At 50.7% G+C, this 71,274-nt stretch overlaps 2 protein-coding genes and 1 pseudogene across 2 annotated transcripts; 1 reads left to right on the top strand and 2 right to left on the bottom strand.

Moving 5' to 3' along the window:
* Positions 1-11,811: 11,811 nt before the first annotated feature.
* Positions 11,812-36,869, bottom strand: LOC103642114 (microtubule-associated protein RP/EB family member 1A-like; annotated as a pseudogene).
* Positions 36,870-37,170: 301 nt separating this feature from the next.
* On the bottom strand, positions 37,171-39,158 carry LOC103642113 (glutathione S-transferase T3). Its single transcript, XM_008665427.3, has 3 exons — positions 38,702-39,158; positions 38,196-38,466; positions 37,171-38,115 (listed from the first exon to the last, which is right to left on the bottom strand). Exons 1-3 carry the CDS (start codon positions 38,881-38,883, stop codon positions 37,351-37,353), a joined length of 1,218 nt encoding a protein of 405 aa, XP_008663649.1. The 5' UTR covers positions 38,884-39,158; the 3' UTR covers positions 37,171-37,350.
* An 8,875-nt stretch (positions 39,159-48,033) lies between these two features.
* On the top strand, positions 48,034-55,525 carry LOC103642112 (ABC transporter B family member 19-like). Its single transcript, NM_001322813.1, has 9 exons — positions 48,034-48,571; positions 48,711-48,765; positions 49,195-49,571; positions 51,673-51,932; positions 52,046-52,362; positions 52,452-52,675; positions 52,758-53,583; positions 53,664-53,905; positions 54,086-55,525. Exons 1-9 carry the CDS (start codon positions 48,281-48,283, stop codon positions 55,292-55,294), a joined length of 3,801 nt encoding a protein of 1,266 aa, NP_001309742.1. The 5' UTR covers positions 48,034-48,280; the 3' UTR covers positions 55,295-55,525.
* The last annotated feature ends 15,749 nt before the right edge of the window (positions 55,526-71,274 follow it).

Here is a 71,274-nt window from a genome sequence, read left to right as displayed (position 1 = left end):
CGGCCCGGCGGGCCGAGAGCACTGCATCCCGAAGGCAAGGATATCCCTCGGAACCTCATGCCGCGACTTCCCGATTCATGCGGGAAGCCTCGGTCTACACCGGACGCACGCGCAACACCGCGCCTGCGGCCCCGGGCCACCTCGGCAACGAGCACCATCGACGCGACCGTCGGGCCCACCTCGACGAACGGGTGCGCCGAGGCTATCACCCCAGGCGTGGGGGACGTTACGACAGCGGGGAGGATCGGAGTCCTTCGCCCGAACCACCCGGTCCGCAGGCTTTCAGTCGGGCCATCCGACGGGCGCCATTCCCGACCCGGTTCCGACCCCCGACTACTATCGTAAAGTACTCGGGAGAAACGAGACCGAAGCTGTGGCTCGCGGACTACCGCCTTGCCTGCCAACTGGGTGGAACGGACGACGACAACCTCATCATCCGCAACCTCCCCCTGTTCCTCTCCGACACTGCTCGTGCCTGGTTGGAGCACCTGCCTCCGGGGCAGATTTCCAACTGGGACGACTTGGTCCAAGCCTTCGCTGGCAATTTCCAGGGCACATACGTGCGCCCCGGGAATTCCTGGGACCTTCGAAGCTGCCGGCAACAGCCGGGGGAGTCGCTCCGGGACTACATCCGGCGATTCTCGAAGCAGCGCACCGAGCTGCCCAACATCACCGACTCGGATGTCATCGGCGCGTTCCTCGCCGGCACCACTTGCCGCGACCTGGTGAGCAAGCTGGGTCGCAAAACCCCCACCAGGGCGAGCGAGCTGATGGACATCGCCACCAAATTCGCCTCTGGCCAGGAGGCAGTCGAGGCTATCTTCCGAAAGGACAAGCAGCCCCAGGGCCGCCCATCGGAAGAAGCCCCCGAGGCGTCTGCTCCGCGCGGCGCCAAGAAGAAAGGCAAGAAGAAGTCGCAATCGAAACGCGACGCCGCCGACGCGGACCTTGTCGCCGCCGCCGAGTATAAGAACCCTCGGAAGCCCCCCGGAGGTGCAAACCTCTTCGACAAGATGCTCAAGGAGCCGTGCCCCTACCATCAGGGGCCCGTCAAGCACACCCTCGAGGAGTGCGTTATGCTTCGGCGTCATTTCCACAGGGCCGGGCCACCCGCCGAGGGTGGCAGGGCCCACGACGACGACAAGAACGAAGATCACCCAGCAGGGGGGTTCCCCGAGGTCCGCGACTGCTACATGATCTATGGAGGGCATGCGGCGAGTACCTCGGCTCGGCACCGCAAGCAAGAGCGCCGGGAGGTCTGCTCGGTGAAGGTGGCGGTGCCAGTCTACCTAGACTGGTCCGACAAGCCCATCACTTTCGACCGGGCCGACCACCCCGACCATGTGCCAAGCCCGGGGAAATACCCGCTCGTCGTCGACCCCGTTGTCGGCGATGTCAGGCTCACCAAGGTCCTGATGGACGGGGGCAGCTGCCTCAACATCATCTACGCCGAGACCCTCAAGCTCCTGCGCGTCGATCCGTCCTCCGTCCGAGCAGGCGCTGCGCCCTTCCACGGGATCATCCCTGGGAAGCGCGTCCAGCCCCTCGGGCGACTCGACCTCCCAGTCTGCTTCGGGACACCCTCCAACTTCCGAAGGGAGACCCTGACGTTCGAAGTGGTCGGGTTCCGAGGAACCTACCACGCCGTGCTAGGGAGGCCATGCTACGCGAAGTTCATGGCCGTCCCCAACTACACCTACCTGAAGCTCAAGATGCCGGGCCCCAACGGGGTCATCACTGTCGGCCCCACGTACAAACACGCGTTCGAATGCGACGTGGAGTGCGTGGAGTACGCCGAGGCCCTCGCCGAGTCCGAGGCCCTCATCGCCGACCTGGAGAACCTCTCCAAGGAGGTCCCAGACGTGAAGCGCCATGCCGGCAACTTCGAGCCAGCGGAGACGGTCAAGGCCGTCCCCCTCGACCCCAGTGGCGACACCACCAAGCAGATCCGGATCGGCTCCGGGCTCGACCCCAAATAGGAAGCAGTGCTCGTCGACTTTCTCCGCGCGAACGCCGACGTCTTTGCGTGGAGTCCCTCGGACATGCCCGGCATACCGAGGGATGTCGCCGAGCACTCGCTGGATATTCAGGCCGGAGCCCGACCCGTCAGACAGCCTCTGCGCCGATTCGACGAGGAGAAGCGCAGAGCGATTGGCGAAGAGATCCACAAGCTAATGGCGGCAGGGTTCATCAAAGAGGTATTCCATCCCGAATGGCTTGTCAACCCTGTGCTTGTGAGGAAGAAAGGGGGGAAATGGCGGATGTGTGTAGACTACACTGGTCTCAACAAAGCATGTCCGAAGGTTCCCTACCCTCTGCCTCGCATCGACCAAATCGTGGATTCCACTGCTGGGTGCGAAACCCTGTCCTTCCTCGATGCCTACTCAGGGTATCACCAGATCCGAATGAAAGAGTCCGACCAGCTCGCGACTTCTTTCATCACGCCGTTCGGCATGTACTGCTATGTCACCATGCCGTTCGGCTTGAGGAATGCAGGTGCGACGTACCAGCGGTGCATGAACCATGTGTTCGGCGAACACATCGGTCGCACGGTCGAGGCCTACGTCGATGACATCGTAGTCAAGACTCGGAAGGCTTCCGACCTCCTCTCCGACCTTGAAGTGACATTCCGGTGTCTCAAGGCGAAAGGAGTCAAGCTCAATCCTGAGAAGTGTGTCTTCGGGGTGCCCCGAGGCATGCTCCTAGGTTTCATCGTCTCCGAGCGAGGCATCGAGGCCAACCCGGAGAAGATCGCGGCCATCACCAGCATGGGACCCATCAAGGACTTAAAAGGGGTACAGAGGGTCATGGGATGCCTCGCGGCCCTGAGCCGCTTCATCTCACGCCTCGGCGAAAGAGGTCTGCCTCTGTACCGCCTCTTAAGGAAGGCCGAATGTTTCGCTTGGACCCCTGAGGCCGAGGAAGCCCTCGACAACCTGAAGGCACTCCTTACAAAGGCGCCGGTCTTGGTGCCGCCGGCGGGCGGAGAAGTCCTCTTGGTCTACGTTGCCGCGACCACTCAGGTGGTTAGCGCCGCGATTGTGGTCGAGAGGCAGGAGGAAGGGCATACATTGCCCGTTCAGAGGCCGGTCTACTTCATCAGCGAAGTGCTGTCCGAGACCAAGATCCGCTACCCACAAGTTCAAAAGCTGCTGTACGCTGTGATCCTGACAAGGCGGAAGCTACGACACTACTTCGAGTCCCATCTGGTGACTGTGGTGTCATCCTTCCCCCTGGGGGAGATCATCCAGTGCCGAGAGGCCTCGGGCAGAATCGCAAAGTGGGCGGTGGAGATCATGGGCGAAACGATCTCGTTCGCCCCTCGGAAGGACATCAAGTCCCAAGCGTTGGTGGATTTCATGGCCGAATGGGTCGATACCCAACTACCAACGACTCCGATCCAACCGGAGCTCTGGACCATGTTTTTCGACGGGTCGCTGATGAAGACGGGGGCCGGTGCGGGCCTGCTCTTCATCTCGCCCCTCGGAAAGCACTTGCGCTACGTGCTGCGCCTCCACTTCCCGGCGTCCAACAATGTGGCCGAGTACGAAGCTCTGGTCAACGGATTGCGGATCGCCATCGAGCTAGGGGTCAGACGCCTCGACGCCCGCGGTGATTCGCAGCTCGTCATCGACCAAGTCATGAAGAACTCCCACTGCCGCGACCCGAAGATGGAGGCCTACTGCGACGAGGTTCGGCGCCTGGAAGACAAGTTCTTCGGGCTCGAGCTCAACCACATCGCTCGGCGCTACAACGAAACCGCAGACGAGCTGGCGAAGATAGCCACGGGGCGAACGACAGTCCCCCCGGACGTCTTCTCCCGGGACCTGCATCAACCCTCCGTCAAGCTCGACGACGCGCCCGAGCCCGAGGTACCCTCGGCTCAGCCCGAGATACCCTCGGCTCGGCCCGAGGTACCCTCGGCTCAGCCCGAGGTACCCTCGGCTCAGCCCGAGGTACCCTCGGCTCAGCCCGAGGTACCCTCGGCTCAGCCCGAGGAAACCTCGGGCCGGCCCGAGGTACCTTCGGCCCCCGAAGGCGGGGCATTGAACATCGAGGAAGAGCAGAGCGGGGCCACGCCAGACCAAGATTGGCAGGCCCCGTACCTGCAATATCTCCGTCGAGGAGAGCTACCCCTCGACCAAGTCGAGGCTCGGCGGGTAGCGCGACGCGCCAAGTCATTCGTCTTGCTGGGCGACAAAGAGGAGCTCTACCATCGCAGCCCCTCGGGCATCCTCCAGCGATGCATCTCCATCGCCGAAGGCCGGGAACTGCTGCAAGAAGTACACTCGGGGGCTTGCGGCCACCACGCAGCACCCCGAGCCCTTGTTGGAAATGCTTTCCGGCAAGGCTTCTACTGGCCAACGGCGGTGGCTGACACCACTAGAATTGTCCGCACCTGCGAAGGGTGCCAATTCTATGCGAAGCGGACGCACCTGCCCGCTCAGGCTCTGCAGACAATACCCATCACCTGGCCCTTCGCTGTATGGGGTCTGGACCTCGTCGGCCCCTTGCAGAAGGCGCCCGGGGGCTACACGCACCTGCTGGTCGCCATCGACAAATTCTCCAAGTGGATCGAGGTCCGACCTCTGAACAGCATCAGGTCCGAGCAGGCGGTGGCATTCTTCACCAACATCATCCATCGCTTCGGGGTCCCAAACTCCATCATCACCGACAATGGCACCCAGTTCACCGGCAAAAAATTCTTGGATTTTTGCGAGGATCACCATATCCGGGTGGACTGGGCCGCCGTGGCTCATCCCATGTCGAATGGGCAAGTAGAGCGTGCCAACGGCATGATTCTACAAGGGCTCAAGCCTCGGATCTACAACGACCTCAACAAGTTCGGCAGGCGATGGATGAAGGAACTCCCCTCGGTGGTCTGGAGCCTAAGGACGACGCCGAGTCGTGCCACGGGCTTCACGCCGTTTTTCCTGGTCTACGGGGCTGAAGCTATCTTGCCCACTGACCTGGAATACGGCTCCCCGAGGGCGAGGGCATACACCGAACAAAGTAACCAAGCTAGCCGAGGGGAATCGCTGGACCAGCTGGAGGAAGCTCGGGACAGGGCTTTGCTACACTCGGCGCGGTATCAACAGTCCTTGCGACGCTACCACGCCCGAGGGGTCCGGTCCCGAGAACTCCAGGTGGGCGACCTGGTGCTTCGGCTGCGACAAGATGCCCGAGGGAGGCACAAGCTCACGCCCCCCTGGGAAGGGCCATTCGTCGTCGCCAAAGTTCTGAAGCCCGGAACATACAAGCTGGCCAACAATCAAGGCGAGATCTACGGCAACGCTTGGAACATCAAACAGCTACGTCGCTTCTACCCTTAAGATGTTTTCAAGTTGTCCATATACCTCGCACCTACGCAAAGTTTAGTTGTCAAGGAAGGGTCGGCCTAGCCCCGGCAAAGCCCGACCCTCCCTCGGGGGCTAAAAGGGGGGAGACCCCCTCTGCGTCGAATTTTTCCTCGAAAAAGGATCTCTTTTTAGCAGGGTTTCTTCCGTGCCTCTTGACTACTTCGGAAAGCGGATCCTGGAAACGACGAGGTACACGTAAGCAGCCAAGGCTGACCGAGCCGAGGGACTCCTACGCCTCCGGGATACGGATACCTCACTCGTCCCTTTCTGCGATAAGTAACTTGCGCTCGGGTAAAGCGACTCCGTGGACCGAACGAGTCATCACGTTCGGAAGCTCTCCTGCCGAAGCAGTCCTTCAAGCTTTCCCGACTAAGTCGGGGACAGGGCCTCATGGACGGGTGAAAGTACGCGTAAGTGGCAAGGCCGACCGAGCCGAGAGATTCCCACGCCTCTGGGATACGGATACCTCACTCGTCCCTTCCGCGAAAAGCAACTCTTGCTCACACAAACGTCCCTGTTACCGACAGAGTCCAGATGCTCGAAGCAGGAGGAAAAAAGACGCAGCTTCGCAAGCGCGGCGAGGGCGTGTTCTTCTGGCCTCGGCGGCCGCAGAAAGCGCACGCTACAAGATGATCTGATCCTGCAGGCTCGGGTCTTCACGCCGAAGGGAGCCGTAGCACCCTCGGCATCGACGACGTCTACAGCAAAACCCGACCCAGCCTCGGGCGGCGCCGAGGTCCAGGGGCTCCTCCAGGGATCCGGCCCGAGCAGGCGGCTCAACCGGTTACCCCTGAGGCCTCGAGCAACCGGCTTCCAAGGGCGCTAGCCCGATCCGAGGCCTCGACTGACCGACTTGGGCGTCGGCTCCGCTGACGGGCAATACGGCTAGGCTCCGGCCAACCAGGTTCCCCATTCTCGAGTCAACTCCGCCTCTGTTCATACTGATATCGCTACCCCCGGCCTCGATCCACCAAAGGGCGGCCGAGGGGTCTCTTCAACTAAGCTAGAGGAGCCTCACATAACAAGGCCGAACGGGCCGAGGGATTCCTACGCCTCCGGGATACGGATACCTCACCCGTCACCTTGACACAGGGGCAACTCATGCTTGGTAAAGCGGTTCAGATAATCAAACAGGCGAGACTTAGTGCTCGGAAATGAGGAAAAACCACGGCTCCGTGCCAAAATTACATACACGTTCAGGCCTCGACAGCCACAATGAACGAACTCACTGGCATTCGAAGTGCCATTACAAACGGAACTCCGGTTCCCCCTCCGCAGGTACGAACAACCCCACTCCGAGGGGGAAGGCCTGCGGAGCAACGGAAGACCGACGAACGGCGCGCCGTCACCTGCTCCAGCAGTGGCGACGACGGCGACTTCTGCTCCGGGGGGCCGAACAGCGGCAACGCTGACCTCAGGGTGGATGCCGCTGTCAGGAGGCCCCCGCCCGTGCCAAAACTCGTGAGGCAAGGACGGGCAGAAGGCCGTAGAAGTTGGAGGTCAGCCCGTGGCCGGTCCCGGCCGCCGCGCCGGCGGAAGAACCTCTTCCGGCTGCCGTGGCAGACGCCGACGCCGCAAGGGGCCCCGAAGCCACTCGCGGCTGAAGACCAGGCACGCTGCAGCTGCCGGACGCCACGGGCAATGCCCGCTTCTCCCCCCATCACTGAGTGAAGGAGCGGGCCACCGCCCACGCAGGGGCCGACCCCAACTCGGCACTCTCCCCTCCCCAGCCTTGGTGATGAAAATCCTTGAGGCTGAGGAAGGGGCAGAGGCCGCAGCCCGGCTCGCTTTCCCCCACCATCAAGCTGGAGGTCGCCATCTCGGGTGACCGCCGGTGAAGGGGTGCGACCGGGCTGCGTGATGAAAATCCTTGAAGCCGAACGATGGCTGAGAGGTACCAACTCCCATGGAGTTGCGTTCCTCCAACGAGGAGGCGGAAAGGCGGCGGATATCCCCCATCCGGGGGCTCGGAAGACGGGAAGACCCGGCGCTTAAGGGAGGAAGAAGACATGGTTGCCTTACGAAAGGAGCCTCCCTCCTTTTAAAGGCAACTCCCCCTACGTGCGCCCCCAGGCGCCGCGGGCCGAGTCTTCTCCAACACGCTCCAAGGCCCTCCCCTGCGACTCGGGGGCTGGGTCCCGCATGTCATGCAAGCCGGCTCAGGGCAGAAGAAGCCAAACCACCGCGCATGGTGCGCACGACCGTCCAGCGGTTACAGGCGACCCCCCATTTTCGCCCAGACTAACGGGCAGAAGGGGCGGGCAGCCATGCAGGCGGCATGCAACCGCGCCAGATGGACGCGCTTCTCCGACTTCTGACACGCCAGCTTGGAACCCAGGCCCACGCGTCGAGCAACCGACACGCCAGTTGCTGCATGCAAGCAACCGCACCGCCACTTGTGCCACCATCGCGCCTCTTCGGTTGCGAAGCCTATGCCACGACTCGAGGCGACCCAACAGCGCCAGACTGGCGCGTCGGTCAAAGCGACCGAAAGTGGGCCGGCAGTAATAGCGGTGGCAGGCGGGCGGGCGCAGCGGTCACGTCGTCAGCCAGGCTCACGTCCCATCCTGAGACAGCAAGAGAGCCTCCTCTCACGGCGTGAAGACGGTGCACCCGTGACCCGTTCCTCGAACGGATCACCCGCGCGCAACGGCCGCCCCGCCAACCACTCGCCCCGTCGCATTAACTCCGCGGCAGGACACGCGGCGCCTCTGGTAGGAGGAGCGCGCGACGCTTCACCTTCGCCGTAATAACCGCTTCAGAAAAGGTACGCCACGTCGTCCGATTTCGTATCCTTTTCCGTTTTCCTCTTTCTCTATCTCTTGCAACAGGGACCGGGGAAGGGGGATACCCCGAAAGGGATCCTTCTCCGCGAAGGAACCGGGCTCCGAGCCCCCCATTACTGATCAGGGGTTTGAAGGCTGGCCCCCCAAGGGTTCAACAGCCGCCTCAGATCGCGTGGGCCCGACACCCACTACTGGTCAGGGGTTCGAAGGCCAGCCCCCCGAAGGGCTCCATGGCCGCCTCAGGCTACTCGGGCTCCGCGCCCATTACTGATCAGGGGTTCGAAGGCTGGCCCCCGAAGGGTTCACAGTCGCCTCAGACACCGAGCGAGGGATGACCAGGGGTACGTTCGATACATAACCGAGGCTCGGGCTGCGCTCCCGAGGTACCCTAGGACATTTCCGAGACCAGCGGGAACGATCTTGTAACGGAATCCCATCGGAGGGAGGCATCGAGCCCTCGGACCCCGTCGCCAGGGGACCGGGTCCGGCAAATCACCCGCAGGTACTTTTGGGCGTGCCTCTGGGCCCCTAGCCGACCCCCAACGAACGGGGCACGGACGTCCACTCGGATTACCCGCTTGCAGCTCACCGGAGACACCATGTTCGGTGCCCATCGAGGGTAACATGGCGCACTCCCCCCCTCCTCCTTGCGGAAAGGCGACGAAGGGGCGTATGTAAAAAGCCGAGTCTGTCCCTGATCGTCCTCTCGCCCTGTGCAGAGGCTCGGGGGCTGCTCTCGCAAAAACCGGCTCCGGCCAAATCGTTGACAGCGTCAACATACCAGCCCGAGAGCTTGGGCCCCGACCGTGCACCCGGGCTACGGCCAGTTCGCATGAGGGAACGACCAGACCAGCCGAAGCGTTAAGCGAAGTATTAAGACCTCGAAGGAGTGTAACCACTCCTCCGAGGCCTCGGGGGCTACACCCGGCGGGTGCGCTCGCGCGCACCCACCGGAACGAAATGCAACCGAGAAAGGCTGGTCCCCTTGCAAAAAAGTGCGACAAAAGCCTCCAAGCGAGTGCTAACACTCCCTTCGAGGCTCGGGGGCTACTGTCGGGGACCATAATTAGGGGTACCCTCAAGACGCCTAATTCTCAGCTGGTAACCCCCATCAGCATAAAGCTGCAAAGGCCTGATGGGCACGATTAAGTCAGGGATCAGTCCACACGAGTGACTCGATCACGCTTCACCCGAGCCTAGCCTCGGCCGAAGGCAGCCGACCTCGAGAGACTTCCGTCTCGCCCGAGGCCCCCCTTTTTATGGCGGACACATCACCGGCTTGCCCAAGGCCTTGGCTTCGCTCAGAAGCAACCTTGACTAAATCACCACACCGACTGACCAAATTGCAGGGGCATTTAACGCAAAGGTGGCCTGACACCTCTATCCTGACACGCGCCCCCGGCAGAGCCGAGGTGACCGCCGTCACTCCACCGCTCCACTGGCCAGTCTGACAGAAGGACAGCGCCACCTGCGCCACTCCGACTGCAGTGCCACTCGACAGAGTGAGTCTGACAGGCAATCAGGCCTTGCCAAGGGCGCCACGACGAACTCCGCTCCGCCCGACCCCAGGGCTCGGACTCGGGCTAAGACCCGGAAGACGGTGAACTCCGCTCCGCCCGACCCCAGGGCTCGGACTCGGGCTAAGACCCGGAAGACGGCGAACTCCGCTCCGCCCGACCCCAGGGCTCGGACTCGGGCTAAGACCCGGAAGACGGCGAACTCCGCTCCGCCCGACCCCAGGGCTCGGACTCGGGCTAAGACCCGGAAGACGGCGAACTCCGCTCCGCCCGACCCCAGGGCTCGGACTCGGGCTAAGACCCGGAAGACGGCGAACTCCGCTCCGCCCGACCCCAGGGCTCGGACTCGGGCTAAGACCCGGAAGACGGCGAACTCCGCTCCGCCCGACCCCAGGGCTCGGACTCGGGCTAAGACCCGGAAGACGACGAACCCCGCTCCGCCCGACCCCAGGGCTCGGACTCCGCCCTGGCCTCGGCCGAACGACCTCCGCCTCGCCCGACCCCTTGGCTCGGGCTCGGCCACGGCAACTAAAGGCAAGACTCAACCTTGGCTTCGGAGGAAACCCCACGTCGCCCTGCCTAGAGCACAGACCGCCACGTCAACAGGAAACGTCATCATCATCCTACCCCGAATCGACTCGGGTCACGGAGAACAAGACCGGCGTCTCGTCCGGCCAGCTCCGCCAGAGGGGCAATGATGGCGCTCCACGAGCTCTATGACGACGGCGGCCCCCAGCTCTCTTACGGCAGCAGGACAACGTCAGCAGGGACTCGACCGCTCCAACAGCTGTCCCTCCATTAGGCTCCGCCGCTCCTCCGATAGCCACGACATCACGCCAGCAGGATGCCCAGATCTCTCCGGCTGCCACATCGGCATGTACCTAGGGCACTAGCTCTCCCTCCGCTAGACACGTAGCACTCTGCTACATCCCCATTGTACACCTGGGTCCTCTCCTTACGACTATAAAAGGAAGGACCAGGGCCTTCTCAGAGAAGGTTGGCCGCACGGGACCGAGGACGGGACAGGCGCTCTCTTGGGGCCGCTCGCTTCCCTCACCCGCGTGGACGCTTGTAACCCCCCTACTGCAAGCGCACCCGACCTGGGCGCGGGACGAACACGAAGGCCGCGGGACTTCCACCTCTCTCACGCTCGGCTCCGGCCGCCTCGCCTCTCCCCCCTCCGCGCTCGCCCACGCGCTCGACCCATCTGAGCTGGGGCACGCAGCACACTCACTCGTCGGCTTAGGGACCCCCCTGTCTCGAAACGCCGACAGAAATGCACCACATGTTCCCATTGGTCATCGCAGCTCAGGGGATTAGTCATGCTGTACATAGATTTAGACCGACTTCTTTTGCTTTTTTAATATTTTAATGATACTGTATGGGCACTACATCTTGAGTATTACAATGAACAAACAACAGTTATGCGCTCCACTCCATTTGCAAAGAAGATAAATCCGTAGCTTAGAAAACATATCTCGTTCCTCGTTAAACAAATCTTTTGGAATTAAAAACAGATTTGGCTATTGTAAAACATAGAATCTTTGCTCGTAGAGTTGGTGTTAATTGTGAGACAGCGATGACACCCATGTGATGTACAGCAGCAATCAGCACATTGCATACTACACATCATTTTACAGCGCCAGAACGGTTGATGATTTTGTATCAACGTTGGTTGGTTTTTTTTATCGAGTGTCATGTTTTGTCCCTGACGACGAGGCGAGTGTTGCAGGCTCCGTCACCAGTAAGCGCATGAAGGAATCCTATTTTTATCAACTCGTAACGACATTACGCCAACTATGCATTCCCATGGTCATGCTCGAAATATTCAAGCATCGTCCTTCTGGCTGGAGCTGGATGCATGGTGTGCAAGTGATGACCTGGCCACCTTCTTCCCTGCCCTCTTCATTCACGCCCGTGTACAAGACATCAGCGTCCACGAACTCATCGGGCAGGGACTGCCCTCGTCGTTCCATCCAAGGACACCTCTCCCCCTCATTGTAAAACTTGCTGTCTGGGATCCTACTCACCGACGCCCCTGATGTGCGACACTGCTCGGCTGCAGACCACGCTGGACGTCTCCAAATGAATACCATCTACTCATGATCGTGTAAGGGGTTCTGCTGGTATCCGAGATAAAATTATTGGTCAACCAGAGAATATTAATCTCTATAAACATAGTAAATCAGAAACTGTTGGTCTAAGAACGCAGGTCATAACATCAAACTAGTAAACATGTGCAGACGCATGGTTTAGTACAATTTATCTTATACCGGTACATGCTCTAACTCAGTCCCTTGACACAATATCTCAATATCATGCAACTTCGAGAAGTAGAAGTCTCTTCATTTTTCAATAGTACCAACTGAAACTTTCAGGTCTGCAATATACAATTCAACAAATAAAGCAGACATCAAGTAGCAGCTATGATGAATTCAATATCACTACCTCACAACTATGAGTATCCTGGAAACACTACTGTTGTCAAGTGTGAACTAATGCACAGGATGGCTTGAAAGTAGATTGAAGGCTAAATCTATCAATGGAACAAAAAGTAAGGGCGCATTTTTGTCTTAATGTGGAGGCGTCCATAAATTGAATCAGCAACCAGGAGTACATAATACATACCTTATCAGACAGTTTATGAATTTGTTCTATGTAATGCCCAGGCCCTGCATAATTGCATAGAGGTATTAATAACAAACATAAGCACTACAATTGGTAAACTTTACAACATCCCTAAGCAGACGAAGGGCTGAGAGCGCTAATTCCCTCGAACATTACATCGTTTCAGAATAATAACAATTACATTATGCGGTAGGATTACCTATGCTTATGTAAAAGAAAAAAGGCTGCTAGATGCTACCTCATTATTTAGTTAGACAAGCACTTAATAAAGATCAGACAGACTCAGCACCTCCATCAGCTGAATCAGCACCAGAAAGCATATTGGCTTGCAATGATTTGGATGGCTTATTGGAACCCTTTGAGCCACGTTCTTTGGATCCCTTAGACCTCCTTTCTAAGGACTGTAGTTTAGTTTTCTCAATGCCTAAGTTAGGAACAACATTAATTACAGTCAAACATAATCAAGATTCAAGACACGTACTTGTTCATAATTCCACCATTCACAGAATCACAATATTGTTTCAACCACCGAAGAAACTCCAAGTTATCCAAAGGACGTCCTTTAACAAACTTGTGACCTCAATATTCTGCATGGCAAAACCAATCATTAATAAGAGGAAGAAAGAACTTCTATGCTGCTGGAAATTACAGCACATGGATACTGTTAGACTATGTGTCTGTGAGTGTGTGTGGGCCGGCACCACTGTTGGGCTGCCGGCCCATTAGGGTTAGGGTTTGCTGTGTCTCTATATATTGTAGTCCACCTCTATGCAATACAATGAATTCACTCTTCTACATGGTATCAGAGGATTAGGGTTAGGGTTTCTTGTTCCTCCCACCCCACCACCGCCACCTCCTCCCAGCCGCCACCGGCTTCCGCACCGTCGCCCCCGGGAGGCTCATCCAACCCTCCTGAGGCGGCCCTTCTCCCCTGCTCAGCAACCGCCGGCCGCCTCCCTCTCCTCCCACCAAGCCGCGACCCTGCGCCGTCTCCCCCACCCGCCGGACCCCGTCCTGCCGTGCCCGCGCCGTCGGAGTCCTCCCGTCGCGCCCGCGCGCCGGCCCGCCTCCACCAGGCCATGGACCACCTCCAGGACGCCGGCCCTTCTCCCCTGCTCAGCAGCCGCCGGCCCCAATAGCTCGAGCACGGGCGCGGCCGCCGCCGCCCGGCCTCGGCGCGAACGACCCCGGCGGCGCACGGTGCGGGCGTGGCGGCCTAGCCACGGCGCACGGCGCGGGCGTGCTCCCCCGCTCAGCGGATCCTCGGCGGCCTGACTGCCCGACGCGGGCGCAGGGAGCCCAGGCACGCGAGTCACAGCGTGCCCTCCTCTGCCGCCACCGGGGCCCTTCCCTTTCCTTCCAGCCGCCAGGCTTCTCTCCTAGCCTCTCTCTCTTTCTAAACGCAGAGAGCTCCCTCGGCGCCATTCCTCCCTGCTCCCCATCCAATTCATTATTCGCACCACCCCTCTGGTCGCCAGCCTAGAGCCTCCACATGGCACGGGTTCACCCATGGTCGAGCTCCCCACAGCGTGGCCTCGCTCCCATGGGTGCCAGCGGCCGTCTCCCCCTGGATCTGCTGCTGCTCTAGCGACTGATGCCGCCCCTCTGCCTCCGGCATGAATACCCTCCGCACCTCTCCCCTGTGTGCAGCCCCTTGTCACCGCGCTAGCCACCTCCTAACTGCCCGCATTGATGCCCAGCAGCGCCTCACCCTTGGAGCTTCTCCCGTCATCGGTGTCGTCAACACCCCTTGCCAGGTCCGGCGCAGGCCCCTGCTCGGCTGGACCCGCCCCGTCGCCCTCCCCCTTCATCGCCGCCATCGTTGGTGAAAGGGAATTAGGCCTACACCTAGTTCCTAAATAATTTTAGTGGTTGAATTGTCCAACACAAACAATTGGACTAACTAGTTTGCTCTAGTGTATAAGTTATACAGGTGTAAAAGGTTCACACTCAGCCAATAAAATGACCAAGTATTGGGTTCAACAAAGGAGCAAAGGGACAACCGAAGGCACCTCTGGTCTGGGGCACCGGACAGTGTCCGGTGCACCACCGGACAGTGTCCGGTGCACCAGAGGACTCCAACTTAAACTTGCCACCTTCGGGAATTTCCAGAGGCACTCCACTATAATTCACCGGACTGTCCGGTGTACACCGGACAGTGTCCGGTGCTCCAAGAAAGAGCGGCCTCAGGAACTCGCCAGCTTCGGGAAACAGAGCGGCTGCTCCGCTATAATTCACCGGACATGTCCGGTGTACACCGGACTGTCCGGTGAACCAGCAGAGCAACGGCTACTTCACGTCAACGGTCACCTGCAGGCGCATTCAATGCGCGCCAGAAGCGGACAGGAGTCAGGCACGCCCATACTGGCGCACCGGACATTGAACAGTACATGTCCGGTGTGCACCGGACATCCAGGCGGGCCCAGAAGTCAGAACTCCAACGGTCGGAATCCAACGACTTTGGTGTCGTGGCTGGCGCACCGGACATGTCCGGTGTGCACCGGACTGTCCGGTGCACCATACGACAGACAGCCTCCACCAACGGTCAAGTTTGGTGGTTGGGGCTATAAATACCCCAACCACCCCCACATTCAATGTATCCAAGTTTTCCAGCTTTCAACCACTATACAAGAGCTAGCATTCATTGCAAAGCACACCAAAAGAGATCAAATCCTCTCCCAACTCCACACAAAGCATTAGTGACTAGAGAGAGTGATTTGTAGTGTTCATTTGAGCTCTTGCGCTTGGATCGCTTCTTTTCTTTCGCATTCTTTCTTGTGATCAAACACTCACTTGTAATTGAGGCAAGAGACACCAATTGTGTGGTGATCCTTGCGGGAAGTTTGATTCCCAAGTGATTTGAGAAGAGAAGCTCACTCGGTCTGAGGGACCGTTTGAGAGAGGGAAAGGGTTGAAAAAGACCCGGCCTTTGTGGCCTCCTCAACGGGGAGTAGGTTTGCAAGAACCGAACCTCGGTAAAACAAATCCTTGTGTCTCACCGCTTTACTCGCTTGCAATTTGTTTTGCACCCTCTCGCAGACTCGATTTTTATTTCTAACGCTAACCCGGCTTGTAGTTGTGTTTATTCTTGTAAATTTCAGTTTCGCCCTATTCACCCCCCCTCTAGGCGACTATCAATTGGTATCAGAGCCCGGTGCTTCATTAGAGCCTAACCGCTCGAAGTGATGTCGGGAGATCACGCCAAGAAGGAGATGAAGACCGGCGAAAAGCCCACTACAAGCCACGGGAGCACTGAAAGGGAATTAGGCTTTCACTTATTTCCTAATTGATTTTGGTGGTTGAATTGCACAACACAAATAATTGGACTAACTAGTTTGCTCTAGATTATATGTTCTACAGGTGCCAAAGGTTCATCTACAACTATACTAAAATCGACTGTCCGGAATACCGTAGATTATTCCGGACAGGAGAAGCTTTTTGGAAAAACAGGCCAATCGCGGACCGTCCGGGCCCTTGCGGCGGACCGTCCGCGACACGAGGATGACACTCGGACAGAACCAATGCAAAAATCCAAGTCTGCACTATGGACCGTCCGGAGGAAAAGAGCGGACCGTCTGAGACCTCGCGCGGACCGTCCGGCCTCTAGCGCGGACCGTCCGGTAGGCAAGAAACCGAAAAACCCGAAGGTGACGGGTTCAGAGAAATGAATTATAGCGGCCTCGCGGACCGTCCGGGCCAGGCGAGCGGACCGTCCGCGACTGGCTTTATCTGACATCTGTCGACGCATTAAATGCTATATAGCTGTTGATCTACAGGCGCGGACCGTCCGGGCCAGGCGGGCGGACCGTCCGCGGTCGGCAGAATGGAGTAATGGCTAGGAAGTGGTTGGTGGCTATAAATACAACCCCAACTACCTCCATTCAAGTCATCCAAGCATTCCAACCTTCAACATTCAATACAAGAGCTAGCAATCCATTCCAAGACACATTCAAAGCCTCCTTCTCTCCAAGTTTCACAATTGAGAAAAGAGATCATTAGTGATTAGTGGCTTGAGAGAGAAAGTGATCCGTGTGTTATTTGTCGCTCTTATCGCTTGGCTTTTGCAATCGTGCTTTCTTTCAATCTTTCTTGCGATCAAAACTCACTTGTAATTGAGGCAAGAGACACCAATCTTGTGGTGGTCCTTGTAGGAACTTTGTGTTCCAAGTGATTGAGAAAAGAAAGCTCACTCGGTCCGAGGGACCGTTTGAGAGAGGGTAAGGGTTGAAAGAGACCCGGCCTTTGTGGCCTCCTCAACGGGGAGTAGGTTTGAGAGAACCGAACCTCGGTAAAACAAATCCGCGTGTCTCACTTGATTATTCGCTTGCGATTTGTTTTGCACCCTCTCTCGTAGAGTCTATTATATTTCTAACACTAACCCGGCTTGTAGTTGTGATCATTTTTGAGAATTTCAGTTTCGCCCTATTCACCCCCCCTCTAGGCGACTTTCAATTGGTATCAAAGCCCGGTGCTTCATTAGAGCCTAACCGCTCGAAGTGATGTCGGGAGATCACACCAAGAGGGAGATGGAGACCGGCGACAAGCCCACTACGAGCCACGAGAGCACTTCATCGGAAGAGTCCCGCACCAAGAGAAAAGAGAAGAAGAAGGACTCCTCCAAAAGGAAGGAGAAAAGATCCTCCTCTTCTCACCACAAAGAGAAGAAGGAAAAATCTTCTTCTCACAAGTCGCATCGGAAAGGCGACAAGCACAAGAGGATGAGGAAAGTGGTCTACTACGAGACCGACACTTCATCAACATCGACCTCCGACTCCGATGCACCGTCCGTAACTTCTAAGCGCCAAGAGCGCAAGAAGTTTAGTAAGATCCCCTTACACTATCCTCGTACATCTAGACATACTCCATTACTTTCCGTTCCATTAGGCAAACCGCCAACCTTTAATGGCGAAGATTATGCTATGTGGAGTGATTTAATAAAATTTCATCTAACCTCACTCCACAAAAGTATATGGAATGTTGTTGAGTTTGGAGCACAGGTACCATCCGTAGGGGATGAGGATTATGATGAGGACGAGGTGGCCCAAATCGAGCACTTCAACTCCCAAGCCACAACCATACTCTTGGCCTCTCTAAATAGAGAGGAATACAACAAGGTGCAAGGATTGAAGAATGCAAAGGAAATTTGGGACCTCCTCAAGACCGCGCACGAGGGTGATGAACTAACAAAGATCACCAAGCGGGAAACGATCGAGGGGGAGCTCGGTCGCTTTCGACTTCGCCAAGGGGAAGAGCCACAAGACATGTACAACCGGCTCAAGACTTTGGTGAACCAAGTGCGCAACCTCGGGAGCAAGAAATGGGATGACCACGAGGTGGTTAAGGTTATTCTTAGATCACTCATTTTCCTTAACCCCACTCAAGTTCAATTAATTCGTGGTAATCCTAGATATACTCAAATGACCCCCGAGGAAGTTATCGGGAATTTTGTGAGCTTTGAATGTATGATCAAGGGCTCCAAGAAGATCAACGAGCTTGATGAACCCTCCACGTCCGAAGCACAACCGGTGGCCTTTAAGGCGATGGAGGAGAAGAAGGAGGAGTCTACACCGAGTAGACAACCAATTGACGCCTCCAAGCTCGACAATGAGGAGATGGCTTTAATCATCAAAAGCTTTCGCCAAATCCTCAAGCAACGGAAGGGGAAGGATTACAAATCCCGTTCCAAGAAGGTTTGCTACAAGTGTGGTAAGCCCGGTCACTTTATCGCTAAATGTCCATTATCAAGTGACAGTGACAGGGATAACGACAAGAAGGGAAAGAGGAAAGAAAAGAAGAGGTACCACAAGAAGAGGGGCGGCGATGCCCACGTGTGCCGCGAGTGGGACTCCAACGAGAGCTCCACCGACTCCTCCTCCGACGAGGACGCCGCCAACATCGCCGTCACCAAGGGACTCCTCTTCCCAAACGTCGGCCACAAGTGCCTCATGGCAAAGGACGGCAAAAGGAAGAAGGTAAAATCAAGATCCTCCACTAAATATGAAACCTCTAGTGATGAGGATGATGCTAGCAATGAGGAGGATAACTTGCGCGTTCTTTTTGCCAACCTTAACATGGAACAAAAGGAAAAACTAAATGAGCTAATTAGTGCCATCCATGAAAAGGATGACCTCTTGGACTCCCAAGAGGACTTCCTAATCAAGGAAAATAAAAAGCATGTTAAGGTTAAAAATGCTTATGCTCTAGAAGTAGAAAAATGTGAGAAATTATCTAGTGAGCTAAGTACTTGCCATGATACTATTACCAACCTTAAAAATAAAAATGCTAGTTTAAATGCTAAGGTTGACTCACATGTTTGTAATGTTTCAATTCCCAATCTTAGAAATGATAATGATGATTTGCCTGCTAAGATTGAAGAATTAAGCATTTCTCTTGCTAGCCTTAGGGTAGAAAATGAAAATTTAATTGCTAAGGCTAAAGAACTAGATGTTTGCAATGTTACAATTTCCGATCTTAGAGATAATAATGATATCTTGCGTGCTAAGATCGTTGAACTTAATTCATGGAAACCCTCTACATCTAGTGTTGAGCATGTTTCCATTTGTACTAGATGTAGAGATGTTGATATTAATGCTATTCATGATCACATGACTTTGATTAAACAACAAAATGATCATATAGCAATATTAGATGCAAAAATTGCCGAGCATAACTTAGAAAATGAAAAGTTTAAATTTGCTAGAAGTATGCTCTATAATGGGAGACACCCTGGCATTAAGGATGGCATTGGCTACCAAAGGGAAGACAATGTCAAACTTAGTGCCCCTCCTAAAAGATTGTCAAATTTTGTTAAGAGCAAGGCTCCCATGCCTCAGGATAACGAGGGTTACATTTTATACCCTGCCGGTTATCCTGAGAGCAAAATTAGGAAAATTCACTCTAGGAAGTCTCACTCTGGCCCTAACCATGCTTTTATATATAAGGGTGAGACATCTAGCTCTAGGCAACCAACCCGTGCTAAGTTGCCTAAGAAGAAAACTCCTAGCGCATCAAATGATCATAGTATTTCATTTAAAACTTTTGATGCATCATATGTGCTTACTAACAAATCCGGCAAGATAGTTGCCAAGTTTGTTGGGGGCAAACACAAGGGCTCCAAGACTTGTGTTTGGGTACCCAAAGTTCTTGTGTCTAATGCCAAAGGACCCAAAACCATTTGGGTACCTAAAGTAAAGAACTAAACTTGTTTTGTAGGTTTATGCATCCGGGGGCTCAAGTTGGATCATCGACAGCGGGTGCACAAACCACATGACAGGGGAGAAGAAAATGTTCTCCTCCTATGAGAAAAACCAAGATCCCCAACGAGCAATCACATTCGGGGATGGAAATCAAGGTTTGGTCAAAGGATTGGGTAAAATTGCTATATCACCTGACCATTCTATTTCCAGTGTTTTTCTTGTAGACTCTTTAGATTACAATTTGCTTTCTGTATCTCAATTTTGCAAAATGGGCTACAACTGTCTTTTCACTGATGTAGGTGTCACTGTCTTTAGAAGAAGTGATGATTCAATAGCATTTAAGGGTGTGTTAGAGGGTCAGCTATACTTAGTAGATTTTGAAAAAGCTGAACTCGACACATGCTTAATTGCTAAGACTAACATGGGTTGGCTCTGGCACCGCCGACTAGCCCATGTTGGGATGAAGAATCTTCACAAGCTTCTAAAGGGAGAACACATTTTAGGATTAACAAATGTTCATTTTGAGAAAGACAGGATTTGTAGCGCATGCCAGGCAGGAAAGCAAGTTGGAGCCCATCATCCGCATAAGAACATAATGACGACCGACAGGCCACTGGAGCTCCTACACATGGATCTATTCGGCCCGATCGCTTACATAAGCATCGGCGGGAGTAAGTACTGTCTAGTTATTGTGGATGATTATTCTCGCTTCACTTGGGTGTTCTTTTTGCAGGAAAAATCTCAGACCCAAGAAACCTTAAAAGGATTCTTGAGACGGGCTCAAAATGAGTTCGCCCTAAGGATCAAGAAAATAAGAAGCGACAACGGAACGGAGTTCAAGAACTCACAAATTGAAGGCTTCCTTGAGGAGGAGGGCATCAAGCATGAGTTCTCTTCTCCCTGCACGCCATAACAAAATGGTGTAGTGGAGAGGAAGAATCGAACTCTATTGGACATGGCAAGGACCATGCTTGATGAGTACAAGACTTCGGATCGGTTTTGGGCCGAGGCGGTCAACACCTCCTGCTACGCCATCAACCGGTTATATCTTCACCAAATCCTCAAGAAGACATCGTATGAACTCCTAACCGGTAAAAAGCCCAACATTTCATATTTTAGAGTCTTTGGTAGCAAATGCTTCATTCTTGTTAAAAGAGGTAGAAAATCTAAATTTGCTCCTAAGACTGTAGAAGGCTTTTTACTAAGATATGATTCAAACACAAGGGCATATAGAGTCTTTAACAAGTCCACTGGACAAGTTGAAGTTTCTTGTGACGTTGTGTTTGATGAGACTAACGGCTCTCAAGTAGAGCAAGTTGATCTTGATGAGATAGGTATTGAAGAGGCTCCATGTATCGCGCTAAGGAACATGTCCATTAGGGATGTGTGTCCCAAGGAATCTGAAGAGTCTCCAAATGCACAAGATCAACCATCCTCCTCCACGCAAGCATCTCCGCCAACTCAAAATGAGGATGAAGCTCAAATTGATGAAGTAGGAGATCAATCAAATGAGCCACCTCAAGATGACGGCATAGATCAAGGGGGAGATGCAAATGATCAAGACAAGGAGGATGAAGAACAAAGGCCGCCACACCCAAGAGTCCACCAAGCAATTCAACGAGATCACCCCGTCGACACCATCCTCGGCGACATTCATAAGGGGGTAACCACTAGATCTCGTGTTGCACATTTTTGTGAACATTACTCGTTTGTTTCCTCTATTGAACCACACAGGGTAGAGGAAGCACTGCAAGATTCGGATTGGGTGGTGGCGATGCAAGAGGAGCTCAACAACTTCACTAGGAATGAGGTATGGCATTTAGTTCCACGTCCTAATCAAAATGTTGTAGGAACCAAATGGGTTTTCCGCAACAAGCAAGATGAGCATGGTGTGGTGACAAGGAACAAAGCTCGACTTGTGGCCAAATGATACTCTCAAGTCGAAGGTTTGGATTTCGGTGAAACCTATGCACCCGTAGCTAGGCTTGAATCAATTCGTATATTATTGGCCTATGCTACTTACCATGGCTTTAAGCTTTATCAAATGGACGTAAAAAGTGCCTTCCTCAATGGACCAATCAAGGAAGAGGTCTATGTTGAGCAACCTCCCGGCTTTGAAGACAGTGAGTACCCTAACCATGTCTATAAGCTCTCTAAGGCGCTTTATGGGCTCAAGCAAGCCCCAAGAGCATGGTATGAATGCCTTAGAGATTTCCTTATTGCTAATGGCTTCAAAGTCGGAAAGGCCGATCCTACACTCTTTACTAAAACACTTGAAAATGATTTGTTTGTATGCCAAATCTATGTTGATGATATTATATTTGGGTCTACTAACGAATCTACATGTGAAGAGTTTAGTAGGATCATGACACAGAAGTTCGAGATGTCTATGATGGGGGAGTTGAAGTACTTCTTGGGATTTCAAGTGAAGCAACTCCAAGAGGGCACCTTCATTAGCCAAACGAAGTATACTCAAGACATTCTAAACAAGTTTGGGATGAAGGATGCCAAGCCCATCAAGACACCCATGGGAACTAATGGGCATCTCGACCTCGACACGGGAGGTAAGTCCGTGGATCAAAAGGTATACCGGTCGATGATAGGTTCCTTACTCTATTTATGTGCATCTCGACCGGATATTATGCTTTCCGTATGCATGTGTGCAAGATTCCAAGCCGACCCTAAGGAAGCTCACCTTACGGCCGTAAAACGAATCTTGAGATATTTGGCTTATACTCCTAAGTTTGGGCTTTGGTATCCTAGGGGATCCACTTTTGATTTGATTGGTTATTCGGATGCCGATTGGGCGGGGTGCAAAATCAATAGGAAGAGCACATCGGGGACTTGCCAGTTCTTGGGAAGATCCTTGGTGTCTTGGGCTTCAAAGAAGCAAAATTCGGTCGCTCTTTCCACCGCCGAAGCCGAGTACATTGCCGCAGGTCATTGTTGCGCGCAATTACTTTGGATGAGGCAAACCCTGCGGGACTACGGTTACAAATTAACCAAAGTCCCTTTGCTATGTGATAATGAGAGTGCAATCAAGATGGCGGATAATCCCGTCGAGCATAGCCGCACTAAACACATAGCCATTCGTATCACTTTTTAAGGGATCACCAACAAAAGGGAGATATCGAGATTTCTTACATTAACACTAAAGATCAATTAGCCGATATCTTTACCAAGCCTCTTGATGAACAAACTTTTAACAAACTTAGGCATGAGCTCAATATTCTTGATTCGTGTAATTTCTTTTGCTAATTTGCACACATCGCTCTTTTATATACCTTTGATCATGTCTCTTTCATATGCTATGACTAATATGTTTTTCAAGTCTATTTCAAACCAAGTCATAGGTGTATTGAAAGGGAATTGGAGTCTTCGGCGAAGACAAAGGCTTCCACTCCGTAACTCATCCTTCGCCATCGCTCCATGTCACTCTCCATCTTTGGGGGAGAGAACAAAAGGACTTCGTCTTTGGTATAATCTTAACTCATTTATTTTTGACCAAAGGGGAAGATAGTACTTCAAGGGCTCTAATGATTCCGTTTTTGGCGATTCATGCCAAAGGGGGAGAAAGTATGAGCCCAAAGCAAAAGGACCGCACCACCACCACCAATTTCAAAAACTTAGTTTTTCCAAGAGTGGGAGAAAGTAGTATTTCAAAAATGATATATCAAAACCCTCTTGAACTCTAAGATGAGAATCTCATTTAGGGGGAGTTTTGTTTAGTCAAAGGAAAAGCATTTGAAACAGGGGGAGAGAATTTCAAATCTTGAAAAATGCTTCTCAAAATCTTATTCATTTACCTTTGACTATTTGCAAAAGGACTTTGAAAAGATCTACAAAAGAATTTGCAAAAGCAAAACATGTGGTGCAAGCGTGGTCCAAAATGTTAAAAATAAAGAAACAATCCATGCATACTTTATAAGTATTTATATTGGCTCAATTCCAAGCAACCTTTGCACTGACATTATGCAAACTAGTTCAATTATGCACTTCTGTACTTGCTTTGGTTTGTGTTGGCATCAATCACCAAAAAGGGGGAGATTGAAAGGGAATTAGGCTTTCACTTATTTCCTAATTGATTTTGGTGGTTGAATTGCACAACACAAATAATTGGACTAACTAGTTTGCTCTAGATTATATGTTCTACAGGTGCCAAAGGTTCATCTACAACTATACTAAAATCGACTGTCCGGAATACCGTAGATTATTCCGGACAGGAGAAGCTTTTTGGAAAAACAGGCCAATCGCGGACCGTCCGGGCCCTTGCGGCGGACCGTCCGCGACACGAGGATGACACTCGGACAGAACCAATGCAAAAATCCAAGTCTGCAACTATGGACCGTCCGGAGGAAAAGAGCGGACCGTCTGAGACCTCGCGCGAACCGTCCGGCCTCTAGCGCGGACCGTCCGGTAGGCAAGAAACCGAAAAACCCGAAGGTGACGGGTTCAGAGAAATGAATTATAGCGGCCTCGCGGACCGTCCGGGCCAGGCGAGCGGACCGTCCGCGACTGGCTTTATCTGACATCTGTCGACGCATTAAATGCTATATAGCCGTTGATCTACAGGCGCGGACCGTCCGTGGTCGGCAGAATGGAGTAACGGCTAGGAAGTGGTTGGTGGCTATAAATACAACCCCAACTACCTCCATTCAAGTCATCCAAGCATTCCAACCTTCAACATTCAATACAAGAGCTAGCAATCCATTCCAAGACACATTCAAAGCCTCCTTCTCTCCAAGTTTCACAATTGAGAAAAGAGATCATTAGTGATTAGTGGCTTGAGAGAGAAAGTGATCCGTGTGTTATTTGTCGCTCTTATCGCTTGGCTTTTGCAATCGTGCTTTCTTTCAATCTTTCTTGCGATCAAAACTCACTTGTTATTGAGGCAAGAGACACCAATCTTGTGGTGGTCCTTGTAGGAACTTTGTGTTCCAAGTGATTGAGAAAAGAAAGTTCACTCAGTCCGAGGGATCGTTTGAGAGAGGGTAAGGGTTGAAAGAGACCCGGCCTTTGTGGCCTCCTCAACGGGGAGTAGGTTTGAGAGAACCGAACCTCGGTAAAACAAATCCGCGTGTCTCACTTGATTATTCGCTTGCGATTTGTTTTGCACCCTCTCTCGTAGAGTCTATTATATTTCTAACGCTAACCCGGCTTGTAGTTGTGATCATTTTTGAGAATTTCAGTTTCGCCCTATTCACCCCCCCTCTAGGCGACTTTCAAGCACTTCATCGGAAGAGTCCCGCACCAAGAGGAAGGAGAAGAAAGACTCCTCCAAAGGGAAGGAGAAGAAGAAGGACTCCTCCAAAGGGAAGGAGAAGAAATCTTCTTCACACAAAGAGAAGAAGGAGAAGTCTTCCTCCCACAAGCCGCAACGGAGTGGGGACAAGAAAAAGAGGATGAGGAAAGTGGTCTACTACGAGACCGATTCTTCATCGACATCTACCTCCGGCTCCGATGCGGCGTCCGTCACTTCTAAACGCCAAGAGCGTAAGAAGTATAGTAAGATCCCCCTACGCTACCCTCACATTTCTAAACATACACCTTTTACTTTCCGTCCCATTAGGCAAACCACCAACTTTTGATGGTGAAGATTATGCTAGGTGAAGTGATTTAATGCGATTTCATCTAACCTCACTCCACAAAAGTATATGGGATGTTGTTGAGTTTGGTGCACAGGTACCATCCGTAGGGGATGAAGACTATGATGAGGATGAGGTGGCCCAAATCGAGCACTTCAACTCTCAAGCAACAACAATACTCCTCGCTTCTCTAAGTAGAGAGGAGTATAACAAAGTACAAGGGTTGAAGAGCGCCAAGGAGGTTTGGGATGTGCTCAAAACCGCACACGAAGGAGACGAGCTCACCAAGATCACCAAGCGGGAGACGATCGAGGGGGAGCTCGGTCGGTTCCGGCTTCGCAAAGGGGAGGAGCCACAAAACATGTACAACCGGCTCAAGACCTTGGTGAATCAAGTGCGCAACCTCGGGAGCAAGAAATGGGATGACCACGAAATGGTTAAGGTTATTCTAAGATCTCTTATTTTTCTTAACCCTACTCAAGTACAATTAATTCGTGGCAACCCAAGATATACACTAATGACCCCCCGAGGAAGTCATCGGGAATTTTGTGAGTTTTGAGTGCATGATTGAAGGCTCGAGGAAGATCAACGAGCTTGATGATCCCTCCACATCCGAAGCTCAACCCGTCGCATTCAATGCGACGGAGGAAAATAAGGAGGAGTCTACACCAAGTAGACAACCAATCGACGCCTCCAAGCTCGACAATGAGGAAATGGCGCTCGTCATCAAGAGCTTCCGCCAAATCCTCAAACAAAGGAGGGGGAAAGACTATAAGTCCCGCTCCAAGAAGGTTTGCTACAAGTGTGGTAAGCCCGGTCACTTTATTGCTAAATGTCCATTATCAAGTGACAGTGACAGGGATAACGACAAGAAGGGCAAGAGAAGAGAAAAGAAGAGGTACCACAAGAAGAGGGGCGGCGATGCCCACGTGTGCCGCGAGTGGGACTCCGACGAGAGCTGCACCGACTCCTCCGACGACGAGGATGCCGCCAACATCGCCGTCACCAAGGGACTCCTCTTCCCCAACGTCGACCACAAGTGCCTCATGGCAATGGACGGCAAAAAGAAGAAGGTTAAATCTAAATCCTCCACTAAATATGAATCCTCTAGTGATGAAAATGTTAGTGATGAGGAAGATAACTTGTGATCTCTTTTTGCCAACCTCAACATGCAATAAAAAGAGAAACTCAATGAATTGATTAGTGCCATTCATGAAAAGGATGATCTCTTGGACACCCAAGAGGACTTCCTTATTAAAGAAAATAAGAAGCATGTTAAGGTTAAAAATGCTTATGCTCTAGAAATTGAGAAATGTGGAAAATTATCTAGTGAGCTAAGCACTTGCCATGAAACAATAGACAACCTTAGAAATGAAAATGCTAATTTGTTAGCTAAGGTTGATTCTCATGTTTGTAATGTTTCAATTACCAATTCTAGAAATAATGATGATTTACTTGCTAAGATTGAAGAATTGAACATTACTCTTGCTAGCCTTAGAATTGAAAATGAAAAATTGCTTGCTAAGGCTAAAGATTTTGATGTTTGCAATGCTACTATTTCCGACCTTAGAACTAAAAATGACATGTTACATGCTAAGGTCGTAGAATTAAAATCTTGCAAACCCTCTGAGAGCACCTAGAGGGGGGGTGAATAGGTGATCCTGTGAAACTTGAAAACTTAAGCCACAAAAACTTGGTTAATCGTTAGCACAATAGTTGCCAAGTGGCTAGATAGGAATCCTCAACAAAATACAATAACCAACAAAGATCAATCACAGAGATGACACGGTGGTTATCCCGTGGTTCGGCCAAGACCAACGCTTGCCTACTCCACGTTGTGGCGTCCCAACGGACGAGGGTTGCAATCAACCCCTCTCAAGCGGTCCAAAGACCCACTTGAATACCACGGTGTTTTGCTTTGCTTATCTTTATCCCACTTGCGAGGAATCTCCACAAATTGGAGTCTCTCGCCCTTACACTTAAAGTTCACAAAGAAGCACGGAGTAAGGGAGGGAAGCAACACACACAAATCCACAGCAAAATGCGCAAACACACGGCCAAGAATCGAGCTCAAAAGACTATCTCAAAGTTCTCACTAGAACGGAGCTCGAATCACTGAGAATGACAAACGGATGCGCAAAGACTGAGTGTGGATGATCAAGAATGCTCTAAGGTTGCTTGGTGTGCTCCTCCATGCGCCTAGGGGTCCCTTTTATAGCCCCAAGGCAGCTAGGAGCCGTTGAGAGCAATTTTGGAAGGCTGATCTTGCCTTCTGTCATCGGGCGCACCGGACAGTCCGGTGCCCGATCTCCTTCCTAAAATGTCGCAGCCGACCGTTGCCCGCCAGAGAGCCGTTGGCGCACCGGACATGTCCGGTGCACACCGGACAGTCCGGTGCCCCCTTCTAGCCGTTGGCTCGGCCACGTGTCACGCGCAGATCGCGCGGCCGACCGTTGGCTCACCGGACAGTCCGGTGCACACCGGACAGTCCGGTGAATTTTAGCCGTATGCCGTCGGCGAATTCCCGAGAGCGCCGAGTTCACGCCGAGTCAGCCTGGCGCACCGGACACTGTCCGGTGCACCACCGGACAGTCCGGTGCTCCCAGACTCAGCAGATTCTTGGCTGCTCGAGCCAAGACATTTCCAATTGGATTTTTCCTGTTTCCAGCACTTAGACACAATACATTAGTCCATAAAACAATGTACTAAGTCTGAGAAACATACCTTAATTCTTGATTTTTACTTTGTCCACCTTTTTACACTTAGGCACTTGTGTTGGACACTAAATCACCAAAACACTTAGAAATGACCCAAAGGCACATTTCCCTTTCACCCTCTACATCTATTGTTGAGCATGTATCTATTTGTACTAGATGTAGAGATATTGATATTAATGCTATTCATGATCACATGACTTTGATTAAACAACAAAATGATCATATAGCAAATCTAGATGCTAAAATTGCTGAGCATAACTTAGAAAATGAAAAGTTTAAATTTGCTAGAAGTATGCTCTATAATGGGAGACGCCCTGATATCAAGGATGGGATTGGCTTCCAAAGGGGAGACAATGTCAAACTTAATGCCCCTCCTAAAAGATTGTCTAATTTTGTAAAGGGCAAGGCTCCCATGCCTCAGGATAACGAGGGTTACATTTTGTACCCTGCCGGTTATCCCGAGAGCAAAATTAGGAGGATTCACTCTAGGAAGTCTCACTCTGGCCCTAACCATGCTTTCATGTATAAGGGTGAGACATCTAGTTCTAGGCAACCAACCCATGCTAAGTTGCCTAAGAAGAAAACTCCTAGTGCATTAAATGAACATAGTCTTTCATTTAAAACTTTTGATGCATCTTATGTTTTGACTAACAAATCCGGCAAGATAGTTGCCAAATATGTTGGGGGCAAGCACAAGGGGTCAAAGACTTGTGTTTGGGTACCCAAAGTTCTTGTGTCTAATGCCAAAGGACCCAAAACCATTTGGGTACCTAAAATCAAGAACTAAACTTGTTTTGAAGGTTTATGCATCCGGGGGCTCAAGTTGGATCATCGACAGCGGGTGCACAAACCACATGACAGGGGAGAAGAAAATGTTCTCCTCCTATGAGAAAAACCAAGGTCCCCAACGAGCTATCACATTCGGGGATAGAAATCAAGGTTTGGTCAAAGGCTTGGGTAAAATTGCTATATCTCCTGACCATTCTATTTCCAATGTTTTTCTTGTAGATTCTTTAGATTACAATTTGCTTTCTGTATCTCAATTATGCAAAATGGGCTACAACTGTCTTTTCACTGATGTAGGTGTCACTGTCTTTAGAAGAAGTGATGATTCAATAGCATTTAAGGGTGTGTTAGAGGGTCAGCTATACTTGGTAGATTTTGATAGAGCTGAACTCGACACATGCTTAATTGCTAAGACTAACATGGGCTGGCTCTGGCATCGCCGACTAGCACATGTTGGGATGAAGAATCTTCACAAGCTTCTAAAGGGAGAGCACATTTTAGGATTAACCAATGTTCATTTTGAGAAAGACAGGATTTGTAGCGCATGCCAAGCAGGAAAGCAAGTTGGTGCCCATCATCCACACAAGAACATCATGACGACCGACAGGCCGCTTGAGCTACTCCACATGGATCTATTCGGCCCGATTGCTTACATAAGCATCGGCGGGAGTAAGTATTGTCTTGTAATAGTGGATGATTATTCTCGCTTCACTTGGGTATTCTTTTTGCAGGAAAAATCTCAAACCCAAGAGACCTTAAAAGGATTCTTGAGACGGGCTCAAAATGAGTTCGGCTTAAGGATCAAGAAAATTAGAAGCGACAACGGGACGGAGTTCAAGAACTCTCAAATCGAAGGCTTCCTTGAGGAGGAGGGCATCAAGCATGAGTTCTCTTCTCCCTACACGCCACAACAAAATGGTGTAGTGGAGAGGAAGAATCGAACTCTATTGGACATGGCAAGGACCATGCTTGATGAGTACAAGACTTCGGATCGGTTTTGGGCCGAGGCGGTCAACACCGCTTGCTACGCCATCAACCGGTTATATCTTCACCGAATCCTCAAGAAGACATCGTATGAACTCCTAACCAGTAAAAAGCCTAATATTTCATATTTTAGAGTCTTTGGTAGCAAATGCTTTATTCTTGTTAAAAGAGGTAGAAAATCTAAATTTGCTCCTAAGACTATAGAAGGCTTTTTACTAGGATATGATTCAAACACAAGGGCATATAGAGTCTTTAACAAGTCCACTGGACAAGTTGAAGTTTCTTGTGACGTTGTGTTTGATGAGACTAACGGCTCTCAAGTAGAGCAAGTTGATCTTGATGAGATAGGTATTGAAGAGGCTCCATGCATCGCACTAAGGAACATGTCCATTGGGGATGTGTGTCCTAAGGAATCCGAAGAACCTCCAAATGTACAAGATCAACCATCCTCCTCCAAGCAAGCATCTCCACCGACTCAAAATGAGGATGAAGCTCAAGTTGATGAAGTAGAAGATCAAGCAAATGAGCCACCTCAAGATGACGGCAATGATCAAGGGGGAGATGCAAATGATCAAGACAAGGAGGATGAAGAACAAAGACCGCCACACCCAAGAGTCCACCAAGCAGTCCAACGAGATCACCCCGTCGACACCATCCTCGGCGACATTCATAAGGGGGTAACCACTAGATCTCGTGTTGCATATTTTTGTGAGCATTACTCTTTTGTTTCCTCTATTGAGCCACACAGGGTAGAGGAAGCACTCCAAGATTCGGATTGGGTGGTGGCGATGCAAGAGGATCTCAACAACTTCACTAGGAATGAGGTATGGCATTTAGTTCCACGTCCTAATCAAAATGTTGTAGGAACCAAATGGGTCTTCCGCAACAAGCAAGACGAGCATGGTGTGGTGACAAGGAACAAAGCTCAACTTGTGGCCAAGGGATACTCCCAAGTCGAAGGTTTGGATTTCGGTGAAACCTATGCACCCGTAGCTAGGCTTGAGTCAATTCGAATATTATTAGCCTATGCTACTTACCATGGCTTTAAGCTTTACCAAATGGATGTGAAAAGTGCCTTCCTCAATGGACCGATCAAGGAAGAGGTCTATGTTGAGCAACCTCCCGGCTTTGAAGATAGTGAGTACCCTAACCATGTTTATAAACTCTCTAAGGCGCTTTATGGGCTCAAGCAAGCCCCAAGAGCATGGTATGAATGTCTTAGAGATTTCCTTATTGCTAATGGCTTCAAAGTCGGAAAGGCCGATCCTACGCTCTTTACCAAAACACTTGAGAATGATTTGTTTGTATGCCAAATTTATGTTGATGATATTATATTTGGGTCTACTAACGAATCTACATGTGAAGAGTTTAGTAGGATCATGACACAAAAGTTCGAGATGTCTATGATGGGAGAGTTGAAGTATTTCTTGGGATTTCAAGTAAAGCAACTCCAAGAAGGCACCTTTCTAAGCCAAAAAAAAGTATACTCAAGACATTCTAAACAAGTTTGGGATGAAGGATGCCAAGCCCATCAAGACACCCATGGGAACTAATGGGCATCTCGACCTCGACACGGGAGGTAAGTCCGTGGATCAAAAGGTATACCGGTCGATGATAGGTTCTTTACTCTATTTATGTGCATCTCGACCGGATATTATGCTTTCCGTATGCATTTGTGCAAGATTCCAAGCCGACCCTAAGGAAGCTCACCTTACGGTCGTAAAACGAATCTTGAGATATTTGGCTTATACTCCTAAGTTTGGGCTTTGGTATCCTAGGTGATCCACATTTGATTTGATTGGTTATTCAGATGCCGATTGGGCGGGGTGCAAAATCAATAGGAAGAGCACATCGGGGACTTGCCAGTTCTTGGGAAGATCCTTGGTGTCTTGGGCTTCAAAGAAGCAAAATTCGGTTGCTCTTTCCACCGCCGAAGCCGAGTACATTGCTGCAGGCCATTGTTGCGCGCAATTACTTTGGATGAGGCAAACCCTGCGGGACTACGGTTACAAATTAACCAAAGTCCCCTTGCTATGTGATAATGAGAGTGCAATCAAGATGGCGGATAATCTCGTCGAGCATAGCCGCACTAAGCACATAGCCATTCGGTATCATTTTCTTAGGGATCACCAACAAAAGGGAGATATCGAGATTTCATATATTAACACTAAAGATCAATTAGCCGATATCTTTACCAAGCCTCTTGATGAACAATCTTTTAACAAACTTAGGCATGAGCTAAATATCCTTGATTCTAGGAACTTCTTTTGTTGACTTGCACATATAGCTCATTTATATACCGTTGATCATGTCTCTTTCATATGCTATGACTAATGTGTTTTTCAAGTCTATTTCAAACCAAGTCATAGGTGTATTGAAAGGGAATTGGAGTCTTCGGCGAAGACAAAGGCTTCCACTCCGTAACTCATCCTTCGCCATCGCTCCGAGCCACTCTCTATCCTTGAGGGAGAGAGCAAAAGGACTTCATCTTTGGTATAATCTTAACTCATTTATTTATGACCAAAGGGGAAGAAAGTACTTCAAGGGCTCTAATGATTCCGTTTTTGGCGATTCATGCCAAAGGGGGAGAGAGTATGAGCCCAAAGCAAAAGGACCGCACCACCACCAATTTCAAAAACTTAGTTTTTCAAAGAGTATTTTCATTTGGTATCCTATTGTGTTCAAAAGGTGGAGAAAGTAGTATTTCAAAAATGATATATCAAAACCCTCTTGAACACTAAGAGGAGGATCTCATTTAGGGGGAGTTTTGTTTAGTCAAAGGAAAAACATTTGAAATAGGGGGAGAAAATTTCAAATCTTAAAAATGCTTTGCCAAATCTTATTCATTTACCTTTGACTATTTGCAAAAGAACTTTAAAAAGGATTTACAAAAGAATTTGCAATAACAAAACATGTGGTGCAAGCGTGGTCCAAAATGTTAAAAATGAAGGAGCAATCCATGCATATCTTGTAAGTATTTATATTGGCTCAATTCCAAGCAACCTTTGCACTTACATTATGCAAACTAGTTCAATTATACACTTCTATATTTGCTTTGGTTTGTGTTGGCATCAATCACCAAAAAGGGGGAGATTGAAAGGGAATTAGGCCTACACCTAGTTCCTAAATAATTTTGGTGGTTGAATTGTCCAACACAAACAATTGGACTAACTAGTTTGCTCTAGTGTATAAGTTATACAGGTGTAAAAGGTTCACACTCAGCCAATAAAATGACCAAGTATTGGGTTCAACAAAGGAGCAAAGGGACAACCGAAGGCACCTCTGGTCTGGGGCAACGGACTGTCCGGTGTACACCGGACAGTGTCCGGTGCACCAGAGGACTCCAACTTAAACTTGCCACCTTCGGAAATTTCCAGAGGCACTCCACTATAATTCATCGGACTGTCCGGTGTACACCGGACAGTGTCCGGTGCTCCAAGAAAGAGCGGCCTCAGGAACTCGCCAGCTTCGGGAAACAGAGCGGCTGCTCCGCTATAATTCACCGGACATGTCCGGTGTACACCGGACTGTCCGGTGAACTAGCAGAGCAACGGCTACTTCACGTCAACGGTCACCTGCAGGCGCATTCAATGCGCGCCAGAAGCGCGCAGGAGTCAGGCACGCCCATACTGGTGTACCGGACATTGAATAGTACATGTCCGGTGTGCACCGGACATCCAGGCGGGCCCAGAAGTCAGAACTCCAACGGTCGGAATCCAACGACTTTGGTGTCGTGGCTGGCGCACCGGACATGTCCGGTGTGCACCGGACTGTCCGGTGCACCATACGACAGACAGCCTCCACCAACGGTCAAGTTTGGTGGTTGGGGCTATAAATACCCCAACCACCCCCACATTCAATGTATCCAAGTTTTCCAGCTTCCAACCACTATACAGGAGCTAGCATTCATTGCAAAACACACCAAAAGAGATCAAATCCTCTCCCAACTCCACACAAAGCATTAGTGACTAGAGAGAGTGATTTGTAGTGTTCATTTGAGCTCTTGCGCTTGGATCGCTTCTTTTCTTTCGCATTCTTTCTTGTGATCAAACACTCACTTGTAATTGAGGCAAAAGACACCAATTGTGTGGTGATCCTTGCGGGAAGTTTGATTCCCAAGTGATTTGAGAAGAGAAGCTCACTCGGTCTGAGGGACCGTTTGAGAGAGGGAAAGGGTTGAAAAAGACCCGGCCTTTGTGGCCTCCTCAACGGGGAGTAGGTTTGCGAGAACCGAACCTCGGTAAAACAAATCCTTGTGTCTCACCACTTTACTCACTTGCAATTTGTTTTGCACCCTCTCGCAGACTCAATTTTTATTTCTAACGCTAACTCGGCTTGTAGTTGTGTTTATTCTTGTAAATTTCAGTTTCGCCCTATTCACCCCCCCCCCTCTAGGCGACTATCAGTTGGTTCTGTCGCTGCCGCGACCTTCCCGGCTGGATCTACGTTGCTGCGGCCTTCTCGGCTAGATCCGCCATCCCTTTGGCCGGATCGCCGTCTTCATGGCTGGATTCATCGCTGTCGTGGCCTTCCCGGCCGAATCCACCGATACCCCTTCTACTCTGCAGCGGGCGCGAACACCCTGACCGACGCAGTCGTGTGCGCTGTCGTTGGCCTCCCTGGCGGGGCTCCTTGACGCCTGGACGATCGAAGAAGCAGGAAGGTCGGCCTGCCGGTGCTCTTTTGCTGTGTCGCCCTGCCGATCGTTGACGCTCGAACGTCGACCCCTCCGAAGATCAGGCTTTTGCTGCGCGTCTTCCGACTGCGACCACCTCGACTTCGGCTACCTCGGCATCTAGGGGCTATCGTCTCCTTGGAGCACACAACGGTCTCTACTCCAGCCGCAACATTCGCACCATCACGACGCTGCGACTGCGGGGGGATTTCAACCCGTCGGCTCCTACCTTCGGCCTCTACTCCAGTCTCATCGTGTGTGGTGCCCCCGTTGCGACTGCGGGGGGATGTTAGACTATGTGTGTGAGTGTGTGTGGGCCGACACCACTGTTGGGCTGCCGGCCCATTAGGGTTAGGGTTTCCTGTGTCTCTATATATTGTAGTCCACCTCTATGCAATACAATGAATTCACTCTTCTACAGATACAAATGAACCACTCTTAGGTCCACTTGTCAGGAAAAGAGCCATAAATCATTTAGCATACAACTAGCATAAAATTGTTGTCTTTTTGGTAGTAGATCACATTGTCCCATTCTTGATGTATTATAAGGTTTCCCAATCAAACTTTTGATACAAACGACCACCACTATTTTGCCTTGCACAACCTAATCACAATATCCAAAATATGGTACTTTTTCGATAAAGGAAGCTTTATAATAAAGGTTACCAAAGAGATACATCAAGAGGATACATAGTTTTGGTACACAAACTTCCGGCCTCTGCCTAATGCACATAGCCGACCTAAAAATAAAAACAAACATAAACACAGCAGCTTCCCTAAGCTAGCGGCAATCAATCCGAAGACTAGATCGCCATCCATGTACCCGGGGAAAAAAGACCATGGCCGTTCGCACCAAGAATCATGATCCCTCCACAACTAACGGTGATCTCCTCTCACTGAAGGATGGCCCAACTTAAAAGCTTCTGTGTCCCAACAGCATGCCAATCGACCAGATTCTCCTACTATGTACCACTTACGCACAAACAACACTGCATTCTGTAGGCTCTATTATTCACACATATAAGAGTTCAATTTCAATTATCTTTGAACAACAACTCGTCGTGCACAACACAAGAGAAATTTCAATACTCAGTACATTGGAAGGTCATGCATCAAATTTCTCATACCAGTATTCTTGTTTCATTGAACTTAAACATACCACCAGAAGTTAGCAGTCAGCAGTGAAGTGGCGAAGCCAAACCATTGTGCATAAATATTCTTTTCAGTTTTCACCAATGACAAAACACAAGATTTTCCAATGAAAAACAACCACCAGTATTTTATCTGGCACAACCTAATTGCAATATCAAAACAGCAGCACTGAGTGTGTTGGACTATTATTTATACGCATAAGAGCTAAATTTCAATTTCCTTTGAACTCCAACATACCTCGTACAACACAAGCATAATTTCAGTGCTGAGTACATTGGAAGGTCATGTGTCAAATTCTTAGATCACTACTCTTGTCTCCTTGAACTTAAAAATACCAGTAGAAGCTACCACTGAATCAGTGAAGGCAATATCTACACATTCTTTTCAGTTTTCACCAATGACAAACAAAAGAAGGCCATAGAAAATTCTGATGGATTGAAATGCATCAAGTATGCAATCAAACAGCAACACTGTAGACTCGAATTTATATTAGAAGAACTAAGTCTCTGTTTCCTTTGAACTTCATCACCCTGTTACACCACAACTAACATGATTTTGGTAATGAGTACAATGGAACACCATGCAGCAAATAGCTTGCAGTACATGGTTACAACCATTCCAAAATGGAACCCAAGCTGCCAAATAAGCAATAGGTTGACAGACACATCCGCTTCACCAATGGCAAACACAACATAATGCACATATCCACCGATCGAAATGCAATAGGTTGACAGGCATTACCTTGCCTATCCGCAGCTTGTTGAACACATCCTGAAGAACCATGTAGTTCTGGATCATGTCATACTCTGTCTTCGTGTCGAAATTGACCTGCAAATCAACTAGACAACCTAACAACACGGGTGTACACCCCAAATACGGATAAATCAAGTCCAAGTTCAAAGGAATAAATATCAACCTTATGCATGGGCACCACTCCAGGGTGAACCATATCCATGAGTTGGCACTGCATTGCCCATACGTTGCCTACAGGAGAGCAAGAACAAACTATCAGAAATCAACACAAAATTCCACGTTGTCACGCCCCACAATCTTCTCGCACTTTCAGGCCATGCAATACATATACAATCCTCTCGTAGACTCGTACAACTAAGAGCTTAAAATACATGCCTACGGGTCAAAAAAACCTTAAGACATTAACAACCATGGTTTTTAAAGCGGTAAGGCGGTCCAAGGCGTTGGAGCACCGACTAAACGCCTAGACGTCTAGGCGAGTTAGGCGGGCAAGGCGTCTAGGCGTTAGACCATCGCCCGGACACGTCGCCTAGGCGACGCCTTAAGAACAGAGTTAACAACGCGACTAAATCGAACCGAACAAGCGTGACCAAACGGGCCAGCGGGGCCTGACCTCCTTGATCTTGGCAAGGGAGAGCCGGAGGGTCGCATTGATTCAGCGCAGGATATCGCTCCTCCCGACGAAGTAGGCGCCGTCCATGATCCCGATGCTCGCCACCGCCGCCGTCATTGCCTACGGCCTCCTCTCCCCCACTGCTCGCGAGCTACGAAACCACTTTTCAAAACGACTCCCACCGCGCGAAACGACGGAGCAAGGCGTTCGCGTGCGGGTTTTAGGCTATTCTCGATAAAGGATTTCACGTCCCTGTTTCCAAGAACACCACATCAGGTTGGAGGATGAATGAAACATCATTATCTCAATGGAGAGTTTCATTTCACTGTTTCCTAAGTTAACCAGTGCAATTAAATGCTAGTAAGTTTCATGATCTAGTGTGGCATGTATATTTGCAGCCAAACAATAGTACGCTTCCTTGAGATAAATGTGCTGCCATATATAAATAAAAATGGACACTTTCATTTCAGTTCATACAGGACACACAAATAGATTTGAATGCAAACTCAGAAAATGAACACTTTCATTTCAATTCACATCATATTTTCCTTTCAGTTCACCCTTGACTTCACCCTTGAATGTCACCAAATAATTCAGCTCACATCATATTTTCACTATCACCAAATAATTTCAGCTCCATCTTTTGCAATGCCTTCTCTCGGTTTATCTTTCCTTGATTAGATAATTGGCTAGTGTCTTGCTGCAGTAGTGAGCTATATACTTCAAGCAATTTTACCTCCTTCTGCTCCTGTGCAGCTTTGAGTTGTAACCTTGAGATTTCTAGTTGAGTTTCAGCCACCTTTTTACGCTCTTGCTTACGGTCATGTTGCACTTCAATAATTTTGTTTATGCTATCACCAAGGCGAGCAATACCATCCAAAACCTCTTCTGCCTTGCGCTTACCATTCCTTTGAGCCTTGGCTGCATCTCTTCCTATAGGACGTTGTAAGGGAAGCTGATCTTTGTCTTTAGTGATGTCAATGGTATGGCTCTGACCTTTTTCCTTAATCATCTGTGAGATTTGTGCACAAAATTTAGGTTCATTTCTGAGAGCTTTCCACCAATGAACTAACGTGAAAGGTTTGCCGTTACTACCATTTGCATACATCTTTTGTGCCTCATCCATTAACTGATCATCAGAGTACCCACTTGTATGCATTTTTGATACTGCGCTCCAACACCCATTGAAATTGTTGGTCACTGTCTTCAACCGTGTCCAGTGTATCTTTAATTGATTGACGTCCCTTTGACGATCTGCTGGAGCATGCTTGTTAAAGTATTCTGCAATTTCCTTCCAGAAAGTTTCTCCTTTCTTGTCATTGCCATGTATTGGATCATGAGAACAGTTCAACCAAGAACTAGCCTATGAATAGGAAACATCAAATTAACAGTTCATTCTTCTATAATATTATATATATGAGAAGATTTGAAAAGGTTTATTACCAGCCTCACTTCCTCGTCATGTGCCCAATACCTTTTATTGACTGCCTTAGATTCCTCAGTTGCTGCATCACCATCACCACCAATCTGAATAGTTTCTTTAGCAAGTCTGGATGCTTTTTTAGTCCTTTTAGCACTTGGTGGCGGTGGTGGAGATGTGTTGAAATTCTGGGTGAGACCAACAAAGTGGAAATTCTCTCCAAGTGGTTGCGACGACATTGGCATGTACGGTTGGTTAATGAGATTCAGAAAACCATTTGGTGGATAAAAGTTCCTGTACCACAAAACATAAGACCTGATTATATGTATTGCTCTCTACTACATGACTTCTAGAATCCAAGATTACTAAAGGTTGGAGGGCATCAGACTAATACAAAAATACCAGAGTCCACAATCACTAGAGGCTGAGGCAAGGTGTACATGCCAATACGTACAATCACTAAAATACCAGAGTCCAAACGGAGTACAATCACTCCGGCATCACAACAAGAGGGCAAAACAATACGTACCATGAGGGATTTGGTGGCATTGCAGATTGTGCTTGTTGCAACTCAGGTAAAGAGGGCGAACGGAGTGACGTAGGTGCCGGCACATGCTGCTGACCATGGACGCATGCACCACCACGTCCCATGGTAGCCGCGACGGAGCTGCGGCGCCCTGCTCCTGAGGACCGCTGATTCGTTGGGTCCATCGTGACGCAGGATGGCGCTGGCAGACCAAAGCCGACCTCTGAGGTGCAGCCGCCGGCGGACGCAAGGTCCAGTGGGAGCAGATGACGAAGCCCTGGATCGAGACGTGCAGCGGTCGTCGGCCGGTCGCCGCGCCCAGCGAGAGCAGGTGGCGGCGCTCGTCCAGGTCTGGTACGGTAGATTTGGGGATCAAGCGCGCGTGCATTTGAAAACTCTCTGGAGCGAGGAACGTTGGGACAAGGGGACACGGACGGCGACGGGACCCGCAAAATTCGAAATGGCGGGTGGGTCTATTATCTGGACCCGTGGATCCCACGTTGCCGGAAGCGCCGGTCCATTCCCAGCGACGTCGTATCGCCGACTCGTGGGCCCTTTGCCTGCATTTGGTCATTTATTATGCTGGTGGTCTGGTCGCGTCGATGGGCCTGCATTTATGCTGGTGGGCCGGCCTGCGAGCCTGAGGGCTTGGCTTGGGTCCCACTTGGAGATGGACTGTGGAGAGTGGTAGTACTGGGCCTGCCTGCGTCTCGTCGCTCTTTCCCGCGAATATTCGTGGGTTCGGGTTTGCTGATGGTGTGGTGTGGAGGACTGTTTTCTGAAACTCATGAAACGTTTCGATCAGTCAGGCTGTATAGTGGAGCACTGTTGCCACTCGCTCCTGCATTCATTTCGTTCCTAGGACAGCCTTCTGATGATTGGTACGCGATCGCGATGAGCAACAGTACGTAGACTCAGTTGCTACTGGTGCCACTACTATGACACTAACTAATTACGTTTCCGGTTTCCCTTTTCTTCTTGTTTTATTTATGGTTCTATTTAAGGAGAACCCCAGCTCATTTAGCATATTGCTATCAGGACCAAAACCCACGTCCAAACGTTGCACTAGCACACGTTTTGCTTTGGTGTCCCGTTCCCGTTCTGCTGCTCAGAGTTTTTCAGACGTCGATGCTCAAGCAAGGCACTCGCGCGCAGAGTTGCAGGCAGAGGCAGCTGGGCTCGCGCTGCACACGTGGGAACGATTCCAAACCAGCACAGCACTCGCTGCAATTCATGCATGGGTCACACCGTCACAGGATTCCGTTCCGGCGCTACCTGATCGGCGGTCGTGAGTGGATCCGAGGACGGCGAGCCCGGACAAGGATCAACATGCCGTTGCGTTGCGTCGAACAAACGGGGGGCGCGGCATCAATCAATCCACTTGTGCAGCCTCCTGCCCTCCTGGGCACACGTCCACTCGCACAGCACAGCGAGCACCGTGCACACCGGCAGGCAGGCAGGCAGGCTCTGGCTCTCGCGAGCACGGAACAGGAACAGTAGAACAGAGCACAACAATCGCCAGGCGAGCATCCGGGCAGCTGAGCTCTCGCCCTAGCAGATTGGACGCACGCAACGCATCTGCCTCATCCGAACAGTCTCTGGCACAGTGACCGGCAGGCAACCAGAGACTTCGTGGTTACCGTGCAAAAGCTGTCGAATCCCCGATGTATATCTTTCTCAATCCGCAGTCCAGCATGCATGCAAATGTATGGATAGTGTTTAACTGCGATGCCTAGCATGCTATCAGGCGATTAATTAGCTATAGCTAGAGCGGTGTGCATGGTACCTTTTCTGCCCGCCAAGCATATGCGAGTGTGCGACGAGCAGTGGTTGGGACGTTGCCTTGCCTGGAAGGCGTGGGTGGGGCGGGAGGGAGATGGCATCCATTCCATTCCAGCTTAATCCTCGTAATCGCAGGGGACCAGGAACAGCCACGAAGCACAGGGGCGCGTACTGTAAGTACTCTATTCCGGCGGCGGGAAGGAAGGAAGGAAGGAAGGATCATGCCTCCCACAAACCCTAATCATGCACGGGGTGCTTACCTTAAAGCTAGCTACACACACATACTGTAATGCTAAGCAAGGCTGGCCATTCGTCCTCTCCATCCTTGTGCCTCTAGCGAGTCTCGTTGTGATGAAGAGGGCGTGCGCACGCGGTGGTACCCTGGATGGACGAATAGAAATATGGCCTAAAGCATTCTGCCACTTGTGGCAGGACTGGTAGTTACCCAACAAAACCAGCTAGCGCTCTCATGTGCATCATGCGGCCATGCATTCCGTACTAGCTCATCCCCGAAACGAACCTCCTTTTTCGCATTCCAATCAAGAATAATCTCCTGTTGCGCTGCACTGATTGTACGAGTAGTAGGAGTAGGAGTATAGTGTCGTGTGCTTTGCTGCTGCTACCTTCCAAGCAGATGCGCACGACGAGAGATCGATCGACCGGGTGGGTAGTGGGTTCCGAGAAGTATCATCTCCTGCAAGGCAGCCAGGCAGACGACGAGGAGGATGTTCATTTCGGAGAGGAATCGCACTCGCAGGGCCCACGGGGCAGAGGCACGCCAGCCAGATGCCCGAGTCCTTTTCGGAAAGGAATTGGTGTGCCGCGCCGGCACGACAACTATCGCATCGGCTGCTTTTGGTGGCAGCAGACAGGGTGTCGGGTGTCGTCCAGGACGCACAACACGGGAGCGCCAGCCACAGCCCACAGCCTTTTTTTTTTTTACTACTATACTCTCTTCATCGCCATTGTCATCGGCGCCGGTTCCGGTGGTGAGCTTGAAAGAAAGAAAGAAAGAAAGGGAAGGAAAGCAAGCCGGCTTTAGCAGCTAGCGTGTCTGTTCCTCCCTGTAAAGCGTGCTCACGAACAGATCGCCAACATGCGGGGCACTGAAACTGAAAGCGCCCAGAAAGATACTGTGTACACCATGGATGGATGAGAGAGTTGTTGTAATACTTTTTTTTTGAATCATCTGATGCTGTGCTGGCTTCTCCAATCATTTCTGCAATCTACATTCTGCTAGGACGGGCAACATGCTGCTGAAACACCAGGGGCGCTTATCGTCTACCGACTTGCTCCTCGGTTTGGTTGCAGCTCACAACAGCTACTGCTTTTGGTTACTGCATCTTCTTCTATAAGAAAAAATCTAGATATTTTTTTACATCCATATTGTCAGCACTCAAGGGGGAAAAACATCCCTTCGACTGTTATCTTGACGTGCTCAAAGATTTCTCCCTACGAAACCTATTGTTAGGCTGTCTCGAGCGGATCATTTATATGATCACGTTGTTTTGCGTTGTGGATTGTATCATTTACAGAGTAGAGTTTAAAATAGAAAATAACATGGATAAGTTGATGCAGGCGGCCTTTATCTTGAGCACAATTTAATGTGTACACCATGTGGACTATTTGGATTATTTATTTCCAACCGGAATCAACTTTCAATTCCCCGCTTAATTTGTTGCAGTAGAATTTACAATTTATTGTTGTACCAAACATTTTTCATTTAATTTAAGCTACCATATATATATATATATATATATATATATATATATATATATATATATATATATATATATATATATATATATATGTACTTTTTGATCGGAATTGACTGTAGGGAAGTCCATGCAGTATTTTTTACTACAAAGAATTAGTATGTACAACAGGTTACAAAGGAGGATGAGTTTATAATATTTGTACCACTAGTACAAAAAAGCTCTATAGTGACGGTTGTAAACCTATTTTCACTGACGTTTTTTTATAACCGTCGGTGCTAGGGGTTAGTAAAAATCATCATTTTTACAGGCGGATAACTGAGGGTCGCCAGTGAAAATTGGTTTTCACTAGCGACCGACGTAATAAATCCGCCAGTGAAAATTATTTTCAGAAATGGTAAACGGGTTTTAAAAACATCAAAAAATTATTTAAGAAGCCTCGTCCGTCTTCACCGAAGTCGCAAATCGCGACATTTTTACGACCTCACCCTCGCATGTACTCTCCGCTACCATTCCGACTATGGCATGTTTTGTGTCTAGTTTGTAGTTTTTTTTCCACATATTACAACCAATTAAGTGTAAATAGCTTGTTTGAAACCGTAAATGAATTCAAATAAAAAGTTGTCAACTACAAAGTTAAATAACTTTTGAAGTTCTATAACTTTCATTTTGACAATATTTTCATCAGAGATAGTTTACAATATTTGAATTTTAAATTTGACATACTTAAAATTTGTTAAGCTGCTCCCTTCGACGGTGTATCTTGACGTGCTCAAAGATTTCTCCCTACGAAACCGATTGTTAAGCTGTCTCCAATGGATCGTATACGATGTTTTACGTTGTGAATTGTAATGTTTACAGAATAAAATTTGAAATAGGAAATAACATGGATAAACTGCTATAGACGGCCTTTATCTTGAACATGATTTAATGTATACACCACGTGCACCAGAGTGTCCACATATTTATGTAGTTTTTTTATTTCCAACCGGAATCAGTTTGCTATCCCCCGCTTAATTTGTTGCGGTAGAATTTACTATTTATTTGTTGTACCAAATATTTTTATTTAATCTAAGCTACCATATATATGGACTAAAATCATCTTGCTATTCAAAATTGAATAGTAAGGTGATTTTAGTTTTAGCCCCTCCAACCCACTTCATTCCCCTTTTCCAAACATGTCCATATTGATCGGAATTAACTATAGGGAAGTCCTTGCAGTAGTTTTTACTACAAAGAATGAGTATGTACAGCAGGTTACAAAGGAGGGATGAGTTTACATTGTTTGTACCTACAGCCTAATGCGGTCTGTTTTGAACAATTCTATGCAGTCCGTCCTTGTCGTAAGCTATCTATCGTATTATTAGGAAAAAAATATTTGTCGTTTAACTAGCGTGGAATATTTAGATTCTCTTGCTTGCATTGACTAATATAATGTGATGGTTTCGTGTAATAAGACGATAATAATAGATCTCACGCGTATTGTGAATCGTATATGCAGGAGAAAAACGTATGGTCAAAGTTGTTGCAGTAAATCGTTACCAGCGATCGACACATATGGACAGAAACTGAGAGAAGTATTTAGTGCCTGGACAGAAACTGAGAGAAGTATTTAGTGCCGGCCCCTTTGACCTGAATTGGATGGAATGGATCATAGCCGTTGAAAACGCTTTCCCGTTGAACGTACTGTTGGATCCTAGCAGTTATTCTTCTAGTAGCAAACTAGTAGTAGTGTACGTAGCAATCACTAACCACACAGGTCTAAGCGAGCCGCGGTACGTAGACATGCAGAATCGTGTCACGCGCCCGTAAGGGTCAAGATACTCCGGCCGTAGCATCATCCAACGGCTAGATGAGCAGCAGCGCTGCGATCAGCACGAGGGCATCGAATCGTGTCACGCGCGCGCGCCCGTACGTGTGAAATGCGGGCGTAGCCGTCAACGTACGTCGTGGTCGACGACGAACCAAATCCGGACGAGATATCCCATCCGCCGACGCATGGCACGGGCAGTCAAAAAGGGTCTCCGTCAGTGGCATAGCATTAGCATAGTAAAAACAAAGCAAACCAGGCAGGCTTTTGCTCACTGCCAGTAGCTATAGTGTCGTGTCAAATTTTGCTTTCGCGCGGTTCAAAGATCCCCCCACCCCCACCCACGGACCACGGTGAGGAAAGCGGCGGCTGCGCGCTGCCGTCTGTCGCGGAACGATGCACCGTTCGGTTTTTCTGTATCCTGCCAGTATTATTTTTGAAGGTGCCCTGGTCAATGCAGCTACGGTTAATTTATTCGCCTTTCAGTGCCTGCCAAGTCAAGGTATGTATTGACGACTGGGGATATATTTCGCGACTAATCTAGTGTAAAGAACTCCTGCGCCCATATATTTCTGAGCCGCCATCGATCAGAAATCGATCGGTACTGCGCCTTCGTTTGCGTTTGCGTGTGCGCTGATTAAATCAAACACCTGCGTACGTGTACGCGTATCGCGCATGACGTACGTATGTATCGTATCGTACGTTGGTCGCTTTGGCTCCTGTGATGATCACATGAAGCTCGTCGCGTGGCGTCAGGTTATGACCACCGGTGTGTCGGCTCGGCGCTCGTCACAAGCTCGCGTCGCGTCGCGTCGCGTCGTGCCATGGTCCGGTTTCCCGTGTCGGTCCGTGGCCACGTCGTATTCGGTCGGCCGAAGTCACGCACGGTTGCGGGATCCCAAGCAAGCAAGCACCGTGCAACGAGGGCGCACAACGGTAGGGTGTACCTGCGGAGCACGGTAGCCGACGATCTGATCTGACGCTCCAGGGAACGACCGACCGAGCGGAGCATCTCTACTCTACCTCGCGGAGCATGTGGTACGTATACTAATACGCCAATGGATGGAAAACCCCCGCAGGCGTAAGGCAAAGCAGGCAGCTGCCTTTTCGCCGCCCGCCTGCCATGCCGGCCGTTCGCGCCAGCCCGGTCGACCTCGCTTCTCTCGCCAAGTTGCCATAGGCCAAACGGAGTCAGTCAGGGAGACACAGGTCCAGGGCCAGGGCCAGGGCACATGGGCGGAGCGCCGTGGACCGGAATCACAGCAGCGGGAGCCAGTGACCCTGACTCCTGCCTGTGCTCTGCGGCCTGCGGCTGCCCTGGTCCCACCGGCTGGCCCCGACTCGTCCCCTCCCCTCCCCTCCCCTCCCCACTCTTCTCGGCTCCAAATCTCCCCCTCTCTCCTCTTTATATTCTACGTACAGTATTCTATTTACTTCACTGCTCCCCAAGGCGGGCTGCGGTGGCGTCACCGCCAGTGACCGACCCAAGGCGCCGCTCGCTCGTGAGTCGCGACTGCGCGGCGCTGCGCAGGCGGAGGCTACTGGTCAACTTCAGCCTACTCGTCTTGGCCGATTAACGAGGTGTCCCGTCTGTCAGACTGTCACTGGCTCGCATGCCCGTTTTCGCTTTACCAATCAATCCTACCGCCAATTTCTACTTGTGGTAAACAATCTTTCATTTTTTTACTATAGTAGGAGTACGACCTGTCGATGACCTTTTACTATAATATCAACTTGGACAGTCCGTTTCTTTTTTTATACTAGTTTGGGTATTCTATTATTAACGTCAATCCACTTATATTAACATGAATTTAGATATAATTTAAACTAATTTACACTCCATTCTACACGTTAACATATTTTGTTTGAGTCCAATACTAAATTACCCGAATAAAGTCTTAGACGATTCAGAATACATGCTAGTACAACCCGGTGAAGTGGTACATACTGGCTTGGCCAATAATAAAAGAGGACTCAGAATTTTTTTCCCTAAAGTATTTCCACGACTAGGGATGGCAACGGGTTTAAAACCCGCGGGTACAGAGATTACAAACCCGTACCTGTGAGATTAATGTTAAACCCGTACCCGCTACCCGCGATGGGTAGCGTATGTTACCCAAACCCGCTACCCGCGGGTTTATGGCACCCGCGGGCACAACCATATAATAAATATTTATTAAACTGATAGCACATAATAAATATTTATTAAACTGGTAAAAACATGTACCGATCATAGCCAAGAGTTCTACGAGTTCCCCGACGTCTGTAGTCTTCTTTTATATCATTTGATTGGCTCCGCTCGCTCAAAGCTTTTGGGGTGACACTAAATTGAGATGCATGTGCTCTACAGTCTACACAGACACACACGCGGGTATGCGGGTTTGCGGGCACGGGTACACCATTTTCATACCCACGAGAAAAAACTCGTCGGGTTGAGAATCAAACTCGTACCCGTACTCACGGGTACAAACTCACACCCAAACCCGCATCCTATAGGGTTTTTACCCGCGGGCACGCGGGTAAAATGTGCCCGTTGCCATCTCTATCGACGACACAATTCCATTTCTAAGAGCAACCACAACCACACTGGTTATGTAAAAAAAGGTTTACGTAATGCAAAGTGACATCAAGGGGTATCGACGTCTAATGTTTGATGTATGCTTCAAGTATCTCAAATTTTCTCTTCATTGTTTTCAAATGATTTTCTTTTGGGTGATGCTTGAAATCTTGCACAGATATATACACTAAACATTGCATTCGGTCTTGATGCTTACCAAAACTCGGACAAATCGAGAGTGTTGAGCTACCTCGTTTGTCGTCAAATAAAAGAGAGATATCGCAGGTCCAAACTTCATCACAAAATTATACGGTAGTTTTATGTTTGGTTTTAGTGGAAGTTTCGTTCGTCTCACTGTTTTTAAGATTACCATATATATATTAGAATAGTTTATTAGACGTGTTTCATCTCCATAAAACCCCTATTTCATCCTGTAACTTTTATCATATCCATGTCCGTCAATATTATATCACATCAGTTTGTTTAATGCTCGTGAACCTGTCTCATGAAACTCCATTAAAACTGTCCTAAACTACTCGTCCTTTTTCCGCGGGTGTCTGATTTTAAACCTCATCCATACATGTATTTAAAACATTATATTAGGCAAAATGGTTCTTATGATTAGTAAGCGGAACCAATAACATGAATGCATGTCTTTTAAAACTATGCCAAACTAAGCATCTTGACAACTTAATTAATTAGTAAGATAAGATGCAACTTAGTATTTTCCCGTGTTCTGTGTTCTTTGTCTGCTTCTAAAATCATTTGGTTACCTTGCAATTCTATTTTATATAGATAATTGTTTGGTTTTCTATAAATTATCGACGTGTTATATTTACTCTACACCCGGGCCACCGGATCCGGATCCATGGCCCAGGGCTCTATATATAAATGTCTAACTAATACAACATAAAACAAATTAGATAGAAAGAAGAGAATAAAATTTAATATGTTTGATCTAGGGCATGTACAACTTAATTTGATATAGAGTTTCTTAAGTGAACTCTAGAGGGTTAATTAAAAAATATAATAGACATGGTCTTCACGAAGAGCACGTCTCTACATGACTATTCATATATATTATTTTTAATTGAATTTATTATTGAAAAGATAAAAGATGCATATCCAATCTCTTGTAATTTGGAAACCAATCCAAAGTTTTTTATTTGTACATGCCCTATGCCATAGAAAAAATCTTGGCCCGCCTCTACTAGCTAGCAAACATTTTGCACAAACTAAAGCACTTTTCATGCGCCAATTCTTTAGCCGCCCAATTTATAGCAGTTTAGACCCACGAAATCTTTTTCCAAGTTTGCAAATAGCAATCCAGGTGAAAGAGCGGAGCGAGCGGTAAAGCTCACCGCCAGTGAGCGGAATTGGCCTGTGGCTCTCCCTGACCCCGCGCCCACACTGCACTGCACTGCCCTTCCTCTTTATCAGTCGCCTCGACTCCGCGCTAGCTTCTCTGAGCATCGCAGCGCCGAACACAAAAGCTCACCACCACCACCAAAAACCTCCACTGCACGTCACAGATACCGAGGGCGCTTCCGAATTTCTCCCTCTCCCTCACTTTGCAGACCGCCAGCCCTACCGGAGGCCAGGAGGCAAGCAAAAGCGGCGACATCTTCACAGATGCCGCAGGGCGCGGCGGCTGCGGCCTGAGAGTGAGAGCGCGCTGTCGAGGTCCGACTCCGGGTCAGGCGGGGGAGCGCATTGCGATGGCGGAGTCGGCGGCGACGGACGGCAAGGCGGATAAGGTGGCGAACGGAGGAGGGGGAGGCGGCGATGCGGCGGGGGAGGGGAAGAAGAGGGGGGACCAGGCCGTGGCGTTCCACGAGCTTTTCTCGTTCGCCGACAAGTGGGACCTGATGCTCATGGCCGCGGGCAGCCTGGGCGCGCTGGCTCACGGCGCCGCCATGCCGTTCTTCTTCCTGCTCTTCGGCGACCTCATCAACGGTTTCGGCAAGAACCAGACCGACCTCCGCACCATGACCGACGAGGTCGCCAAGGTCCGTCCGTTCTTCATTCTTCGCTCACTCGAACAACTTTCGTTTGTACTTTGTTGCCTATCTCGGATACGGTTCCTTTCGCCAAGATCGCCGCTTGTTACCGCAACTCTTACTCTCACCTGTGCTTATTCACTTGCAGTATGCGCTCTACTTCGTCTACCTGGGGCTGGTGGTCTGCGTCTCTTCATACGCAGGTGACCTCCCCCTATCCATTCCGCCATTCCCCGCCCCCTCGACTTTCGTACGATCCACCCTTCACATCCTGTCTTCGCCGACGCACCATGGCTCTTTTCAAGCATACTGTAGTAGTAACAGAGAACAGGGGCCTATTCGCGAAATAGGATCTAGGCATGGCAGGTGCAGGTGGGGCATCTCGAAGACCACCCCACTCAGTTACACAAGTCCCGTCACCATCACACCAAACGGGGAAAAGTTAACAATAACTCCGTACTTCCATGTTTGTCTGGTTCCCGTGTCGACGAATCCGGCAAGCTAGTTCGCCGGCGCCCATGCCGGCCGGCTGCCGGCGGCGTGGCCTGCTGCTTCAGTACACAATGGCGTTGCAGTCATCCACGCTATCGATTCTTGCACACCGACTGAAGCCGCATTCTTTCGTTCCCCAGAGATCGCGTGCTGGATGTACACCGGGGAGCGCCAGGTGATCGCGCTCCGGAAGGCGTACCTGGACGCCGTGCTGCGGCAGGACGTGGGGTTCTTCGACACGGACGCGCGCACGGGTGACATCGTCTTCGGCGTCTCCACCGACACGCTGCTCGTGCAGGATGCCATCGGCGAGAAGGTCGGGAACTTCATGCACTACATCGCCACCTTCCTGGCCGGGCTGGTCGTCGGCTTCGTCTCGGCGTGGCGGCTTGCGCTGCTCAGTGTGGCCGTCATCCCGGCCATCGCCTTCGCCGGCGGCCTGTACGCGTACACGCTCACTGGGCTCACTTCCAAAAGCCGGGAGTCCTATACCAATGCTGGTGTCGTCGCCGAGCAGGTAACAGCAACTCTTGAATCTGGCTGCTGCTTTACCTATACTGTTGATTTGTGCCATTGTATATGTATATATTTCTCTTGGATTAGGATTAGGATTCGTGTTCGATTAACATATGTATTTCTTAGTGGGCGCTTGGACTTGGGATGGAATTGGGCTGGTGGGTTGGTGCTGTCTGCTGATTAGGAGCCAAAAAAATCTTGTTTTTTATGCTGTAAGACGACTGACCAACATGCCGTTTGTTCTTTTTCGACTTTTTATGCTTTGGGAACCCTATGAGCCATTCGACAAACTTGGTGGGGCAAATGCCTTGTGGGTTTCTGCTTTCCACACGACTTGTTTGCCTCAACTTTTGGTATGGTGGTGCTGTCGCCCCATGTTCTACTTGTGGATTTATTTCAAGGGGGCCTATTTGCACTAGGTTGGTCACTCGGTGAAAGTAGTAAAAAGGGCTCACGGCTGTTTAATTTAATATATGTAAGTGACTAGGTTTGGTAGGCTGTGCCTAACTGAAGGACAATCTATCTATTGACCTATTAGTTATTTTCTGTAGATTGTAGGAAAATTTTGCATATTAATTATGTGCAGTTTCCATTGTGATATTTCTTATGTAGCCTGTAAATTGTGGTGCAGTACTGAATATAATTTTATCATGTAACACTGCTGGGATAATAAATTTTGATTCTTTTGTGGTGTAAAATATGATCAACGTGAATTTGTTAAACATATGTAGTGCCAGAGACGAGTCTGGGAGTCGAGTCTACCATTTTTAACCATATTTTGTTGATGAGCAACTGTTGATAATACAAGGCTTAATGCCTGGCTGGAGAATGCCTTTGTTCCTTTCCATAGGAACCCACATACATTATTTTTTAAAACAAAATGGCATATACTTGTTCATGTGAAATTACAGTTGCCTTGTAGTCTGCCAATTTCGTTTTTAACAACAACAATAATGTCTTTTAGTCCCAAGCAAGTTGGAATAGGCTAGAGTTAAAACTCAACAGAAATCACAAGTCTATCAATTTTATTTTCAGTAGTATGAAATACTTGTCCCTGGTATGCTGCTACCAGCAACAAGTGTAGGGATGTTTGGCTTGTTTCATTGCCGCAGTTGTGACTTGACACAATCTTACTCTTCCATAGACATATTTGGCACACAGTGCCTTGGATGTGGTGAGCAAATTGTTAGACACACCTTAGGCATGTTTTGACAAAGAATTGTGGCAATTACTAGAAGGCAACTAAACATGGCCTACACAATTTAACTTATTTACCGAACTATGTATAAATTATTTTGTTTGACGATCTATTAGTACAACTAAAACACAATATATGAGATGTGATTATAGCATTATATATGAAGGTATGGGATGTTAGTTTGGAAGATCAAGTAGGTAATTCGGATCAATGCTATAGAGATATAGGGATATTCATGAAGATGTTAGTCATAAAATCAAAACAGGTGGATGAAGTGGCGTCAAACATACGATGTTCTATATGGCAAGAGAGTAACAAAAAGGCCAAGTTTTATAGGACAACGATTAAACATGCTATGTTGTATGGTACAGAAGGCTGGCCTACAAAAAGCTGACTTGTTCAATAGATAGGTGTTCCAGAAATGTGTATGCTACGTTAGATTTGTGGCCATACAAGAATGGATCAAGCCTAGAATGATAATATATGTGATAGGCTAGGGGTAACACCAATTGAAGAAAAGCTTGTCCAACATCAATTGAGATGGTTCGGACATGTCCAACGGAGACTACAGAGGTGCCAGTGCGTAGTGAGATCCTAAAGCGTGATAACAATAAGAGAGAAAGAGGAAGATCGAAGCTAACATAGAAGAGACTTTAAAAAGGGGATTTGAAAGGATGAGATATATCTAAAGATTTAGCCTTAAATAGAAATGCACGAAAAACAACTATTCATGTGTATGAACCTTGACTTGTGAGTTCTGTGGGGTTTTTAATTCCAGCTTACTCCAACTTGTTTGGTACTAAAAGCCTTTATTGTCGTTGGTCTATTAATCACTATGTTATAATTTATAGGAATTAGTTTCTTGAGTTTCTGCATATTTGCTGACTGAAATATTCTTGAACAGGCAATTGCACAAGTAAGAACAGTGTACTCTTTTGTCGGAGAGAGCAAAGCTCTCAATTCCTATTCTGAAGCAATTCAGAACACACTGAAGCTTGGTTACAAAGCTGGGATGGCCAAAGGTCTTGGAATTGGATGTACTTATGGGATAGCTTGCATGTCATGGGCACTGGTATTTTGGTATGCCGGGGTCTTCATCAGGAATGGGCAGTCCGATGGTGGAAAGGCTTTTACCGCGATCTTTTCTGCAATTGTCGGTGGCATGTAAGTGATAAAAAATGTTGATATTTTTATAATTATGTTTCACTTGTTTTCCCCGGTCCAGGAGTTGTTTCCCTCATGTCTTGTGTGCAATAACTGCTTAATTGTTCCAACAGGAGTCTTGGCCAGGCTTTCTCAAACCTTGGAGCCTTCAGTAAAGGAAAGATTGCCGGTTACAAACTGTTGGAGGTCATTCGCCAGAAACCCTCCATAGTCAATGATCATAAGGATGGAAAGTGGTTGGCTGAGGTCCACGGAAACATAGAATTCAAGGAAGTCACTTTCAGTTATCCATCAAGGCCTGATGTTATAATCTTTCGGGATTTCTCTCTTTTCTTCCCTGCTGGTAAAACTGTTGCAGTCGTTGGAGGCAGTGGGTCTGGAAAGAGCACTGTTGTGGCTTTGATAGAAAGGTTCTATGATCCTAATGAAGGTAAAAAAACACATCTTATAGGCTGTCGATTTGCTTCCTCCGAATTTATGGCTCCTTTAAACTATTGGCTAACTTCATTTGCATTGCAGGCCAGGTTTTGCTAGACAATGTTGACATAAAGACACTCCAGTTGAGGTGGCTGAGAGACCAGATTGGTCTGGTAAACCAAGAACCTGCTCTTTTTGCGACAACAATCCTAGAGAATATACTGTATGGAAAGCCTGATGCAACTATTGCAGAAGTTGAGGCTGCAACGACTGCATCCAATGCTCATAGTTTTATCTCTCTTCTTCCGAATGGTTACAACACAATGGTGCGTCTATTTTTTTTCCCTCATACATGTAAGTGTGGTCTAATCAATTAAATGTTAATTTCTTCATTTTTTCCATCCACAGGTAGGTGAGCGAGGCATCCAGCTCTCTGGTGGTCAGAAACAACGTATTGCGATCGCTCGTGCTATGCTGAAGAACCCAAAGATTCTGCTCCTTGACGAGGCTACCAGTGCATTAGATGCAGACTCAGAAAGCATTGTGCAAGAAGCTTTAGACCGTTTGATGGTTGGGAGGACGACTGTAGTTGTTGCCCACCGTCTGTCCACTATAAGAAACGTGAACATGATCGCTGTGATCCAACAAGGTCAAGTTGTTGAGACTGGGACGCATGATGAACTCCTTGCGAAAGGAACCTCTGGAGCATATGCCTCCCTTATTCGTTTTCAGGAAACGGCACGTAATAGGGATCTTGGAGGTGCATCTAGCCGCAGGTCACGGTCAATTCACTTGACAAGCTCACTTTCCACCAAATCTCTCAGCCTCAGGTCTGGAAGTCTAAGGAACCTCAGCTATCAGTACAGTACTGGAGCAGATGGGCGCATCGAGATGATCTCTAATGCTGATAATGACCGCAAATACCCAGCACCACGTGGCTACTTCTTCAAGCTTCTGAAACTGAATGCACCTGAATGGCCTTATGCAGTATTGGGGGCCATTGGTTCTGTCCTCTCAGGATTTATTGGCCCAACTTTTGCCATCGTTATGGGTGAAATGCTCGACGTGTTCTACTACAGGGACCCCAATGAGATGGAGAAGAAAACCAAGCTATATGTGTTCATCTATATTGGCACAGGCATATACGCCGTCGTTGCTTATCTTGTGCAGCATTACTTCTTCAGCATCATGGGAGAGAATCTTACAACCAGGGTCAGGCGGATGATGTTGTCTGGTATGTATTTTCTCCATTCCGAAATCAGTTTTTGAGGTGCCATTTGAATAAGCTGTGAATCTCTACAATGTTCACTGCAGCAATACTTAGGAATGAAGTTGGTTGGTTTGACGAAGAAGAAAACAATTCAAGTCTCGTGGCTGCGCATCTAGCTGTTGATGCAGCTGATGTGAAGTCGGCCATAGCTGAGAGAATATCGGTCATCCTGCAGAACATGACTTCCCTTATGACTTCTTTCGTCGTTGGATTTATCATTGAATGGAGAGTGGCAATACTTATTCTGGCCACTTTCCCTCTGCTTGTGCTTGCCAACTTTGCTCAGGTAATTCCGGGCCTACTTTTATTTTTGTCATCTTGAGACTTAACCTACCGTACAAGTCCATCTTTAAGGAAACGCGTCTTGCTAATTTAATTGCTTGTCAAAATCAGAACAGCTCTTAGTTCTTTATACTGGCTGTGTAGAACATATGTACTGATGGCTTGTTTCATTTTGTGTTCTCAGCAACTTTCAATGAAGGGCTTCGCTGGTGACACTGCAAAGGCACATGCCAAGAGCAGTATGGTTGCTGGTGAAGGAGTGAGCAATATCCGCACCGTGGCGGCCTTCAACGCTCAAAGCAAGATCTTGTCACTCTTCAGCCATGAACTGCGTGTCCCAGAGCAGCAAATCCTCCGCCGCAGCCAGACATCAGGTCTTCTGTTTGGCCTGTCACAGCTCTGCTTATACTCCTCGGAAGCGCTCATTCTCTGGTATGGTTCTCATCTTGTGCGGTCACATGGGTCCACCTTCTCCAAGGTCATCAAGGTTTTTGTTGTCCTTGTGGTGACCGCCAACTCCGTAGCCGAGACGGTAAGCCTGGCCCCGGAGATCATCCGTGGAGGTGAATCCATCCGATCCATCTTTGGCATCCTCAACAGAGCAACAAGAATCGAGCCTGACGATCCAGAGTCAGAGAGGGTCACCACCATCCGAGGTGACATTGAGTTGCGGCATGTCGACTTTTCGTATCCAGCACGCCCGGACATCCAAATCTTCAAGGACTTCAACCTGAAAATCCAAGCTGGGCGCAGCCAGGCGCTAGTCGGAGCCAGCGGCTCAGGGAAGAGCACCATCATTGCTCTCATCGAGCGGTTCTACGACCCGTGCGGAGGGAAAGTGGCCATCGATGGCAAGGACATCCGGACGCTGAACTTGAAGTCCCTGCGGCGCAAGATCGGCCTGGTGCAGCAGGAGCCAGTCCTCTTCGCGTCGAGCATCCTGGAAAACATCGCGTACGGCAAGGAAGGCGCGAGCGAGGAGGAGGTGGTCGAGGCGGCGAAGACGGCGAACGTGCACGGCTTCGTGAGCCAGCTGCCCGATGGGTACAGGACCGCGGTCGGCGAGCGGGGCATGCAGCTGTCGGGCGGGCAGAAGCAGCGGATCGCCATCGCCAGGGCGGTGCTCAAGGACCCGGCCATCCTGCTGCTGGACGAGGCGACGAGCGCGCTGGACGCGGAGTCGGAGTGCGTGCTGCAGGAGGCGCTGGAGCGGCTGATGAAGGGGCGGACCACCGTCCTGGTGGCGCACCGGCTGTCGACGATCCGAGGGGTGGACCGCATCGCGGTCGTGCAGGACGGGCGGGTCGTGGAGCACGGCAGCCACTCCGACCTCCTGGCCCGGCCGGAGGGCGCGTACTCGCGGCTGCTGCAGTTGCAGCACCACCGTGTGTGACGACGACGAGCCTCTCCTCCCTCTGATGATAAAAATCTTCGGTTTGGAGGCCTGGGCGAGGTGGCGGGTTCTTCTTCGGTTTCTTGGGTTGGTTGGGCGGTGGTCCTGTCGTGCGGATGTAGATACTAGGCCAAACCGTGCTGTGTTCTTATGCATAAACTTGGAACATGTGTGATCTGTATCTTCTCCCTGGGATGGGATGTACTACCATGAAATGCAACTCTTTTGGTCCACCTCGCCTCATCTGTCCTCTCAATCTCTAGCAGTTAGGTTATCGCCGAGCTCCTCCTACGATGATGGAAGACGAGAGAAAAGAAAATGAATTCCGCTGACAGAAGGGTATGGCTTGCCATTAAAAATTGAAAAAAAAACTTGGTCGTGAAATGGAAACCTAATGCTCAAGTTGGAGCACAAGTTTTTAACTATTTAAGGATTGGAAAAAACAAGGGAGACACTGAAATCTTCATGAGACGTCCATGTAGGGCCATTGCTGGAGTGTTGAGATGCTACAACGCATGAACAAAGTTTAGTTTAAACGTCTTTCGATTATTTTTTCAGAGGAAGGTATAAATCGTCTTAGGGCTAGTTTGGGAATAAAAAACGGAAAACCAAAGAGAAGGAGGGGATTTTAACCCCTTTAGGGCTTGTTCGGTTATTTTCAATCCATATGTATCGGAGGGGATTGATATGGATTGGAGGGGATTTTAACTTACTAGGGATTGAAACCTCCTCAATCCATATGGATTGGGGTATAACCGAACAAGCCCTCAATCTCCTCCAATTTTGTGGCTACCAAACTAACCCTTAACCCTTAAGTTAGAGGCGGTGCTTTGTTTTTTTATTTTCTTCCAGGGAGTACGGCCCATCTTGTACAAAACGGTGATGTTTAGCCGGCCCATAGTACCCCGTGGGCCTAATGAAGGGTCCAAGCCGGCCATAGTACGTCGCGTTGATTGCCGGGTGAGCTAGTCACGTCCGTACGTAGGATTGCTAGCATCATGGTCACGTTTGTTGAGAACTACGTCACCACGGATCACCAGATTCGCTCCCTTCCCTCTCGTCAGCAGTAGAGGCACGAGAAGATGTAGAGAACTCGTCTCCTTCCCATAAGCACGACAGAGAAAACACACGAGACACTAGATATAGGGTTGGGCCTCTGGCCTCTTTCTGATCTCTATTACATATGAGGGGGTACATGTTATATATATAGAAACGTGATTGCCCTCAGGGGCATCTTCGGTATTTGTCCACATAACCCTTCATTAGGGTTTCTCAACACTCCCCCTTGGGCGAATACCGCAACCAACACATGCCTCATTAAAACTCTCAAAAAACCCAGTGGGAAAATATGGAGAAAGAGCGCATGGTGACACATATTGCATTTGCACTTTGTTGCCTCGTTAAAACCTCATGTGAGAAACTTCAGGAAAACTCACCAAGGAAAAAGAGTACAACAACTGTCATCAGGACATATTTCAATCTTCTATATCTAGATTCAATTGAATCTTCTATAAAGGCTAACTTTAGAAATGTGCTCCCCCTGATCCTTGCAAAACCGTATCAATAAGACAAAACATCTTCTTCTGGAAGTATATGCATATAAAGATTTAGCAAACGGATTGCATATCCTTACAAGGACTATTGTTGGAACTTGCTCTCAGCAGCAAGGAGGCCAACAAGGGTGAACGGTGGTGACAACAGGGTTACGTGCTCGGGGGCAAATAGCTCTGTTCATCTAGCCTCTCACGGGCACTGTGCGGGGGTATTTATAGGTATCTGAGTGCCCAGCGCCTTGTGTTAAGGACGCATGTGCCCTCGGACACCTAGCTTATCCCCAGAATATTCCCATAAAGCAGGATTACAAGCTGTACTTACAAGAATGCCTTTACAAACTAGGCCCGTAACACAAAGGCGGCCACGCGGGGCCCGTTACAATGGGCCAGATCACACGTGGGCCTCAGAGCAGGACGAGGCCGTGCTGCGGGGAGACGTCACCGCAGGCCTTCGTCTGGTGCTGAATGAAGCAAAGGGTGTCCCTGCCCGTTTTGTCTTCGTCAAACCAGCGACTGCAGCGAAAGGCGACGAGCGAAGGGTGGCGTCTTTGCCTTCGCCCCAACATTTGCCCTCCGAGGGACCAGTTCGACAAAGTCACCTGGTGCCGAAGACGTCGCTAGATGGCGGAGACGCTGCCCTCGCTCGAAGTGGTTCCGCGGGGGTTTTCGATGTGACCGTTGATGGACGGCGTACTATTGGATTGCGGGTTTCCCGAAGCGCCGCGCCCTGTCGGATTGCGGGTTTCCCGAAGAGCCGCGCCCTGCCTATAAAAGGGGGCGGGGGTCGGTGCTTTTTGAACTTTGCCTTCCGCGCTCCGCGAAAACCCTAGCCGCCCGCCGTCTTGCTGCTCGTCTGCCCGCCGTGCTCTTGATCGCCGGAGATCTGGCTCGAGTGAAGCAGACCGCCCGCCGCCGCCGACGGTACGTAGCAATGCCGTCCTCTTCTTCTTCCGCCGACACCACGCCGCCGGCGGCCGCCTCGTCTGAGGAGACGTTGAGTAGCTTGATGGTGGAGGAGTTGCGCGCCGGCGACTCTGTTGATTTTGGTGTGTCACGGATGACGTCAGCCCGCGTTGAAGATATGCAGCGGTTGGGCTACTTTGGCGGCGGAGTTGCTCGTGCTCCGGGGACGGAGGAAGTCCCCGAGCCGGAGGGTGAGTTGGTCGTTTTCGAGGCGTTCTTCGCCGCCGGTCTCCGCTTGCCTGCGCACCGGTTTGTTGGCGAAGTCCTGCGTAGATTCAACGTTCAAATACATCATCTGACACCGAATGCCATGGTGGCGCTGGCGAAGTATGTCTGGGCGACAACTTCGTACGGCGGACAGTCGTCGGTTGAAGTTTTTGCGAAGAATTATTGTTTGCATTGGCAGAAGAGGATGGTTGGGGACGGAGTTGCCCATTTCGGGTCATGCACATTCACGCCGAAGACCGGCAAGACCACAATGCCAGTAGTGGAGTTGGTTCCGTGCGCCCGCAACAAGTGGGGCAATTGGAATGAATTTTGGTTTTACGTTGCTGAGGGTGCTGTCAAAGACCATGAGGGACTCCCCGTGTCTGAGATGTGCTCTCATTATTACTCTGCGTATCCGCCCTTTGAAGTGGCAGAAGAGGATGCAGACGAAGGGGCCCTTCGGTGCGCCGCCGGTCAGAGTAGTGGGCGTGATTTAGTTGAAGAGTTCGTGGCGTACGGGGTCTGGCCCTTGGCGCACGGCTGGGCGTTGGGCGAAGTGTGCCCTCGCCAGATGCCTTTTCACGGAGGAAGGGTGGTGCGAAGTCCTGCCTTCGCACTGAATTTGCGAAACCGTGACTCGGCCGCCTTTGTGCGTGATGCGGAGGACTTAGCGGTGCGGCTCGTGGGACGTTACGTGCCGAGGACGGAAGGCCAGCGCAGCTTTGATATCCGCGGGTCAAATGACCGTTTGAACAGGGTCTTCGAATTAAATCAACTGCCGTACGACGGCTATCCCGGTCAAGACGAAGCGGACCGCCGTGGGAAGAAACCGGTGGTGGAGACTAGAGACGACTCTGCGCCGGCGGCCGCCCTTTCCTCGAAAAAGAGAAAATTAGGTACTGCGATGGGAGGACTTGGGGTGTCTGACAGTTTTGCTAGAGAGTTGATGAGGACGTGTGCGGCCCCGGGGGAAAGGATGTCTTCGCCCGAGCTCCGGGAGTCTTCGGCTCGGATGCTGAGGGTTACCGGGGGCTGCTGGCCTAGAAATGTTCCTATCCCCTGCGCGGCTGAGGAGGACTGTTTTACATCTCGTATGGTTCACCAGTGGAGAGTTTTTCCTTACGGGCGAAATATCGGTGCTGTTGTGTGGGCAGTGATGGACAAGGATCGCCAAGGGGCGGCGCAAAAACGCCAGGCGGCGGTCAGGCTGCATGAAGCTAGGCCGAAGCGGCAGCGGGGGCTGCGAAGGCTGTGGCCCCCGGCGGAGGCAAGCCGCCGTTGGCGGCGAAGGCGGGCGCCGCTGCACCTAGCAAGGCGCCGGAGGCGACGGCGGGCGCCGGAGGCTCCAAGTCAACGAAGGTGGTGCCGCCGGCCAGCGGAGTGGCGGAGGCTTCGAAGGCGGCCCAAGCATTGCCGTTGTCGGGCAAACGTGTTGCCGACTTCGGCACCGATATTACTGTGGACGACTATCTTGGTGGTAAGTCGCTGGCCTATTAGTGTTATAATTTTTTTTTAATTTGTTGACGCGTTGCAGGGCCGGACGAGGGCCAGCTTGCTATAGCTGCGCCTGGCGCGGCGATCGCAACGGCCGTCATAGTGCCGAAGGCGAGGGGCGAGGCGCTTGGCGCCGGAGGCGAGGTGTCGGCCCTCGCGTTGGTCAGGGACGAGGCGGGCGCGGCGACCCGCCGACTGAAGGGAGTGACGGAGGCGCTGAGTCAGGCGACGGAGGCGCTGAGTCAGGTCCGCTGAGCTATACTCTCTCCCCGCCCCCTTTTTTTTACGTCAATGGCCTTACGTGTGTTCTGCAGGTGGCTGACTTCGCCAGCCGTACTGCATCGGGGGCCCTCACGGCAGCTGTGTCGGCCGAAGTCGAGAGACTTCGGACACAACATGCTGACGCTGTCCGTGAGAAATCGGCCTCCGACAGCAAGTGCCGTAAGCTGACGGACAGGGTGGCCGCCCTGGAGAGGGAGAAGGCCGACCTCCGGCGCCAACTGGCGGCGGAGAGGAGGGAGGCAAACGAGGCCATCGCTAAAGAGCAGGCTGCACAGGCGGAGGCCAAACTGGCGCGGGCGGAGGGCAATCTTGCCAAGGAGCTCGCCGAACATCTGCAAGAGCGGATTACCGCCCTGGAGAGCCGCGCGAAGGGGGCCGAGGCCGCGATGCATGCGGAGGCTGAACGGACGCGCGCTCAGCTTATGGATACATATCGCGAGCTGGGCGCGCGGACCGGCGACTTCGAGGTGCCGGACCGAGAGCCCGGGCTTCGTTGTCTGCAATGGGTGCAGGAGGAGTTGCAGGAACTCCCCACTGTTGTGGGGGGGGGGGGGGTTGATGTCGTACGCCTCCCTGGTCACCTGCGAGGGGGCGATGAACGCACTCTCCCGCGAAGGGTGCCGGCACTTCGAGGTCTTCGACCAGGCAGATGAAGATTTTGAGCGAGATGTCTATAAGGTCGAAGACCCCGTTGTGAAGGAATCTGCCGGGGCCCTCTACGACCGGATGTGGGGTCTGCATGGTTGTGAGGTGGTCAGGGAGCGGGCCGAGACTGCTAGGGCTCAAGTAACGTTGTTGTTTGTTTGGCGTTTGCTGTATGCGGGCTGTGCGTGTGTTTGCTGAATTTGTGTGTCTTGTCCTAGGCGGAGCGCGGCGAGCGGGTGGACGACTTCGGGGCTCTGAACAGCACGCTGCCAGACCCGGAGCCGACCCTTGCGGAGGCTGTGACTGGGGTCGCCCTGGAGCCAACCCCGGAGACCGCAGGGATCGCGACGGCTGCCTCCTCATCCGCTGCGGCCGGCGAAGACCTGCCCCCGAAGGTGGCCGAAGGCGCCCCTGATGTCCCCGCAGCTGCTGTGCTGAGTGCTGAAGATCCCGCGGCGGAAACAACGGCGGAGGCAGCGGCGGAGCCGACGGCGGAGGCTCCCGCTGCGTCAGGGCCTTCGCAGGTGGCGTAGTGGTTGTTTAGGGTTGGGGAATTTTTGGATGCTGTGCTGAATTTTGGTTGCTGCGCAGGTTCAAGATTTTGGGCCTGCGCACGCAACCGCTGCTACTGAGTTTTTGGCGGCTTCGACCGCGGAAAGTGGGAATGAATATGGTGGGTTTGCATCTGAGTTTTTTGATTTTACCGACTCCGGGAGCTCGGTTGAGTGGACTGAGGAGTCGTCGGAGGAGGACTTGGATTATTTTGCGGCCTTGGACGTGGCTGCGGCGGAGGCTTCGCCACACGCCGCGGACGCGCCAGACGTGCCAGGCCCTAGCACCGGGCGCCGCCGACGAAGGGCGGTTGCAAAACGTAGGGTTAGCGCGGAGGAGGGGGCTCGGCTTCGTGTGAGTAGGGCTGGTCGGCAGGAACTGTTGTCTTTGCCGGCCGCTGCGAGTACAGGGGAAGGGGAACTGCGAAGTCTTTTTGCGGGTGAGGAGCTTAGGATAATGTTATTTAATTATAGAGAGATGGGAATTATTCCTAAGGTTGAGCTGATGTAAAGTGTGGTGCCCTCGCTTGTATATGTGTAGAGGTTTGTACGATGAAGTTGTGTGCCCTCGCGTGCCTGTGCCTGCGAGGACGTTGTGTGCCTTTGTCTGGTATGGTTGGTTATGCTGTGCTGTTGTGATTATAGTCGTTCTTAGCACGGATGGTTTGATGCTATCGTTTCTGCTTTTGTTGTACTAGTTCGGCTGCGCCCTTAGGCGGCTGCTGCGCGGAGTCTTTGCGATAGACTTCGGATTTTTTCGCACTTGTTGTGCTAGTCCGGCTGCACCCTTAGGCGACTTCTGCACGGATAGTCTTCGCGATAGACATCAGATTTTTTCGCACTTGTTGTGCTTAGTCCGGCTGCACCCTTAGGCGACTTCTGTGCGGATAGACTTCGTGATAGACATCGGATTTTTTCGCACTTGTTGTGCTTAGTCCGGCTGCACCCTTAGGCGACTTCTGCGCGGATAGTCTTCGCGATAGACATCGGATTTTTTCGCACTTGTTGTGCTTAGTCCGGCTGCACCCTTAGGCGACTTCTGCGCGGATAGTCTTCGCGATAGACATCGGATTTTTTCGCACTTGTTGTGCTTAGTCCGGCTGCACCCTTAAGCGACTTCTGCGCGGATAGTCTTCGCGATAGACATCGGATTTTTTCGCACTTGTTGTGCTTAGTCCGGCTGCACCCTTAGGCGACTTCTACACGGATAGTCTTCGCGATAGACATCGGATTTTTCGCACTTGTTGTGCTTAGTCCGGCTGCACCCTTAGGCGACTTCTGCACGGATAGTCTTCGCGATAGACATCGGATTTTTTCGCACTTGTTGTGCTTAGTCCGGCTGCACCATTAGGCGACTTCTGCGCGGATTTGTCGCACGCGAGGGTGGCTAGCGCTTAGCCTCACGGTGACTTCGAATTGGTCGAATGCCGAAGACCGTTGTCGCGGTCTTTTTTCGACACATGTTTTTGCGGGGGATTTTTCTCACATATATTACATGGCTCCGCCTCGTTAAAAACCTCACCCCCCGGGAGGAAAAGAGTGCGGGCCGGTACAAGATTGTTTGCGGCGAATTACAAGGGCGAAATCAGCCCTAAGTGGGTCAAACAAAAAATTTGCGAAGGTTGTCGATGTTCCAGGAGTGCTCCAGGTCCTCGCCATTTGGCGTTGTGAGCCTGTAAGCGCTGGGGGAAGCTTTTGACTTGACTATGAAGGGGCCCTCCCATTTGGGCTCCAACTTGCCCTTGGACTCCGTCCGAGCTGTTCGAACGAGTACGAGGTCCCCCTCGCTGAACTCCCTCGGGATGACTGCGTGGTCGCGCCATGCTTTGGTCTGGGCTTGGTATTTGTTTAGGGCCTGTAGGGCGAAGACCCGGTCTCCGTCAATGAGGTCTTTTGAAGTTGGCTCGTCCACGTCGGGGACGGCTGACGGAACTGTACGCGGGGACTTATGCTTTATTTCTTGCGGGGTCATTGCCTCCGATCCGTATAGAAGGCGGAAAGGAGTGAACCCGGTCGCCCTGCACTCAGTTGTGTTTAGCGCCCAGACTGCCTCCGGTAATAAATCGGTCCATCTGCCTTTTTTCATCGAGGAGCATCTTTTTGACAGCTGTGAAGATTTTCCCATTGGCACGCTCCACGACCCCGTTGGACTGCGGATGATAGACTGAAGCGAAGGCAAGCTTGGTGCCGATGGAGAAACAAAAATCCTTGAAATCTTGGTTGTCGAACTGCTTGCCGTTGTCAACTGTTAGCTCGGACGGTACTCCGAAGCGGCAAACGATGTTCTGCCAGAAGAATTTTTGGGCAGTCTTTGATGTGATTGTGGAAATAGCCCTCGCTTCAATCCATTTGGTGAAGTATTCGACGGCTACGAAGACGAACTTAAGGTTCCCCTGAGCGGTGGGCAGGGGCCCGACAATGTCCAGGCCCCAGCGCTGGAGAGGCCATGTATGGGCAATAAGCTTTGTATATTGCGAGGGGTTGCCTGACCGAGGAGAGAACTTCTGGCAGGCTTCGCAGGACCTTGTGACCCGATTTGCGGCGCAGATCATTGCGGGCCAGTAAAACCCTTGTCGGATCACCTTGGCAGCCAGGGCCCTTGGCCCTGCGTGCGAGCCGCACGTGCCACTGTGGACTTCGCGTAGGATCTGCATGCCTTCGGTTTCGGTGACGCATTTAAGCATTGGCTGACTGACCCCTTTCTTGTATAATTGGCCCTCAATCAGTGCGAAGTCCCGGCTTCGATGTCTGAGGCGCTTTGCCTCACTGACGTCAGTTGGATGATAGTACCCCTGTAGGAACAAGGTTATTAGTGCCCGCCAATCTTCGGTCATGATTAGGTTGACTATACGGTGGCCCTCGCTATCATTAGTTATTTGGAGCCCTTCGGGGCTCCAGACGGCTGGCGTGCCGATGGTGTGAAAGAACACGTCGGAGGGCAGGGGCTCGCCCCTGGCGGCGGCCTTGGCTAATGCATCGGCCTCCTCGTTCCTGGCCCTATCCACATGCTGCAGGGTGAATCCCTTGAACTGTCTCTCGAGACTTCGGATAGCCGCGAGGTATTGCATGAGCGCGGGGTCTTTTGCTGCATAGTCTTTCTCGACCTGGCCGGCAACTATCTTGGAGTCTGTCTTGATGATACATGTGGTGACTCCGAGGGCCCTTAGCTTGCGGAGGCCGAGGATAACCGCTTCATACTCTGCTATATTGTTTGTGCATTTGTCGGATTCCAGAGCGAAGTTGAGGCGTGCTGCATATCTGTGTTTGACTCCGGTTGGTGAGGTGACGACTGCAGCGACGCCTGCCCCCGCGTGGCACCATGCGCCGTCGCAATGGATGGTCCAGACCTTTTCTGTGGACGGGTCCGGCTGTGCTACTGGCCCAGTCCAGTCGACGACGAAGTCTGCCAGGACTTGCGACTTGATGGCTGTCCTGGGCTCGAAGCTGATGTGGTAGCCGGAGAGTTCGGCTGCCCACTTGGCAATCCTCACCGATGCCTCCGGGTTTCTGAATAGTTCGTCGAGCCCCCTATCAGAGGTGACTCGGACCTTGAATGCTTCAAAGTAATGGCGCAGTTTGCATGAGGACATAACAACTGCGTAGGCGATCTTCTCCAGCTCTGTCATGTTGCATTTGGACGGTGTCAGGACTTCGGAGACATAGTAAATAGGGCACTGTCTGACTGTGCCTTCAACAGTCTGCTCCTGCACTAGTGCCGCGCTGACCGCGTGCGGCGAAGCCGCGACATAGAGTAATAGGGGGAGCGAGGAGTCGGGGCTTGTGAGGATGGCCAGCTCCGACAAGTACTGTTTTAATGAGGCGAAGGCCGCTGCTTGCTCCGGCCCCCAAGCGAAGTCTTTCGCACCGCGAAGTGTTTTGAGGAAGGGGAGACTTCGCTCGGTGGACCTGGAGATGAATCTGTTGAGAGCGGCCAATCTGCCTGTCAGGCGCTGGACGTCCCTGATGGACTGCGGAGGCGACATGTCGACGATGGCCTGGATCTTGGTTGGGTTGGCCTCGATGCCGCGGTGTGACACCAGGTAACCCAATATCTTGCCCTGGCGAACACCGAAGACGCACTTTTCTGGGTTCAGGCGGAGTCGTGCATCTCGCATGTTCGCGAATGTCTCGGCGAGGTCGGCGAGGTGGTCCTCCTTATTCTTGCTGGCAACGACGATGTCGTCCACATATGTAAATATGTTTCTACCGACCTGCCCTTCGAGTACTGTTTTGGTGAGTCTGGAGAAGGTGGACCCCGCATTCTTGAGTCCCTCCGGCATCCTGATGAAGCAATAAGTGCCGAAGGGTGTTATAAAGCTGGTGCTAGCCTTGTCTTCCTCCTTCATGTATATCTGGTGATAGCCGGAGAAGCAGTCGAGGAGTCACATGACCTCGCATCCGGCCGCGCTATCGACTATTTTGTCGATCCGCGGCAACGGGAAATTGTCCTTCGGGCAGGCCTTATTGAGACTGGTGAAGTCTATGCACATTCGCCATTTCCCGCTTTTTTTCTGCACCATTACGACATTGGAGAGCCACGTGGGGTAAGCCACTGGCTCGATGAATTTAGCTTCTAGGAGGCGGTGCACTTCCGCCTTGGCGGCCTCTGTCTTTTCGTCGGACATTTTGCGGAGCCTTTGCTTTTTTGGTCGCACCGAAGGGTCAATTCCCAAGCTGTGCTCAATTATGGATCGGCTGACTCCGACCAGGTCTAGGGCGGACCAGGCGAAGACATCTTTATTCTTGGCCAGGCAGCAGAGAAGCTTCTCTTCTTCATGTGACGTAAGGTCTTCGCTGATAGTGACTGTCTGCTTGGGCGTGGCCTGATCAAGGGGAACAGTCTTGGTTCCGTCTTGGCTCTGCAACTGTGCCTTCTCGTGCTGCTTGTCGGTTGGGCTGGTGGGCGCAGGGACCTCGCGCTGGGTCATGAGACAGTGTACGTTCCTCTGACCAGGCACGAAGTCCCGCTCTATGTTGCGCGCCGTCTGCTGGTTGCCGTAGATCGTGATAGCGCCTAGCGGACCTGGTATCTTCATACATAGGTACAGTCCGTGGATGGCAGCTTCGAACTTATTGATGGAGCCTCGGCCCATGATGGCGTTGTACGGATATACCATGTCGACAATGTCGAAGGTTACTTGCTCACTTCGGGCATTGGGTGCTACACCGAAGGAGAGGGGAAGCTCTATTTTGCCAACGGGAAAGGTGCCTTTGCCGCCGAAGCCATACAACGGATTGTCCGAAGGCTTGAGCAGGCTGTGGCTTATACCCATGCGGTCGAAGGCGTGGAGGAAGATGATGTCCGCCTGACTGCCGTTGTCGACTAGGACTTTGTGTAGGTCCCAGCTTGCCACGCTGCAATTGATGACCATAGCGTCGATGTGGGGGGCGCTGCGCAGGTCGACGTCTCGTGCATCGAAGGTTAGCGGTATGTGGGACCACTTCGTCTGCACGACTGGGCCAGTGACCGCGACATGGTTGATGCTGCGGTAGTGGTCCCGCTTCTGCCGCTTGGTGTCGAAGTCAGTGCTTGACCCCCCTGTTATCATGTGAATGACTCCGCGATATGGTTGATCGGCGAAGTCCTCCTGCTTTGGGGCATGGGGGATGTTTTGGTGTTGCTGGTGTGGTGGTGGGGGTGGGGGAGGTACGATTTGTACTTCCTGATGGTGTTGGTAGGCGTGGTGCGGTGGATGCGGAGCGGGAGCGTGGATATATGGTGGAGGGGGTGGCTGGTAATTATGCGCGACAATTCTGGGATTGTCGGCTGGCTGTGCCCGCGCCATTCTGTCCCTGGTAGCCTTCGTTTCTGGGCAGTCTTTGGTCTGGTGGGCGCAGTCTTCGCCGTGGAAAAGGCAGTAGAACCGGCGCGGCGGCTGCGCGCGCCCTCGGCCCCTGCCAGGAGTTCCGTTTCCGCGGCCCTGGGGGGGATATTCCTGGCGACGAGGGGGGTCCGCAGCAGGCTGCTGGTTGGCGATGTTGTGCACTTGCTGTTGACTGCGGCCATCTCGACCGGAGTCTGGTTGCGGAGTCCTCGTCCACGTGCGGCTGGACTGCGGGACATCTTTGGGCTTCCGCTGTGACTCAACCTTGCGCTGGTGGAGCTCTTCGGATTTGGCATATTTTTCAAAGAGCTGATATAGCTCCTGGAGGTTCTTGGGTGGATCTCTGATACAGTGGCTGTAGAGGACGCCGGCCCGAAGGCCGCTGATGGCGTAGTGGATAGCGATCTGATCATCGACGGAGGGCAGCTGTGACTTGAGTGTTAAGAATTTACGGTAATACTCCCGCAGAGTCTCCTTTTCCAGCTGTTTGCAAAGCGAGAGCTCGGCCAAAGCGTCGGTGTCTGGACGGTACCCTTGGAAGTTGAGAAGGAACTTGTCCCTGAGACTTCTCCACGAATCAATGGACAGCGGAGGCAATCTGGTGAACCAGGTGAGTGCTGGGCCCTCTAGGGCGATGATGAAAGACTTCGCCATTGTGGCGTCGTCCCCTCCGGCGGATGCAACGGTGACTTGATAACTCATTATGTATTGCGCCGGGTCGGTGCTGCCGTTGTACTTGGGATATGCCCCTGCTCGGAAGTTAGCTGGCCAAGGCGTCACTTGCAGGTGTGGCGCCAGGGGACTTCGCTCGTCGAGGTAGTTGACCCCTTGGAATGGCGCGCCGTGCTGGAAGGCGTAGTCATGCTGGGGGAAACGCGGGTTCTCCGGCTGCGCCCGGTGTTGCAGGGGTGGGCCATGCTGCAGGCCGAGGTGGCCTTCGCGCGTGTCTTCCGGTTGCGCGCGCTGCTGGAGGGGTGGCTCTTGCTGTAGACCGAGGTGGCCTTCGCGCTGCATCAGCGCGATCTCGCGCTCGAGGTCTTGGGCCTTCTGCTCCTCGTCGCGTATCATTTGCCGCACCTTGGCTAGTGCGGACACACGCTGGCGCTCGGCTTCGAGTATCTCTTTCTGCCTCTGGAGATTGCGGTTCTTGAGGCGCAGGGCGCGCAGCTGTAACTGTTCTTCTGTTGAGACGCCGAGGACCTCGCCGTCCTCGGTGAGATCCGCGCCCTCCAGTGGGGCGAAGCCTGGGGGCGGCTGCGATTGTCCTTCGGGCCCGCAGGTGCGGAAGATGTCGTCTTCGCAGGTGCGGGGAATGTTGTCTTTAGTGGGCTCTTGGTGGGTGGATTGGGTGAGGGCGAGGGCCTTGCCCTTTCTCGCGGCCAGCAGTGCTGCCTTCGCAGCCTCGTCAGCCTTCGGGTTAGCTCTCTTGGGTGCCATCGCGGGTGGTCTTGTCGTAGCACGAACGGTGGGCGCCAAATGTTGGAACTTGCTCTCAGCAGCAAGGAGGCCAACAAGGGTGAACGGTGGTGACAACAGGGTTACGTGCTCGGGGGCAAATAGCTCTGTTCATCTAGCCTCTCACGGGCACTGTGCGGGGGTATTTATAGGTATCTGAGTGCCCAGCGCCTTGTGTTAAGGACGCATGTGCCCTCGGACACCTAGCTTATCCCCAGAATATTCCCATAAAGCAGGGTTACAAGCTGTACTTACAAGAATGCCTTTACAAACTAGGCCCGTAACACAAAGGCGGCCACACGGGGCCCGTTACAATGGGCCAGATCACACGTGGGCCTCAGAGCAGGACGAGGCCGTGCTGCGGGGAGACGTCACCGCAGGCCTTCGTCTGGTGCTGAATGAAGCGAAGGGTGTCCCTGCCCGTTTTGTCTTCGTCAAACCAGCGACTGCAGCGAAAGGCGACGAGCGAAGGGTGGCGTCTTTGCCTTCGCCCCAACAACTATTTCAGGAACTTTACCTCTACTCACTTCTAGGACATACGAGGTAAGTGCACGTATCAATATAAATAAGCCACTTTGACTGGTGGTGTTCGATCGACTGGATCTATATATTTGATAGAAAGTTCTATAAATGTTCACATATTGATCATCAAGCTGATGCCTTCAGGGCATAGAATATGACATTTATTGTCTCACGATTGTGATCAATATAAGCATTCGCTCCCCCTGACGATGACATCCGTCTAAGTCCCTCATAACTTCAGCATACTCTTCAAGACATATGTCTCATTGTTCATCTGGAATAACGAGAATGGATGAGGTTGGGGTGCTATAATTTTCTATCTTACACCACAATTTATACATAGTTGTGCAAAGCAAGTAACATGTCCTTCAATATGACTTAGGGGATAATATATTTGCAATAGTACATATTCTAAATATGACACATCGCTCCAGACGTTCATCCATTGCAACATCTATGATGGTGTAACAAAAGTCCTTCAAAGATCATAATCCATCAGGGATTTTTCATCGACAAGATACATCGTTATAGTCTGTCATTCTGGCACAATGGGGATATTTTGCCAGTAACACCTAAACCTTATAGGTTTCTTCCATCAGGGCTTTAGAGGATACCGTAATTCCACATCTAGTGGAAATAACCATGAGTAAAACTCATGGAATGCACATGTGCTTATTCGGTGAACTTCAAATCCTTTGGTACCTCATCTTATTCTTTTTCGGGTCTATATGGGTCTTTATCCCTTTATAGGGATTATCAAACTTTGGTGTTTAACACAGACTTTATTTATTCTGGAAAGGTTTTATTAAGGAACTATAATATCATCTAGGAGATATTCTCTCTACATAGGAGAGTGTTCATTCGTCAGGAATGTATTATTCGGTACGAGATTTCTATGTTGCATTTTTATAATTCAAATATATGAATCCTCCTAGGATCTCATGATGGATCTTCAGAATTGAAAGGGAAAAGTGCCTTTGGGCCATTTCTAAGTATTTTGGTGATTGAGTGCCAACACAAGTGCTTAAATGTGAATCTATACCCATGGATGGACAAAGTGCAAATCAAGAGTAAAGGTATGTTTCTAAGCCTTAGTACATTGTTTTGAAGACTAATGTATTATGTCTAAGTGCTTGGAACAGGAGAAATCGAGTCAGAGAAAAGTTGACTGTGTACAGCCAAAAGGCTGTTCGGTCTGGAGCACCGGACTGTCCGGTGGTGCACCGGACTGTGTCCGGTGCGCCAGACTGACTCGGGCGTACTGGCCGCTCTCGGGAATTTACCGGCGACGTACGACTATAATTCACTGTCCGGTGAGCCAACGGTCGGTCGGGCCAACGGTCGGCCGCGGGATCTGCGCGGGACACGTGGCCGAGCCAACGGCTAGAAGGGGGCACCGGACTGTCCGGTGTGCACCGGACATGTCCGGTGCGCCAACGGCTCCCTGATCTGCAACGGTCGGCCGTGCCATTTTAGGAAGGAAATCGGGCACCGGACAGTGTCCGGTGTGCACCGGACTGTCCGGTGCACCCGACGACAGAAGGCAAGATTGGCCTTCCAGATTTGCTCTCAACGGCTCCTAGCTGCCTTGGGGCTATAAAAGGGACCCCTAGGCGCATGGAGGAGTATACCAAGCAACCTTAGAGCATTCTTGATCATCCACACTCAGTCTTTGCGCATTCGTTTGTCATTCTCAGTGATTCGAGCTCCGTTCTAGTGAGAACTTTGAGATAGTCTTTTGAGCTCGATTCTTGGCCGTGTGTGTGCGCATTTTGCTGTGGATTTGTGTGTGTTGCTTCCCTCCCTTACTCCGTGCTTCTTTGTGAACTTTAAGTGTAAGGGCGAGAGACTCCAATTTGTGGAGATTCCTCGCAAGTGGGATAAAGATAAGCAAAGCAAAACACCGTGGAATTCAAGTGGGTCTTTGGACCGCTTGAGAGGGGTTGATTGCAACCCTCGTCCGTTGGGACGCCACAACGTGGAGTAGGCAAGCGTTGGTCTTGGCCGAACCACGGGATAACCACCGTGTCATCTCTGTGATTGATCTTTGTTGGTTATTGTATTTTGTTGAGGATTCCTATCTAGCCACTTGGCAACTATTGTGCTAACGATTAACCAAGTTTTGTGGCTTAAGTTTTCAAGTTTCACAGGATCACCTATTCACCCCCCCTCTAGGTGCTCTCAATTGGTATCAGAGTCGTTCTCTTCAAGAAGAGGGACTAACCACCCGAAGAGATGGATCCTAAGGGCAAGGGGATAGTGATCAACGATAAGGAGAAGGAGTCCTTCGTCAACGAGCCAAGGGATGACAAGTCCAATGACTCGGGCTTGGGCCACAAACGCAAAGATGGGAAGAAGAAGAAGACAAGACGTATCAAGGAGATTGTCTACTACGACAGCGATGAGTCGACTTCTTCCCAAAAGGACGACGACAACGACTACAGGAAGACGGTCAATTCGAACTTTTCATTTGATTATTCTCG

Source organism: Zea mays, chromosome 10 (assembly GCF_902167145.1).
Source record: "Zea mays cultivar B73 chromosome 10, Zm-B73-REFERENCE-NAM-5.0, whole genome shotgun sequence".
Taxonomy (NCBI): Eukaryota; Viridiplantae; Streptophyta; class Magnoliopsida; order Poales; family Poaceae; genus Zea; species Zea mays.
The sequence above is the reverse complement of the archived record's forward strand: the minus strand, read 5'-3'. Positions and strand labels throughout refer to the sequence as shown.

Excerpts from the sequence above, each read along its gene's own strand:
- LOC103642113 (XM_008665427.3), bottom strand. The coding sequence starts at position 38,883 with ATGGACCCAACGAATCAGCGGTCCTCAGGAGCAGGGCGCCGCAGCTCC. Across the intron at positions 38,467-38,701 it reads ATGCCACCAAATCCCTCATG|GAACTTTTATCCACCAAATG; the intron begins GTACGTATTGTT and ends TTTGTGGTACAG. Across the intron at positions 38,116-38,195 it reads ATGACGAGGAAGTGAGGCTG|GCTAGTTCTTGGTTGAACTG; the intron begins GTAATAAACCTT and ends TCCTATTCATAG.
- LOC103642112 (NM_001322813.1), top strand. The coding sequence starts at position 48,281 with ATGGCGGAGTCGGCGGCGACGGACGGCAAGGCGGATAAGGTGGCGAAC. Across the intron at positions 48,766-49,194 it reads CTGCGTCTCTTCATACGCAG|AGATCGCGTGCTGGATGTAC; the intron begins GTGACCTCCCCC and ends TTCGTTCCCCAG. Across the intron at positions 52,363-52,451 it reads GTTCTATGATCCTAATGAAG|GCCAGGTTTTGCTAGACAAT; the intron begins GTAAAAAAACAC and ends TTTGCATTGCAG.